The following is a 72,089-nucleotide window of genomic DNA, read 5'->3' on the forward strand; positions in this document are numbered from 1 at the left end:
TTACTGTATCCCTCTGACCTTCTAATTGACGATGAAACACAGAAATTGCATCGGAATTAAATACAAAAGGCACAATGCCGACTTAAGTACAAGAAACCTGACTCTTCTTACTGTCTATGATTTTAACCATTCCTGTGACACTAGTAATAGATTCCGATGCTACACTTCTGGTTCACTGTATCCCTCTGACCTTCTTATTGACGATAAAACACTGAAATTGCATCGGAATTAAATACAAAAGGCACAATGCCGACTTAAGTACATGAAAACTGACTATTCTTACTGTCTATGATTTGAACCATTCCTGTGACACCACTTATAGATTCCGATGCTTCACTTCAGGTTTACTGTATCCCTCTGACGTTCTTATTGACGATGAAACACAGAAATTGCATCGGAGTTAAATACAAAAGGCACAACGCCGACTTAAGTACAGGAAAACTGACTCACCTTACAGTCTATGTTTTGAACAATTCCTGTGACACTAATTATAGTTTCCGATGCTTCACTTCAGGTTTACTGTATCCCTCTGACCTTCTTATTGACGATGAAACAGAGATATTGCATCGGAATTAATTACAAATGGCACAATGACGACTTAAGTACAAGAAAACTGACTCTTCTTACTGTCTCTGTTTTGAACCATTCCTGTGACACTAGGTATACATTCCGATGCTTCACTTCAGGTTTACTGTATCCCTCTGACATTCTTATTGACGATGAAACACAGAAATTGCATCGGAATTAAATACAAAAGGCACAATGCCTACTTAAATATAAGAAACCTGACTCTTCTTACTGTCGATGTTTGAACCATTCCTGTGACACTAGTTATAGATTCCGATGCTTCACTTCAGGTTCACTGTATCCCTCTGACCTTCTTATTAACGATGAAACACAGAAATTGCATCGGAATTAAATACAAAAGGCACAACGCGGACTTAAGTACAAGAAAACTGACTCTTCTTACCGTCAATGCTTTGAACCATTCCTGTGACACTAGTTATAGATTCCGATGCTTCACTTCATGTTTACTGTATCCCTCTGACGTTCTTATTGACGATAAAACACAGAAATTGCATCGGAATTAAATACAAAAGGCACAATGCCGACTTAAGTACAAGAAAACTGACTCTCCTTACTGTCTATGTCTTCAACCATTCCTGTGACACTAGGTATAGATACCGATGCTTCACTTCAGGTTTACTGTATCCCTCTGACCTACTTATTGACGATGAAACACAGAAATTGCATCGGAATTAAATACAAAAGGCACAATGCCGACTTAAGTACAAGAAAACTGACTCTTCTTGCTGTCTATGTTTTGAACCATTCCTGTGACACTAGTTATAGATTCTGATGCTTCACTTCAGGTTTACTGTATCCCTCTGACCTACTTATTGACGATGAAACACAGAAATTGCATCGGAATTAAATACAAAAGGCACAATGCCGACTTAAGTACAAGAAAACTGACTCTTCTTACTGTCTATGTTTTGAACCATTCCTGTGACACTAGTTATAGATTCCGATGCTTCACTTCAGGTTTACTGTATCCCACTGACCTTATTGATGATGAAACACAGAAATTGCATCGGAATTAAATCCGAAAGGCACAATGCCGACCTAAGTACAAGAAAGCTGACTCTTCTTACAATCTATGCTTTGAACCATTCCTGTGACACTAGTTATAGATTCCGATGCTTCACTTCAGGTTTACTGTTTCCCTCTGACCTTTTTATTGACGATGAAACACGGAAATCGCATCGGAATTAAGTACAAAAGGTACAATGCCGACTTAAGTACAAGAAAACTGACTCTTCTTACTGTCCATGCTTTGAACCATTCCTGTGACACTAGGTATAGATTCCGATGCTTCACTTCAGGTTTACTGTATCCCTCTGACCTTCTTATTGACGATGAAACACAGAAATTGCATCGGAATTAAATACAAAAGGCACAATGCCGACTTAAGTACAAGAAACCTGACTCTCCTTACTGTCTATGATTTTAACCATTCCTGTGACACTAGTAATAGATTCCGATGCTACACTTCAGGTTCACTGTATCCCTCTGACCTTCCTATTGACGATAAAACACTGAAATTGCATCGGAATTAAATACAAAAGGCACAATGGCGACTTAAGTACATGAAAACTGACTCTTCTTACTGTCTATGATTTGAACCATTCCTGTGACACTAGTTATAGATTCCGATGTTTCACTTCAGGTACACTGTATACCTCTGACGTTCTTATTGACGATAAAACACAGATATTGCAATTGAATTAAATACAAAAGGCCAACGCCGACTTAAGTACAAGAAAACTGACTCTTCTTACTGTCTATGTTTTGAACCATTTCCGTGACACTAGTTACAGATTCCGATGCTTCAATTCAGGTTTATTGTATCCCTCTGACCTTCTTATTGACGATGAAATACAGAAATTGCATCGGAATTAAATACAAAAGGTTCAATGCCGACTTAAGTACAAGAAAACTGACTCTTCTTACTGTCTATGTTTTGAACCATTCCTGTGACACTAGTTATAGATTCCGATGCTTCACTTCAGGTTTATTGTATCCCACTGACCTTCTTATTGACGATGAAACACAGAAATTGCATCGGAATTAAATCCGAAAGGCACAATGCCGACCTAAGTACAAGATAGCTGACTCTTCTTACAATCTATGCTTTGAAACATTCCTGTGACACTAGTTATAGATTCCGATGCTTCACTTCAGGTTTACTGTATCCCGCTGACCTTCTTATTGACGATGAAACACAAAAATTGCATCGGAATTAAATACAAAAGGCACAACGCCGACTTAAGTACAAGAAATTTGACTCTTCTTGCTGTCTATGTTTTGAACCATTCCTGTGACACTAGTTATAGATTCCGATGCTTCACTTCATGTTTTCTGTATCCCTCTTACATTCTTATTGACGATGAAACACAGAAATTGCACGCGACTTTAATACAAAAGGCACAATGCCGACTTAAGTACAAGAAAACTGACTCTTCCTACCGTCTTTGTTTTGAACCATTCATGTGACACTAGTTATAGATTCCGATGCTTTACTCCAGGTTTACTGTATCCCTCTGACCTTCTTATTGACGATGATACACAGAAATTGCTTCGGAATTAAATACAAAAGGCACAATGCCGATATAAGTACAAGAAAACTGATGCTTCTTACTATCTATGTTTTGAACCATTCCTGTGACACTAGATATAGATTCCGATGCTTCACTTCAGGTTTACCGTATCCCTCAGACCTTCTTATTTACGATGAACACAGATGTTGCATCGGAATTAAATACAAAAGGCACAATGCCGTCTTAATAACGAGAAAACTGACTCTTCTTACTGTCTAAGATTTGAACCATTCCTGTGACACTAGTTATAGATTCCGATGCTTCACTTCAGGTTTACTGTATCCCTCTGACCTTCTTATTGACGATGAAACACAAAAATTGCATCGGAATTAAATACAAAAGGCACAACGCCGACTTAAGTACAAGAAAACTGACTCTTCTCACTGTCTATGTTTTGAACCATTCCTATGACACTAGTTACAGATTCCGATGCTTCACTTCATGTTTTCTGTATCCCTCTTACCTTCTAATTGACGATGAAACACAGAAATTGCACGCGAATTTAATACAAAAGGCACAATGCCGACTTAAGTACAAGAAAACTGACTCTTCCTGCCGTCTTTGTTTTGAACCATTGATGTGACACTAGTTATAGATTCCGATGCTTTACTCCAGGTTTACTGTATCCCTCTGACCTTCTTATTGATGATGATACACAGAAATGGCTTCGGAATTAAATACAAAAGGCACAATGCCGACATAAGTACAAGAAAACTGACTCTTCTTACTGTCTTTGTTTTGAACTGTTCCTGTGACACTAGATATAGATTCGATGCTTCACATCAGGTTTACTGTATCGCTCTGACCTTCTTATTGATGATGAGACACAGAAAATGCATCGGAATTAAATACAAAAAGCACAATGCAGACTTAAGTACAAGCAAACTGAGTCCGCCTACTGTCTATGTTTTGAGTCATTCCTGTGACACTAGTTTTGGATTCCGATGCTTCACTTCAGGTTTACTGTATCGCTCGGACCTTCTTATTGACGATGAAACACAGATATTGCATGGGAATTAAATACAAAAGGCACACTGCCGACTTAAGTACAAGGAAACTGCCTCTTTTCACTGTCTATGTTTGTACCATTCATGTGACACTAGTTATAGACTCCGATGCTTCACTTCAGGTTTACTGTTTCCCTCTGACCTTCTTATTGTTGATGAAACACAGAAATTGCATCGAAATTAAATACAAAAGGCACAATGCCGACTTAAGTACAAGAAAACTGACTCTTCTTACTGTCTATGTTTTGAACCATTCCTGTGACACTAGTTATAGATTCCGATGCTTCATTTCAGGTTTACTGTAGCCCTCTGACCTTCTTATTGACGATGAAACACAGTAATTGCATTTGAATTAAATACAGAAGGCACAATGACGACTTAAGTACAAGAAAACTGACTCTTCTTACTGTCTAAGTTTTGAACCATTCCTGTGACACTAGTTATAGATTCCGATGCTTCACTTCAGGTTTACTGTATCCCTCTGACCGTCTTATTGATAATGAAACACAGAAATTGCATCGGAATTAAATACATAAGGCACAATGCCGACTTAAGTACAAGAAAACTGACTCTTCTTACTGTCTATGTTTGAACCACTCCTGTGACACTAGTTATAGATTCCGATCGTTCACTTCAGGTTTACTGTATCCCTCTGACCTTCTTATTGACGATGAAACAGAGATATTGCATCGGAATTAATTACAAATGGCACAATGACGACTTAAGTACAAGAAAACTGACTCTTCTTACTGTCTCTGTTTTGAACCATTCCTGTGACACTAGGTATACATTCCGATGCTTCACTTCAGGTTTACTGTATCCCTCTGACATTCTTATTGACGATGAAACACAGAAATTGCATCGGAATTAAATACAAAAGGCACAATGCCTACTTAAATATAAGAAACCTGACTCTTCTTACTGTCGATGTTTGAACCATTCCTGTGACACTAGTTATAGATTCCGATGCTTCACTTCAGGTTCACTGTATCCCTCTGACCTTCTTATTAACGATGAAACACAGAAATTGCATCGGAATTAAATACAAAAGGCACAATGCCGACTTAAGTACAAGAAAACTGACTCTTCTTACTGTCTATGTTTTGAACCACTTCCGTGACACTAGTTACAGATTCCGATGCTTCAATTCAGGTTTATTGTATCCCTCTGACCTTCTTATTGACGATGAAACTCAGAAATTGCATCGGAATTAAATACAAAAGGTTCAATGCCGACTTAAGTACAAGAAAACTGACTCTTCTTACTGTCTATGTTTTGAACCATTCCTGTGACACTAGTTATAGATTCCGATGCTTCACTTCAGGTTTACTGTATCCCACTGACCTTATTGATGATGAAACACAGAAATTGCATCGGAATTAAATCCGAAAGGCACAATGCCGACCTAGGTACAAGAAAGCTGACTCTTCTTACAATCTATGCTTTGAACCATTTCTGTGACACTAGTTATAGATTCCGATGCTTCACTTCAGGTTTACTGTTTCCCTCTGACCTTTTTATTGACGATGAAACACGGAAATTGCATCGGAATTAAGTACAAAAGGTACAATGCCGACTTAAGTACAAGAAAACTGACTCAGAAGAGTCCATGTTTTGAACCATTCCTGTGACACTAGGTATAGATTCCGATGCTTCACTTCAGGTTTACTGTATCCCTCTGACCTTCTTATTGACGATGAAACACAGAAATTGCATCGGAATTAAATACAAAAGGCACAATGCCGACTTAAGTACAAGAAACCTGACTCTTCTTACTGTCTATGATTTTAACCATTCCTGTGACACTAGTAATAGATTCCGATGCTACACTTCTGGTTCACTGTATCCCTCTGACCTTCTTATTGACGATAAAACACTGAAATTGCATCGGAATTAAATACAAAAGGCACAATGCCGACTTAAGTACATGAAAACTGACTCTTCTTACTGTCTATGATTTGAACCATTCCTGTGACACCAGTTATAGATTCCGATGCTTCACTTCAGGTTTACTGTATCCCTCTGACGTTCTTATTGACGATGAAACACAGAAATTGCATCGGAGTTAAATACAAAAGGCACAACGCCGACTTAAGTACAGGAAAACTGACTCACCTTACAGTCTATGTTTTGAACAATTCCTGTGACACTAATTATAGTTTCCGATGCTTCACTTCAGGTTTACTGTATCCCTCTGACCTTCTTATTGACGATGAAACAGAGATATTGCATCGGAATTAATTACAAATGGCACAATGACGACTTAAGTACAAGAAAACTGACTCTTCTTACTGTCTCTGTTTTGAACCATTCCTGTGACACTAGGTATACATTCCGATGCTTCACTTCAGGTTTACTGTATCCCTCTGACATTCTTATTGACGATGAAACACAGAAATTGCATCGGAATTAAATACAAAAGGCACAATGCCTACTTAAATATAAGAAACCTGACTCTTCTTACTGTCGATGTTTGAACCATTCCTGTGACACTAGTTATAGATTCCGATGCTTCACTTCAGGTTCACTGTATCCCTCTGACCTTCTTATTAACGATGAAACACAGAAATTGCATCGGAATTAAATACAAAAGGCACAACGCGGACTTAAGTACAAGAAAACTGACTCTTCTTACCGTCAATGCTTTGAACCATTCCTGTGACACTAGTTATAGATTCCGATGCTTCACTTCATGTTTACTGTATCCCTCTGACGTTCTTATTGACGATAAAACACAGAAATTGCATCGGAATTAAATACAAAAGGCACAATGCCGACTTAAGTACAAGAAAACTGACTCTCCTTACTGTCTATGTCTTCAACCACTCCTGTGACACTAGGTATAGATACCGATGCTTCACTTCAGGTTTACTGTATCCCTCTGACCTACTTATTGACGATGAAACACAGAAATTGCATCGGAATTAAATAGAAAAGGCACAATGCCGACTTAAGTACAAGAAAACTGACTCTTCTTACTGTCTATGTTTTGAACTATTCCTGTGACACTAGTTATAGATTCCGATGCTTCACTTCAGGTACACTGTATCCCTCTGACGTTCTTATTGACGATAAAACACAGAAATTGCAATTGAATTAAATACAAAAGGCACAACGCCGACTTAAGTACAAGAATACTGACTCTTCTTGCTGTCTATGTTTTGAATTATTCCTGTGACACTAGTTATAGATTCTGATGCTTCACTTCAGGTTTACTATATCCCTCTGACCTTCTTATTGACGATGAAACACAGAAATTTCATCGGAATTAAATACAAAAGGCACAATGCCGACTTAAGTACAAGAAAACTGACTCTTCTTACTGTCTATGTTTTGAACCACTTCCGTGACACTAGTTACAGATTCCGATGCTTCAATTCAGGTTTATTGTATCCCTCTGACCTTCTTATTGACGATGAAACACAGAAATTGCATCGGAATTAAATACAAAAGGTTCAATGCCGACTTAAGTACAAGAAAACTGACTCTTCTTACTGTCTATGTTTTGAACCATTCCTGTGACACTAGTTATAGATTCCGATGCTTCACTTCAGGTTTACTGTATCCCACTGACCTTATTGATGATGAAACACAGAAATTGCATCGGAATTAAATCCGAAAGGCACAATGCCGACCTAAGTACAAGAAAGCTGACTCTTCTTACAATCTATGCTTTGAACCATTCCTGTGACACTAGTTATAGATTCCGATGCTTCACTTCAGGTTTACTGTTTCCCTCTGACCTTTTTATTGACGATGAAGCACGGAAATCGCATCGGAATTAAGTACAAAAGGTACAATGCCGACTTAAGTACAAGAAAACTAACTCTTCTTACTGTCCATGCTTTGAACCATTCCTGTGACACTAGGTATAGATTCCGATGCTTCACTTCAGGTTTACTGTATCCCTCTGACCTTCTTATTGACGATGAAACACAGAAATTGCATCGGAATTAAATACAAAAGGCACAATGCCGACTTAAGTACAAGAAAACTGACTCTTCTTACTGTCTATGTTTTGAACTATTCCTGTGACACTAGTTATAGATTCCGATGCTTCACTTCAGGTACACTGTATCCCTCTGACGTTCTTATTGACGATAAAACACAGAAATTGCAATTGAATTAAATACAAAAGGCACAACGCCGACTTTAGTACAAGAATACTGACTCTTCTTACTGTCCATGTTTTGAACCATTCCTGTGACACTAGGTATAGATTCCGATGCTTCACTTCAGGTTTACTGTATCCCTCTGACCTTCTTATTGACGATGAAACACAGAAATTGCATCGGAATTAAATACAAAAGGCACAATGCCGACTTAAGTTCAAGAAACCTGACTCTTCTTACTGTCTATGATTTTAACCATTCCTGTGACACTAGTAATAGATTCCGATGCTACACTTCAGGTTCACTGTATCCCTCTGACCTTCTTATTGACGATAAAACACTGAAATTGCATCGGAATTAAATACAAAAGGCACAACGCCGACTTAAGTACATGAAAACTGACTCTTCTTACTGTCTATGATTTGAACCATTCCTGTGACACCAGTTATAGATTCCGATGCTTCACTTCATTTTTACTGTATCCCTCTGACGTTCTTATTGACGATGAAACACAGAAATTGCATCGGAGTTAAATACAAAAGGCACAACGCCGACTTAAGTACAGGAAAACTGACTCACCTTACAGTCTATGATTTGAACAATTCCTGTGACACTAATTATAGTTTCCGATGCTTCACTTCAGGTTTACTGTATCCCTCTGACCTTCTTATTGACGATGAAACAGAGATATTGCATCGGAATTAATTACAAATGGCACAATGACGACTTAAGTACAAGAAAACTGACTCTTCTTACTGTCTCTGTTTTGAACCATTCCTGTGACACTAGGTATACATTCCGATGCTTCACTTCAGGTTTACTGTATCCCTCTGACATTCTTATTGACGATGAAACACAGAAATTGCATCGGAATTAAATACAAAAGGCACAATGCCTACTTAAATATAAGAAACCTGACTCTTCTTACTGTCGATGTTTGAACCATTCCTGTGACACTAGTTATAGATTCCGATGCTTCACTTCAGGTTCACTGTATCCCTCTGACCTTCTTATTAACGATGAAACACAGAAATTGCATCGGAATTAAATACAAAAGGCACAACGCGGACTTAAGTACAAGAAAACTGACTCTTCTTACCGTCAATGCTTTGAACCATTCCTGTGACACTAGTTATAGATTCCGATGCTTCACTTCATGTTTACTGTATCCCTCTGACGTTCTTATTGACGATAAAACACAGAAATTGCATCGGAATTAAATACAAAAGGCACAATGCCGACTTAAGTACAAGAAAACTGACTCTCCTTACTGTCTATGTCTTCAACCATTCCTGTGACACTAGGTATAGATACCGATGCTTCACTTCAGGTTTACTGTATCCCTCTGACCTACTTATTGACGATGAAACACAGAAATTGCATCGGAATTAAATACAAAAGGCACAATGCCGACTTAAGTACAAGAAAACTGACTCTTCTTACTGTCTATGTTTTGAACTATTCCTGTGACACTAGTTATAGATTCCGATGCTTCACTTCAGGTACACTGTATCCCTCTGACGTTCTTATTGACGATAAAACACAGAAATTGCAATTGAATTAAATACAAAAGGCACAACGCCGACTTAAGTACAAGAATACTGACTCTTCTTGCTGTCTATGTTTTGAACCATTCCTGTGACACTAGTTATAGATTCTGATGCTTCAGGTTTACTATATCCCTCTGACCTTCTTATTGACGATGAAACACAGAAATTTCATCGGAATTAAATACAAAGGCACAATGCCGACTTAAGTACAAGAAAACTGACTCTTCTTACTGTCTATGTTTTGAACCACTTCCGTGACACTAGTTACAGATTCCGATGCTTCAATTCAGGTTTATTGTATCCCTCTGACCTTCTTATTGACGATGAAACACAGAAATTGCATCGGAATTAAATACAAAAGGCACAATGCCGACTTAAGTACAAGAAACCTGACTCTTCTTACTGTCTATGATTTTAACCATTCCTGTGACACTAGTAATAGATTCCGATGCTACACTTCTGGTTCACTGTATCCCTCTGACCTTCTTATTGACGATAAAACACTGAAATTGCATCGGAATTAAATACAAAAGGTACAATGCCGACTTAAGTACAAGAAAACTGTCTCTTCTTACTGTCCATGTTTTGAACCATTCCTGTGACACTAGGTATAGATTCCGATGCTTCACTTCAGGTTTACTGTATCCCTCTGACCTTCTTATTGACGATGAAACACAGAAATTGCATCGGAATTAAATACAAAAGGCACAATGCCGACTTAAGTACAAGAAACCTGACTCTTCTTACTGTCTATGATTTTAACCATTCCTGTGACACTAGTAATAGATTCCGATGCTACACTTCTGGTTCACTGTATCCCTCTGACCTTCTTATTGACGATAAAACACTGAAATTGCATCGGAATTAAATACAAAAGGCACAATGCCGACTTAAGTACATGAAAACTGACTATTCTTACTGTCTATGATTTGAACCATTCCTGTGACACCACTTATAGATTCCGATGCTTCACTTCAGGTTTACTGTATCCCTCTGACGTTCTTATTGACGATGAAACACAGAAATTGCATCGGAGTTAAATACAAAAGGCACAACGCCGACTTAAGTACAGGAAAACTGACTCACCTTACAGTCTATGTTTTGAACAATTCCTGTGACACTAATTATAGTTTCCGATGCTTCACTTCAGGTTTACTGTATCCCTCTGACCTTCTTATTGACGATGAAACAGAGATATTGCATCGGAATTAATTACAAATGGCACAATGACGACTTAAGTACAAGAAAACTGACTCTTCTTACTGTCTCTGTTTTGAACCATTCCTGTGACACTAGGTATACATTCCGATGCTTCGCTTCAGGTTTACTGTATCCCTCTGACATTCTTATTGACGATGAAACACAGAAATTGCATCGGAATTAAATACAAAAGGCACAATGCCTACTTAAATATAAGAAACCTGACTCTTCTTACTGTCGATGTTTGAACCATTCCTGTGACACTAGTTATAGATTCCGATGCTTCACTTCAGGTTCACTGTATCCCTCTGACCTTCTTATTAACGATGAAACACAGAAATTGCATCGGAATTAAATACAAAAGGCACAACGCGGACTTAAGTACAAGAAAACTGACTCTTCTTACCGTCAATGCTTTGAACCATTCCTGTGACACTAGTTATAGATTCCGATGCTTCACTTCATGTTTACTGTATCCCTCTGACGTTCTTATTGACGATAAAACACAGAAATTGCATCGGAATTAAATACAAAAGGCACAATGCCGACTTAAGTACAAGAAAACTGACTCTCCTTACTGTCTATGTCTTCAACCATTCCTGTGACACTAGGTATAGATACCGATGCTTCACTTCAGGTTTACTGTATCCCTCTGACCTACTTATTGACGATGAAACACAGAAATTGCATCGGAATTAAATACAAAAGGCACAATGCCGACTTAAGTACAAGAAAACTGACTCTTCTTGCTGTCTATGTTTTGAACCATTCCTGTGACACTAGTTATAGATTCTGATGCTTCACTTCAGGTTTACTGTATCCCTCTGACCTACTTATTGACGATGAAACACAGAAATTGCATCGGAATTAAATACAAAAGGCACAATGCCGACTTAAGTACAAGAAAACTGACTCTTCTTACTGTCTATGTTTTGAACCATTCCTGTGACACTAGTTATAGATTCCGATGCTTCACTTCAGGTTTACTGTATCCCACTGACCTTATTGATGATGAAACACAGAAATTGCATCGGAATTAAATCCGAAAGGCACAATGCCGACCTAAGTACAAGAAAGCTGACTCTTCTTACAATCTATGCTTTGAACCATTCCTGTGACACTAGTTATAGATTCCGATGCTTCACTTCAGGTTTACTGTTTCCCTCTGACCTTTTTATTGACGATGAAACACGGAAATCGCATCGGAATTAAGTACAAAAGGTACAATGCCGACTTAAGTACAAGAAAACTGACTCTTCTTACTGTCCATGCTTTGAACCATTCCTGTGACACTAGGTATAGATTCCGATGCTTCACTTCAGGTTTACTGTATCCCTCTGACCTTCTTATTGACGATGAAACACAGAAATTGCATCGGAATTAAATACAAAAGGCACAATGCCGACTTAAGTACAAGAAACCTGACTCTCCTTACTGTCTATGATTTTAACCATTCCTGTGACACTAGTAATAGATTCCGATGCTACACTTCAGGTTCACTGTATCCCTCTGACCTTATTGATGATGAAACACAGAAATTGCATCGGAATTAAATCCGAAAGGCACAATGCCGACCTAAGTACAAGAAAGCTGACTCTTCTTACAATCTATGCTTTGAACCATTCCTGTGACACTAGTTATAGATTCCGATGCTTCACTTCAGGTTTACTGTTTCCCTCTGACCTTTTTATTGACGATGAAACACGGAAATCGCATCGGAATTAAGTACAAAAGGTACAATGCCGACTTAAGTACAAGAAAACTGACTCTTCTTACTGTCCATGCTTTGAACCATTCCTGTGACACTAGGTATAGATTCCGATGCTTCACTTCAGGTTTACTGTATCCCTCTGACCTTCTTATTGACGATGAAACACAGAAATTGCATCGGAATTAAATACAAAAGGCACAATGCCGACTTAAGTACAAGAAACCTGACTCTCCTTACTGTCTATGATTTTAACCATTCCTGTGACACTAGTAATAGATTCCGATGCTACACTTCAGGTTCACTGTATCCCTCTGACCTTCCTATTGACGATAAAACACTGAAATTGCATCGGAATTAAACACAAAAGGCACAATGGCGACTTAAGTACATGAAAACTGACTCTTCTTACTGTCTATGATTTGAACCATTCCTGTGACACTAGTTATAGATTCCGATGTTTCACTTCAGGTACACTGTATACCTCTGACGTTCTTATTGACGATAAAACACAGATATTGCAATTGAATTAAATACAAAAGGCCAACGCCGACTTAAGTACAAGAAAACTGACTCTTCTTACTGTCTATGTTTTGAACCATTTCCGTGACACTAGTTACAGATTCCGATGCTTCAATTCAGGTTTATTGTATCCCTCTGACCTTCTTATTGACGATGAAATACAGAAATTGCATCGGAATTAAATATAAAAGGTTCAATGCCGACTTAAGTACAAGAAAACTGACTCTTCTTACTGTCTATGTTTTGAACCATTCCTGTGACACTAGTTATAGATTCCGATGCTTCACTTCAGGTTTATTGTATCCCACTGACCTTCTTATTGACGATGAAACACAGAAATTGCATCGGAATTAAATCCGAAAGGCACAATGCCGACCTAAGTACAAGATAGCTGACTCTTCTTACAATCTATGCTTTGAAACATTCCTGTGACACTAGTTATAGATTCCGATGCTTCACTTCAGGTTTACTGTATCCCGCTGACCTTCTTATTGACGATGAAACACAAAAATTGCATCGGAATTAAATACAAAAGGCACAACGCCGACTTAAGTACAAGAAATTTGACTCTTCTTGCTGTCTATGTTTTGAACCATTCCTGTGACACTAGTTATAGATTCCGATGCTTCACTTCATGTTTTCTGTATCCCTCTTACATTCTTATTGACGATGAAACACAGAAATTGCACGCGACTTTAATACAAAAGGCACAATGCCGACTTAAGTACAAGAAAACTGACTCTTCCTACCGTCTTTGTTTTGAACCATTCATGTGACACTAGTTATAGATTCCGATGCTTTACTCCAGGTTTACTGTATCCCTCTGACCTTCTTATTGACGATGATACACAGAAATTGCTTCGGAATTAAATACAAAAGGCACAATGCCGATATAAGTACAAGAAAACTGATGCTTCTTACTATCTATGTTTTGAACCATTCCTGTGACACTAGATATAGATTCCGATGCTTCACTTCAGGTTTACCGTATCCCTCAGACCTTCTTATTTACGATGAACACAGATGTTGGATCGGAATTAAATACAAAAGGCACAATGCCGTCTTAATAACGAGAAAACTGACTCTTCTTACTGTCTAAGATTTGAACCATTCCTGTGACACTAGTTATAGATTCCGATGCTTCACTTCAGGTTTACTGTATCCCTCTGACCTTCTTATTGACGATGAAACACAAAAATTGCATCGGAATTAAATACAAAAGGCACAACGCCGACTTAAGTACAAGAAAACTGACTCTTCTCACTGTCTATGTTTTGAACCATTCCTATGACACTAGTTACAGATTCCGATGCTTCACTTCATGTTTTCTGTATCCCTCTTACCTTCTAATTGACGATGAAACACAGAAATTGCACGCGAATTTAATACAAATAGCACAATGCCGACTTAAGTACAAGAAAACTGACTCTTCCTACCGTCTTTGTTTTGAACCATTGATGTGACACTAGTTATAGATTCCGATGCTTTACTCCAGGTTTACTGTATCCCTCTGACCTTCTTATTGATGATGATACACAGAAATGGCTTCGGAATTAAATACAAAAGGCACAATGCCGACATAAGTACAAGAAAACTGACTCTTCTTACTGTCTTTGTTTTGAACTGTTCCTGTGACACTAGATATAGATTCGATGCTTCACATCAGGTTTACTGTATCGCTCTGACCTTCTTATTGATGATGAGACACAGAAAATGCATCGGAATTAAATACAAAAAGCACAATGCAGACTTAAGTACAAGCAAACTGAGTCCGCCTACTGTCTATGTTTTGAGTCATTCCTGTGACACTAGTTTTGGATTCCGATGCTTCACTTCAGGTTTACTGTATCGCTCGGACCTTCTTATTGACGATGAAACACAGATATTGCATGGGAATTAAATACAAAAGGCACACTGCCGACTTAAGTACAAGGAAACTGCCTCTTTTCACTGTCTATGTTTGTACCATTCATGTGACACTAGTTATAGACTCCGATGCTTCACTTCAGGTTTACTGTTTCCCTCTGACCTTCTTATTGTTGATGAAACACAGAAATTGCATCGAAATTAAATACAAAAGGCACAATGCCGACTTAAGTACAAGAAAACTGACTCTTCTTACTGTCTATGTTTTGAACCATTCCTGTGACACTAGTTATAGATTCCGATGCTTCATTTCAGGTTTACTGTAGCCCTCTGACCTTCTTATTGACGATGAAACACAGTAATTGCATTTGAATTAAATACAGAAGGCACAATGACGACTTAAGTACAAGAAAACTGACTCTTCTTACTGTCTAAGTTTTGAACCATTCCTGTGACACTAGTTATAGATTCCGATGCTTCACTTCAGGTTTACTGTATCCCTCTGACCGTCTTATTGATAATGAAACACAGAAATTGCATCGGAATTAAATACATAAGGCACAATGCCGACTTAAGTACAAGAAAACTGACTCTTCTTACTGTCTATGTTTGAACCACTCCTGTGACACTAGTTATAGATTCCGATCGTTCACTTCAGGTTTACTGTATCCCTCTGACCTTCTTATTGACGATGAAACAGAGATATTGCATCGGAATTAATTACAAATGGCACAATGACGACTTATGTACAAGAAAACTGACTCTTCTTACTGTCTCTGTTTTGAACCATTCCTGTGACACTAGGTATACATTCCGATGCTTCACTTCAGGTTTACTGTATCCCTCTGACATTCTTATTGACGATGAAACACAGAAATTGCATCGGAATTAAATACAAAAGGCACAATGCCTACTTAAATATAAGAAACCTGACTCTTCTTACTGTCGATGTTTGAACCATTCCTGTGACACTAGTTATAGATTCCGATGCTTCACTTCAGGTTCACTGTATCCCTCTGACCTTCTTATTAACGATGAAACACAGAAATTGCATCGGAATTAAATACAAAAGGCACAACGCGGACTTAAGTACAAGAAAACTGACTCTTATTACCGTCAATGCTTTGAACCATTCCTGTGACACTAGTTATAGATTCCGATGCTTCACTTCATGTTTACTGTATCCCTCTGACGTTCTTATTGACGATAAAACACAGAAATTGCATCGGAATTAAATACAAAAGGCACAATGCCGACTTAAGTACAAGAAAACTGACTCTCCTTACTGTCTATGTCTTCAACCATTCCTGTGACACTAGGTATAGATACCGATGCTTCACTTCAGGTTTACTGTATCCCTCTGACCTACTTATTGACGATGAAACACAGAAATTGCATCGGAATTAAATACAAAAGGCACAATGCCGACTTAAGTACAAGAAAACTGACTCTTCTTACTGTCTATGTTTTGAACTATTCCTGTGACACTAGTTATAGATTCCGATGCTTCACTTCAGGTACACTGTATCCCTCTGACGTTCTTATTGACGATAAAACACAGAAATTGCAATTGAATTAAATACAAAAGGCACAACGCCGACTTAAGTACAAGAATACTGACTCTTCTTGCTGTCTATGTTTTGAACCATTCCTGTGACACTAGTTATAGATTCTGATGCTTCAGGTTTACTATATCCCTCTGACCTTCTTATTGACGATGAAACACAGAAATTTCATCGGAATTAAATACAAAGGCACAATGCCGACTTAAGTACAAGAAAACTGACTCTTCTTACTGTCTATGTTTTGAACCACTTCCGTGACACTAGTTACAGATTCCGATGCTTCAATTCAGGTTTATTGTATCCCTCTGACCTTCTTATTGACGATGAAACACAGAAATTGCATCGGAATTAAATGCAAAAGGCACAATGCCGACTTAAGTACAAGAAACCTGACTCTTCTTACTGTCTATGATTTTAACCATTCCTGTGACACTAGTAATAGATTCCGATGCTACACTTCTGGTTCACTGTATCCCTCTGACCTTCTTATTGACGATAAAACACTGAAATTGCATCGGAATTAAATACAAAAGGTACAATGCCGACTTAAGTACAAGAAAACTGACTCTTCTTACTGTCCATGTTTTGAACCATTCCAGTGACACTAGGTATAGATTCCGATGCTTCACTTCAGGTTTACTGTATCCCTCTGACCTTCTTATTGACGATGAAACACAGAAATTGCATCGGAATTAAATACAAAAGGCACAATGCCGACTTAAGTACAAGAAACCTGACTCTTCTTACTGTCTATGATTTTAACCATTCCTGTGACACTAGTAATAGATTCCGATGCTACACTTCTGGTTCACTGTATCCCTCTGACCTTCTTATTGACGATAAAACACTGAAATTGCATCGGAATTAAATACAAAAGGCACAATGCCGACTTAAGTAAATGAAAACTGACTATTCTTACTGTCTATGATTTGAACCATTCCTGTGACACCACTTATAGATTCCGATGCTTCACTTCAGGTTTACTGTATCCCTCTGACGTTCTTATTGACGATGAAACACAGAAATTGCATCCGAGTTAAATACAAAAGGCACAACGCCGACTTAAGTACAGGAAAACTGACTCACCTTACAGTCTATGTTTTGAACAATTCCTGTGACACTAATTATAGTTTCCGATGCTTCACTTCAGGTTTACTGTATCCCTCTGACCTTCTTATTGACGATGAAACAGAGATATTGCATCGGAATTAATTACAAATGGCACAATGACGACTTAAGTACAAGAAAACTGACTCTTCTTACTGTCTCTGTTTTGAACCATTCCTGTGACACTAGGTATACATTCCGATGCTTCACTTCAGGTTTACTGTATCCCTCTGACATTCTTATTGACGATGAAACACAGAAATTGCATCGGAATTAAATACAAAAGGCACAATGCCTACTTAAATATAAGAAACCTGACTCTTCTTACTGTCGATGTTTGAACCATTCCTGTGACACTAGTTATAGATTCCGATGCTTCACTTCAGGTTCACTGTATCCCTCTGACCTTCTTATTAACGATGAAACACAGAAATTGCATCGGAATTAAATACAAAAGGCACAACGCGGACTTAAGTACAAGAAAACTGACTCTTCTTACCGTCAATGCTTTGAACCATTCCTGTGACACTAGTTATAGATTCCGATGCTTCACTTCATGTTTACTGTATCCCTCTGACGTTCTTATTGACGATAAAACACAGAAATTGCATCGGAATTAAATACAAAAGGCACAATGCCGACTTAAGTACAAGAAAACTGACTCTCCTTACTGTCTATGTCTTCAACCATTCCTGTGACACTAGGTATAGATACCGATGCTTCACTTCAGGTTTACTGTATCCCTCTGACCTACTTATTGACGATGAAACACAGAAATTGCATCGGAATTAAATACAAAAGGCACAATGCCGACTTAAGTACAAGAAAACTGACTCTTCTTGCTGTCTATGTTTTGAACCATTCCTGTGACACTAGTTATAGATTCTGATGCTTCACTTCAGGTTTACTGTATCCCTCTGACCTACTTATTGACGATGAAACACAGAAATTGCATCGGAATTAAATACAAAAGGCACAATGCCGACTTAAGTACAAGAAAACTGACTCTTCTTACTGTCTATGTTTTGAACCATTCCTGTGACACTAGTTATAGATTCCGATGCTTCACTTCAGGTTTACTGTATCCCACTGACCTTATTGATGATGAAACACAGAAATTGCATCGGAATTAAATCCGAAAGGCACAATGCCGACCTAAGTACAAGAAAGCTGACTCTTCTTACAATCTATGCTTTGAACCATTCCTGTGACACTAGTTATAGATTCCGATGCTTCACTTCAGGTTTACTGTTTCCCCCTGACCTTTTTATTGACGATGAAACACGGAAATCGCATCGGAATTAAGTACAAAAGGTACAATGCCGACTTAAGTACAAGAAAACTGACTCTTCTTACTGTCCATGCTTTGAACCATTCCTGTGACACTAGGTATAGATTCCGATGCTTCACTTCAGGTTTACTGTATCCCTCTGACCTTCTTATTGACGATGAAACACAGAAATTGCATCGGAATTAAATACAAAAGGCACAATGCCGACTTAAGTACAAGAAACCTGACTCTCCTTACTGTCTATGATTTTGACCATTCCTGTGACACTAGTAATAGATTCCGATGCTACACTTCAGGTTCACTGTATCCCTCTGACCTTCCTATTGACGATAAAACACTGAAATTGCATCGGAATTAAATACAAAAGGCACAATGGCGACTTAAGTACATGAAAACTGACTCTTCTTACTGTCTATGATTTGAACCATTCCTGTGACACTAGTTATAGATTCCGATGTTTCACTTCAGGTACACTGTATACCTCAGACGTTCTTATTGACGATAAAACACAGATATTGCAATTGAATTAAATACAAAAGGCCAACGCCGACTTAAGTACAAGAAAACTGACTCTTCTTACTGTCTATGTTTTGAACCATTTCCGTGACACTAGTTACAGATTCCGATGCTTCAATTCAGGTTTATTGTATCCCTCTGACCTTCTTATTGACGATGAAATACAGAAATTGCATCGGAATTAAATATAAAAGGTTCAATGCCGACTTAAGTACAAGAAAACTGACTCTTCTTACTGTCTATGTTTTGAACCATTCCTGTGACACTAGTTATAGATTCCGATGCTTCACTTCAGGTTTATTGTATCCCACTGACCTTCTTACTGACGATGAAACACAGAAATTGCATCGGAATTAAATCCGAAAGGCACAATGCCGACCTAAGTACAAGATAGCTGACTCTTCTTACAATCTATGCTTTGAAACATTCCTGTGACACTAGTTATAGATTCCGATGCTTCACTTCAGGTTTACTGTATCCCGCTGACCTTCTTATTGACGATGAAACACAAAAATTGCATCGGAATTAAATACAAAAGGCACAACGCCGACTTAAGTACAAGAAATTTGACTCTTCTTGCTGTCTATGTTTTGAACCATTCCTGTGACACTAGTTATAGATTCCGATGCTTCACTTCATGTTTTCTGTATCCCTCTTACATTCTTATTGACGATGAAACACAGAAATTGCACGCGACTTTAATACAAAAGGCACAATGCCGACTTAAGTACAAGAAAACTGACTCTTCCTACCGTCTTTGTTTTGAACCATTCATGTGACACTAGTTATAGATTCCGATGCTTTACTCTAGGTTTACTGTATCCCTCTGACCTTCTTATTGACGATGATACACAGAAATTGCTTCGGAATTAAATACAAAAGGCACAATGCCGATATAAGTACAAGAAAACTGATGCTTCTTACTATCTATGTTTTGAACCATTCCTGTGACACTAGATATAGATTCCGATGCTTCACTTCAGGTTTACCGTATCCCTCAGACCTTCTTATTTACGATGAACACAGATGTTGCATCGGAATTAAATACAAAAGGCACAATGCCGTCTTAATAACGAGAAAACTGACTCTTCTTACTGTCTAAGATTTGAACCATTCCTGTGACACTAGTTATAGATTCCGATGCTTCACTTCAGGTTTACTGTATCCCTCTGACCTTCTTATTGACGATGAAACACAAAAATTGCATCGGAATTAAATACAAAAGGCACAACGCCGACTTAAGTACAAGAAAACTGACTCTTCTTACTGTCTATGTTTTGAACCATTCCTATGACACTAGTTACAGATTCAGATGCTTCACTTCATGTTTTCTGTATCCCTCTTACCTTCTAATTGACGATGAAACACAGAAATTGCACGCGAATTTAATACAAAAGGCACAATGCCGACTTAAGTACAAGAAAACTGACTCTTCCTACCGTCTTTGTTTTGAACCATTGATGTGACACTAGTTATAGATTCCGATGCTTTACCCCAGGTTTACTGTATCCCTCTGACCTTCTTATTGACGATGATACACAGAAATGGCTTCGGAATTAAATACAAAAGGCACAATGCCGACATAAGTACAAGAAAACTGACTCTTCTTACTGTCTTTGTTTTGAACTGTTCCTGTGACACTAGATATAGATTCGATGCTTCACATCAGGTTTACTGTATCGCTCTGACCTTCTTATTGATGATGAGACACAGAAAATGCATCGGAATTAAATACAAAAAGCACAATGCAGACTTAAGTACAAGCAAACTGAGTCCGCCTACTGTCTATGTTTTGAGTCATTCCTGTGACACTAGTTTTGGATTCCGATGCTTCACTTCAGGTTTACTGTATCGCTCGGACCTTCTTATTGACGATGAAACACAGATATTGCATGGGAATTAAATACAAAAGGCACACTGCCGACTTAAGTACAAGGAAACTGCCTCTTTTCACTGTCTATGTTTGTACCATTCATGTGACACTAGTTATAGACTCCGATGCTTCACTTCAGGTTTACTGTTTCCCTCTGATCTTCTTATTGTTGATGAAACACAGAAATTGCATCGAAATTAAATACAAAAGGCACAATGCCGACTTAAGTACAAGAAAACTGACTCTTCTTACTGTCTATGTTTTGAACCATTCCTGTGACACTAGTTATAGATTCCGATGCTTCATTTCAGGTTTACTGTAGCCCTCTGACCTTCTTATTGACGATGAAACACAGTAATTGCATTTGAATTAAATACAGAAGGCACAATGACGACTTAAGTACAAGAAAACTGACTCTTCTTACTGTCTAAGTTTTGAACCATTCCTGTGACACTAGTTATAGATTCCGATGCTTCACTTCAGGTTTACTGTATCCCTCTGACCGTCTTATTGATAATGAAACACAGAAATTGCATCGGAATTAAATACATAAGGCACAATGCCGACTTAAGTACAAGAAAACTGACTCTTCTTACTGTCTATGTTTGAACCACTACTGTGACACTAGTTATAGATTCCGATCGTTCACTTCAGGTTTACTGTATCCCTCTGACCTTCTTATTGACGATGAAACACAGAAATTGCATCGGAATTAAATACAAAAGGCACAATGATGACTTAAGTACAAGAAAACTGACTCTTCTTACTGTCTATGTTTTGAACCATTTCTGTGACACTAGTTATAGATTCTGCTGCTTCACTTCAGGTTTACTGTATCCCTCTGACCCTCTTGTTGACGATGAAACACAGAAATTGCATCGGAATTAAATACAAAAGGCACAATGCCGACTTAAGTACAAGAAACCTGACTCTTCTTACTGTCTATGATTTTAACCATTCCTGTGAGACTAGTAATAGATTCCGATGCTACACTTCTGGTTCACTGTATCCCTCTGACCTTCTTATTGACGATAAAACACTGAAATTGCATCGGAATTAAATACAAAAGGCACAATGCCGACTTAAGTACATGAAAACTGACTATTCTTACTGTCTATGATTTGAACCATTCCTGTGACACCACTTATAGATTCCGATGCTTCACTTCAGGTTTACTGTATCCCTCTGACGTTCTTATTGACGATGAAACACAGAAATTGCATCGGAGTTAAATACAAAAGGCACAACGCCGACTTAAGTACAGGAAAACTGACTCACCTTACAGTCTATGTTTTGAACAATTCCTGTGACACTAATTATAGTTTCCGATGCTTCACTTCAGGTTTACTGTATCCCTCTGACCTTCTTATTGACGATGAAACAGAGATATTGCATCGGAATTAATTACAAATGGCACAATGACGACTTAAGTACAAGAAAACTGACTCTTCTTACTGTCTCTGTTATGAACCATTCCTGTGACACTAGGTATACATTCCGATGCTTCACTTCAGGTTTACTGTATCCCTCTGACATTCTTATTGACGATGAAACACAGAAATTGCATCGGAATTAAATACAAAAGGCACAATGCCTACTTAAATATAAGAAACCTGACTCTTCTTACTGTCGATGTTTGAACCATTCCTGTGACACTAGTTATAGATTCCGATGCTTCACTTCAGGTTCACTGTATCCCTCTGACCTTCTTATTAACGATGAAACACAGAAATTGCATCGGAATTAAATACAAAAGGCACAACGCGGACTTAAGTACAAGAAAACTGACTCTTCTTACCGTCAATGCTTTGAACCATTCCTGTGACACTAGTTATAGATTCCGATGCTTCACTTCATGTTTACTGTATCCCTCTGACGTTCTTATTGACGATAAAACACAGAAATTGCATCGGAATTAAATACAAAAGGCACAATGCCGACTTAAGTACAAGAAAACTGACTCTCCTTACTGTCTATGTCTTCAACCATTCCTGTGACACTAGGTATAGATACCGATGCTTCACTTCAGGTTTACTGTATCCCTCTGACCTACTTATTGACGATGAAACACAGAAATTGCATCGGAATTAAATACAAAAGGCACAATGCCGACTTAAGTACAAGAAAACTGACTCTTCTTGCTGTCTATGTTTTGAACCATTCCTGTGACACTAGTTATAGATTCTGATGCTTCACTTCAGGTTTACTGTATCCCTCTGACCTACTTATTGACGATGAAACACAGAAATTGCATCGGAATTAAATACAAAAGGCACAATGCCGACTTAAGTACAAGAAAACTGACTCTTCTTACTGTCTATGTTTTGAACCATTCCTGTGACACTAGTTATAGATTCCGATGCTTCACTTCAGGTTTACTGTATCCCACTGACCTTATTGATGATGAAACACAGAAATTGCATCGGAATTAAATCCGAAAGGCACAATGCCGACCTAAGTACAAGAAAGCTGACTCTTCTTACAATCTATGCTTTGAACCATTCCTGTGACACTAGTTATAGATTCCGATGCTTCACTTCAGGTTTACTGTTTCCCTCTGACCTTTTTATTGACGATGAAACACGGAAATCGCATCGGAATTAAGTACAAAAGGTACAATGCCGACTTAAGTACAAGAAAACTGACTCTTCTTACTGTCCATGCTTTGAACCATTCCTGTGACACTAGGTATAGATTCCGATGCTTCACTTCAGGTTTACTGTATCCCTCTGACCTTCTTATTGACGATGAAACACAGAAATTGCATCGGAATTAAATACAAAAGGCACAATGCCGACTTAAGTACAAGAAACCTGACTCTTCTTACTGTCTATGATTTTAACCATTCCTGTGACACTAGTAATAGATTCCGATGCTACACTTCAGGTTCACTGTATCCCTCTGACCTTCCTATTGACGATAAAACACTGAAATTGCATCGGAATTAAATACAAAAGGCACAATGGCGACTTAAGTACATGAAAACTGACTCTTCTTACTGTCTATGATTTGAACCATTCCTGTGACACTAGTTATAGATTCCGATGTTTCACTTCAGGTACACTGTATACCTCTGACGTTCTTATTGACGATAAAACACAGATATTGCAATTGAATTAAATACAAAAGGCCAACGCCGACTTAAGTACAAGAAAACTGACTCTTCTTACTGTCTATGTTTTGAACCATTTCCGTGACACTAGTTACAGATTCCGATGCTTCAATTCAGGTTTATTGTATCCCTCTGACCTTCTTATTGACGATGAAATACAGAAATTGCATCGGAATTAAATATAAAAGGTTCAATGCCGACTTAAGTACAAGAAAACTGACTCTTCTTACTGTCTATGTTTTGAACCATTCCTGTGACACTAGTTATAGATTCCGATGCTTCACTTCAGGTTTATTGTATCCCACTGACCTTCTTATTGACGATGAAACACAGAAATTGCATCGGAATTAAATCCGAAAGGCACAATGCCGACCTAAGTACAAGATAGCTGACTCTTCTTACAATCCATGCTTTGAAACATTCCTGTGACACTAGTTATAGATTCCGATGCTTCACTTCAGGTTTACTGTATCCCGCTGACCTTCTTATTGACGATGAAACACAAAAATTGCATCGGAATTAAATACAAAAGGCACAACGCCGACTTAAGTACACGAAATTTGACTCTTCTTGCTGTCTATGTTTTGAACCATTCCTGTGACACTAGTTATAGATTCCGATGCTTCACTTCATGTTTTCTGTATCCCTCTTACATTCTTATTGACGATGAAACACAGAAATTGCACGCGACTTTAATACAAAAGGCACAATGCCGACTTAAGTACAAGAAAACTGACTCTTCCTACCGTCTTTGTTTTGAACCATTCATGTGACACTAGTTATAGATTCCGATGCTTTACTCCAGGTTTACTGTATCCCTCTGACCTTCTTATTGACGATGATACACAGAAATTGCTTCGGAATTAAATACAAAAGGCACAATGCCGATATAAGTACAAGAAAACTGATGCTTCTTACTATCTATGTTTTGAACCATTCCTGTGACACTAGATATAGATTCCGATGCTTCACTTCAGGTTTACCGTATCCCTCAGACCTTCTTATTTACGATGAACACAGATGTTGCATCGGAATTAAATGCAAAAGGCACAATGCCGTCTTAATAACGAGAAAACTGACTCTTCTTACTGTCTAAGATTTGAACCATTCCTGTGACACTAGTTATAGATTCCGATGCTTCACTTCAGGTTTACTGTATCCCTCTGACCTTCTTATTGACGATGAAACACAAAAATTGCATCGGAATTAAATACAAAAGGCACAACGCCGACTTAAGTACAAGAAAACTGACTCTTCTTACTGTCTATGTTTTGAACCATTCCTATGACACTAGTTACAGATTCAGATGCTTCACTTCATGTTTTCTGTATCCCTCTTACCTTCTAATTGACGATGAAACACAGAAATTGCACGCGAATTTAATACAAAAGGCACAATGCCGACTTAAGTACAAGAAAACTGACTCTTCCTACCGTCTTTGTTTTGAACCATTGATGTGACACTAGTTATAGATTCCGATGCTTTACTCCAGGTTTACTGTATCCCTCTGACCTTCTTATTGACGATGATACACAGAAATGGCTTCGGAATTAAATACAAAAGGCACCATGCCGACATAAGTACAAGAAAACTGACTCTTCTTACTGTCTTTGTTTTGAACTGTTCCTGTGACACTAGATATAGATTCGATGCTTCACATCAGGTTTACTGTATCGCTCTGACCTTCTTATTGATGATGAGACACAGAAAATGCATCGGAATTAAATACAAAAAGCACAATGCAGACTTAAGTACAAGCAAACTGAGTCCGCCTACTGTCTATGTTTTGAGTCATTCCTGTGACACTAGTTTTGGATTCCGATGCTTCACTTCAGGTTTACTGTATCGCTCGGACCTTCTTATTGACGATGAAACACAGATATTGCATGGGAATTAAATACAAAAGGCACACTGCCGACTTAAGTACAAGGAAACTGCCTCTTTTCACTGTCTATGTTTGTACCATTCATGTGACACTAGTTATAGACTCCGATGCTTCACTTCAGGTTTACTGTTTCCCTCTGACCTTCTTATTGTTGATGAAACACAGAAATTGCATCGAAATTAAATACAAAAGGCACAATGCCGACTTAAGTACAAGAAAACTGACTCTTCTTACTGTCTATGTTTTGAACCATTCCTGTGACACTAGTTATAGATTCCGATGCTTCATTTCAGGTTTACTGTAGCCCTCTGACCTTCTTATTGACGATGAAACACAGTAATTGCATTTGAATTAAATACAGAAGGCACAATGACGACTTAAGTACAAGAAAACTGTCTCTTCTTACTGTCTAAGTTTTGAACCATTCCTGTGACACTAGTTATAGATTCCGATGCTTCACTTCAGGTTTACTGTATCCCTCTGACCGTCTTATTGATAATGAAACACAGAAATTGCATCGGAATTAAATACATAAGGCACAATGCCGACTTAAGTACAAGAAAACTGACTCTTCTTACTGTCTATGTTTGAACCACTCCTGTGACACTAGTTATAGATTCCGATCGTTCACTTCAGGTTTACTGTATCCCTCTGACCTTCTTATTGACGATGAAACACAGAAATTGCATCGGAATTAAATACAAAAGGCACAATGATGACTTAAGTACAAGAAAACTGACTCTTCTTACTGTCTATGTTTTGAACCATTTCTGTGACACTAGTTATAGATTCTGCTGCTTCACTTCAGGTTTACTGTATCCCTCTGACCCTCTTGTTGACGATGAAACACAGAAATTGCATCGGACTTAAATACAAAAGGCACAATGCCGACTTAAGTACTAGAAAACTGACTCTTCTTACAGTCTATGTTTTGAACCATTCGTGTGACACTAGTTATAGATTCCGATGCTTCACTTCAGGTTTACTGTATCCCTCGGACCTTCTTATTGACGATGAAACACAGATATTGCATCGGAATCAAATACAAAGGGCACAATGCCGACTTAAGTACAAGAAAACTGACTCTTCTTACTGCCTATGATTTGAACAATTTCCTGTGACACTAGTTATAGATTCTGATGCTTCACTTCAGATTCACTGTAACCCTCTGACCTTCTTATTGACGATGAAACACTGTAATTGCATCGGAATTAAATACAAAAGGCACAATGCCGACTTAAGTACAAGTGAACTGACTCTTCTTACTGTCTATGATTTGAACCATTCCTGTGACACTAGTTATAGATTCAGCTGCTTCACTTCAGGTTTACTGTATCCCTCTGACCTTCTTGTTGACGATGAAATACAGAAATTGCATCGGAGTTAAATACAAAAGGCACAATGCCGACTTAAGTACTAGAAAACTGACTCTTCTTACAGTCTATGCTTTGAACCATTCGTGTGACACTAGTTATAGATTCCGATGCTTCACTTCAGGTTTACTGTATCCCTCTGACCTTGTTATTGACTATGAAACACAGATATTGCATCGGAATGAAATACAAAAGGCAGAATGCCGACTTAAGTGCAAGAAAACTGACTCTTCTTACTGTCTATGTTTTGAACCATTCCTGTAAAACTAGTTATAGATTCCGATGCTACACTTCAGGTTCACTGTATCCCTCTGACCTTCTTATTGACGATGAGACATAGAAATTGCATCGGAATTAAATACATAAGGCACAATGCCGACTTAAGTACAAGAAAACTGACTCTTCTTACTGTCTATGATTTGAACCATTCCTGTGACACTAGTTATAGATTCCGATGCTTCACTTCAGGTTCACTGTATCCCTCTGACGTTCTTATTGACGATGAAACACAGAAATTGCATTGGAATTAAATACAAAAGGCACAACGCCGACTTTAGTACAAGAAAACTGACTCTTCTTACTGTCTATGTTTTGAACCATTCCTGTGACACAAGTTATAGATTCCGATGCTTCACTTCAGGTTTACTGTATCCCTCTGACCCCCTTATTGACGATGAAACACAGAAATTGCATCGGAATTAAATACAAAAGGCACACTGCTGACTTAAGTACAAGGAAACTGCCTCTTTTTACTGTCTATGTTTGAACCATTCATGTGACACTAGTTATAGACTCCGATGCCTCACTTCAGGTTTACTGTTTCCCTCGGACCTTCTTACTGTTGGTGAAACACAGAAATTGCATCGAAATTAAATACAAAAGGCACAATGCCGACTTAAGTACAAGAAAACTGACTCTTCTTACTGTCTATGTTTTGAACCATTCCTGTGACACTAGTTATAGATTCCGAGGCTGCATTTCCGGTTTACTGTAGCCCTCTGACCTTCTTATTGACGATGAAACACAGTAGTTGCATCTGAATTAAATACGGAAGGCACAATGACGACTTAAGTACAAGAAAACTGACACTTCGTCCTGTCTATGTTTTGGACCATTCATTTGGCACTAGTTATTTCTTACGATGCTTCACTTCAGATTTACTGTATCCATCAGACCTTCTTATTGACGATGAAACACAGAAATTGCATCGGAATTTAATACAAAGGGCGCAATGCTGACTTATGTACAAGAAAACTGACTCTTCTTACTGTCTATATTTGAACCATTCATGTGACACCAGTTATAGATTCCGATGCTTCACTTCAGGTTTACTGTATCCCTCTGACCTTCTTATTGACGATGAGACACAGAAAAGGCATCGGAATTAAATACAAAAGGCACAATGCCAACTTAAGTGCCAGAAAACTGACTCTTCTTACTGTCTTTGTTCGAACCATTCCTGTGACACTAGTTATAGATTCCGATTCTTCACTTTAGGTTTTCTACATCCCTCTGACCTTCTTATTGACGATGAAACACAGAAATTGCATCGGAATTAAATACAAAAGGCACAATGCCGACTTAAGTACAAGAAAACTGACTTTTCTTACGGTCTATGCTTTGAACCATTCCTGTGACACTAGTTATAGATTCCGATGCTTCACTTCAGGTTTACTGTATCCCTCTGACCTTCTTATTGACGATGAAAAACAGAATTTGCATTGGAGTTAAATACAAAAAACACAACGCCGACTTAAGTACAAGATAACTTACTCTTCTTACTGTCTCTGTTTTGAACCATTCCTGTGATACTAGGTTTACATACCGATGCTTCACTTCAGGTTTACTGTATCCCTCTGACCTTCTTATTGACGATGAAACACAGTAATTGCATCTGAATTAAATACAAAAGGCACAATGACGACTTAAGTACAAGAAAACTGACTCTTCTACCTGTCTATGTTTTGGACCATTCATGTGGCACTAGTTATTCCTTCCGATGCATCATTTCAGGTTTATGTATCCATCAGACCTTCTTATTGCCGATAAAACACAGAAATTACATCGGAATTTAATACAAAAGGCACAATGCCGACTTATGTACAAGAAAACTGACTCTTCTTACTGTCTATGTTTGAACCATTCATGTGACACTAGTTATAGAATCCGATGCTTCACTTCAGGTTTACTGTATCCCTCTTAAGTTCTTATTGACGATGAAACACAGAAATTGCATCGGAATTAAAAACAAAAGGCACAATGCCGACTTAAGTACAAGCTAACTGACTCTTCTTACTGTCTATGATTGAACCATTCCTGTGACACTAGTTATAGTTTCCGATGCTTCACTTCAGGTTTACTGCATCCCTCTGACCTTCTTATTGACGATGAAACACAGAAAAGGCATCGGAATTAAATACAAAAGGCACAATGCCAACTTAAGTACAAGAGAACTAACTCTTCTTAGTGTCTATGTTTTGAACCATTCCTGTGACACTAGTTATAGATTCCGATGCTTCACGTCAGGTTTACTGTATCCCTCTGACCTTCTTATTTACGATGAAACACAGAAATTGCATCGGAATTAAATACAAAAGGCACAATGATGACTTAAGTACAAGAAAACTGACTCTTCTTACTGTCTATGTTTTGAACCATTCCTGTGACACTAGTTATAGATTCAGCTGCTTCACTTCAGGTTTACTGTATCCCTCTGACCTTCTTGTTGACGATGAAATACAGAAATTGCATCGGAGTTAAATACAAAAGGCACAATGCCGACTTAAGTACTAGAAAACTGACTCTTCTTACAGTCTATGCTTTGAACCATTCGTGTGACACTAGTTATAGATTCCGATGCTTCACTTCAGGTTTACTGTATCCCTCTGACCTTGTTATTGACTATGAAACACAGATATTGCATCGGAATGAAATACAAAAGGCAGAATGCCGACTTAAGTGCAAGAAAACTGACTCTTCTTACTGTCTATGTTTTGAACCATTCCTGTAAAACTAGTTATAGATTCCGATGCTACACTTCAGGTTCACTGTATCCCTCTGACCTTCTTATTGACGATGAGACATAGAAATTGCATCGGAATTAAATACATAAGGCACAATGCCGACTTAAGTACAAGAAAACTGACTCTTCTTACTGTCTATGATTTGAACCATTCCTGTGACACTAGTTATAGATTCCGATGCTTCACTTCAGGTTCACTGTATCCCTCTGACGTTCTTATTGACGATGAAACACAGAAATTGCATTGGAATTAAATACAAAAGGCACAACGCCGACTTTAGTACAAGAAAACTGACTCTTCTTACTGTCTATGTTTTGAACCATTCCTGTGACACAAGTTATAGATTCCGATGCTTCACTTCAGGTTTACTGTATCCCTCTGACCCCCTTATTGACGATGAAACACAGAAATTGCATCGGAATTAAATACAAAAGGCACACTGCTGACTTAAGTACAAGGAAACTGCCTCTTTTTACTGTCTATGTTTGAACCATTCATGTGACACTAGTTATAGACTCCGATGCCTCACTTCAGGTTTACTGTTTCCCTCGGACCTTCTTACTGTTGGTGAAACACAGAAATTGCATCGAAATTAAATACAAAAGGCACAATGCCGACTTAAGTACAAGAAAACTGACTCTTCTTACTGTCTATGTTTTGAACCATTCCTGTGACACTAGTTATAGATTCCGAGGCTGCATTTCCGGTTTACTGTAGCCCTCTGACCTTCTTATTGACGATGAAACACAGTAGTTGCATCTGAATTAAATACGGAAGGCACAATGACGACTTAAGTACAAGAAAACTGACACTTCGTCCTGTCTATGTTTTGGACCATTCATTTGGCACTAGTTATTTCTTACGATGCTTCACTTCAGATTTACTGTATCCATCAGACCTTCTTATTGACGATGAAACACAGAAATTGCATCGGAATTTAATACAAAGGGCGCAATGCTGACTTATGTACAAGAAAACTGACTCTTCTTACTGTCTATATTTGAACCATTCATGTGACACCAGTTATAGATTCCGATGCTTCACTTCAGGTTTACTGTATCCCTCTGACCTTCTTATTGACGATGAGACACAGAAAAGGCATCGGAATTAAATACAAAAGGCACAATGCCAACTTAAGTGCCAGAAAACTGACTCTTCTTACTGTCTTTGTTCGAACCATTCCTGTGACACTAGTTATAGATTCCGATTCTTCACTTTAGGTTTTCTACATCCCTCTGACCTTCTTATTGACGATGAAACACAGAAATTGCATCGGAATTAAATACAAAAGGCACAATGCCGACTTAAGTACAAGAAAACTGACTTTTCTTACGGTCTATGCTTTGAACCATTCCTGTGACACTAGTTATAGATTCCGATGCTTCACTTCAGGTTTACTGTATCCCTCTGACCTTCTTATTGACGATGAAAAACAGAATTTGCATTGGAGTTAAATACAAAAAACACAACGCCGACTTAAGTACAAGATAACTTACTCTTCTTACTGTCTCTGTTTTGAACCATTCCTGTGATACTAGGTTTACATACCGATGCTTCACTTCAGGTTTACTGTATCCCTCTGACCTTCTTATTGACGATGAAACACAGTAATTGCATCTGAATTAAATACAAAAGGCACAATGACGACTTAAGTACAAGAAAACTGACTCTTCTACCTGTCTATGTTTTGGACCATTCATGTGGCACTAGTTATTCCTTCCGATGCATCATTTCAGGTTTATGTATCCATCAGACCTTCTTATTGCCGATAAAACACAGAAATTACATCGGAATTTAATACAAAAGGCACAATGCCGACTTATGTACAAGAAAACTGACTCTTCTTACTGTCTATGTTTGAACCATTCATGTGACACTAGTTATAGAATCCGATGCTTCACTTCAGGTTTACTGTATCCCTCTTAAGTTCTTATTGACGATGAAACACAGAAATTGCATCGGAATTAAAAACAAAAGGCACAATGCCGACTTAAGTACAAGCTAACTAACTCTTCTTACTGTCTATGATTGAACCATTCCTGTGACACTAGTTATAGTTTCCGATGCTTCACTTCAGGTTTACTGCATCCCTCTGACCTTCTTATTGACGATGAAACACAGAAAAGGCATCGGAATTAAATACAAAAGGCACAATGCCAACTTAAGTACAAGAGAACTAACTCTTCTTAGTGTCTATGTTTTGAACCATTCCTGTGACACTAGTTATAGATTCCGATGCTTCACTTCAGGTTTACTGTATCCCTCTGACCTTCTTATTGACGATGAAACACAGAAATTGCATCGGAGTTAAATACAAAAGGCACAATGTCGACTTAAGTACAAGAAAACTGACCCTTCTTACTGTCTATGTTTTGAACCATTCCTGTGACACTAGTTATAGATTCCGATTCTTCACTTCAGCTTTACTGTATCTCTCTGACCTTCTTATTGACGATGAAACACAGAAATTGCATCGGAATTAAATAGAAAAGGCACAATGCCGACTTAAGTACAAGAAAACTGACTCTTCTTACGGCCTATGTTTTGAACAATTCCTGTGACACTAGTTATAGATTCCGATGCTTCACTTCAGGTTTACTCTATCCCTCTGACCTTCTTATTGACGATGAAACACAGAAATTGCATCGGAGTTAAATACAAAAGACACAACGCCGACTTAAGTACAGGAAAACTGACTCTTCTTACAGTCTATGTTTCGAACCATTCCTGTGACACTAGTTATAGTTTCCGATGCTTCACTTCAGGTTTACTGTATCCCTCTGACCTTCTTATTGACGATGAAACACAGATATTGCATCGGAATTAATTACAAATGGCACAATGACGACTTAAGTACAAGAAACCTGACTCTTCTTACTGTCGATGTTTGAACCATTCCTCTGACACTAGTGATAGATTCCGATGCTTCACTTCAGGTTCACTGTATCCCTCTGACCTTCTTATTGACGATGAAACACAGAAATTGCATCGAAATTAATTACAAATGGCACAATGACGACTTAAGTACGAGAAAACTGACTCTTCTTACTGTCTATGTTTTGAACCATTCCTGTGACACTAGGTATACATTCCGATGCTTCACTTCAGGTTTACTGTATCCCTCTGACCTTCTTATTGATGATGAAACACAGAAATTGCATCGGAATTAAATACAAAAGGCACAATGCCGACTTAAGTACAAGAAACCTGACTCTTCTTACTGTCGATGTTTGAACCATTCCTGTGACACTAGTTATAGATTACGATGCTTCACTTCAGGTTCACTGTATCCCTCTGACCTCCTTATTGACGATGAAACACAGAAATTGCATCGGAATTAAATACAAAAGGCACAATGCCGACTTAAGTACAAGTGAACTGACTCTTCTTACTGTCTATGATTTGAACCATTCCTGTGACACTAGTTATAGATTCCGATGCTTCACTTCAGGTTCACTGTATCCCTCTGACGTTCTTATTGACGATGAAACACAGAAATTGCATTGGAATTAAATACAAAAGGCACAACGCCGACTTTAGTACAAGAAAACTGAATCTTCTTACTGTCTATGTTTTGAACCATTCCTGTGACACAAGTTATAGATTCCGATGCTTCACTTCAGGTTTTCTGTATCCCTCTGACCCCCTTATTGACGATGAAACACACAAATTGCATCGGAATTTAATACAAAAGGCACACTGCCGACTTAAGTACAAGGAAACTGCCTCTTTTTACTGTCTATGTTTGAACCATTCATGTGACACTAGTTATAGACTCCGATGCTTCACTTCAGGTTTATTGTCTCCCTCTGACCCTCTTATTGTAGATGAAACACAGAAATTGCATCGAAATTAGATACAAAAGGCACAATGCCGACTTATGTACAAGAAAACTGACTCTTCTTACTGTCTATGTTTTGAACCATTCCTGTGACACTAGTTATAGATTCCGATGCTTCACGTCAGGTTTACTGTATCCCTCTGACCTTCTTATTTACGATGAAACACAGAAATTGCATCGGAATTAAATACAAAAGGCACAATGATGACTTAAGTACAAGAAAACTGACTCTTCTTACTGTCTATGTTTTGAACCATTCCTGTGACACTAGTTATAGATTCAGCTGCTTCACTTCAGGTTTACTGTATCCCTCTGACCTTCTTGTTGACGATGAAATACAGAAATTGCATCGGAGTTAAATACAAACGGCACAATGCCGACTTAAGTACTAGAAAACTGACTCTTCTTACAGTCTATGCTTTGAACCATTCGTGTGACACTAGTTATAGATTCCGATGCTTCACTTCAGGTTTACTGTATCCCTCTGACCTTGTTATTGACTATGAAACACAGATATTGCATCGGAATGAAATACAAAAGGCAGAATGCCGACTTAAGAGCAAGAAAACTGACTCTTCTTACTGTCTATGTTTTGAACCATTCCTGTAAAACTAGTTATAGATTCCGATGCTACACTTCAGGTTTACTGTATCCCTCTGACCCCCTTATTGACGATGAAACACAGAAATTGCATCGGAATTAAATACAAAAGGCACACTGCCGACTTAAGTACAAGGAAACTGCCTCTTTTTACTGTCTATGTTTGAACCATTCATGTGACACTAGTTATAGACTCCGATGCCTCACTTCAGGTTTACTGTTTCCCTCGGACCTTCTTACTGTTGATGAAACACAGAAATTGCATCGAAATTAAATACGGAAGGCACAATGACGACTTAAGTACAAGAAAACTGACACTTCGTCCTGTCTATGTTTTGGACCATTCATTTGGCACTAGTTATTTCTTACGATGCTTCACTTCAGATTTACTGTATCCATCAGACCTTCTTATTGACGATGAAACACAGAAATTGCATCGGAATTTAATACAAAGGGCGCAATGCTGACTTATGTACAAGAAAACTGACTCTTCTTACTGTCTATATTTGAACCATTCATGTGACACCAGTTATAGATTCCGATGCTTCACTTCAGGTTTACTGTATCCCTCTGACCTTCTTATTGACGATGAGACACAGAAAAGGCATCGGAATTAAATACAAAAGGCACAATGCCAACTTAAGTGCAAGAAAACTGACTCTTCTTACTGTCTTTGTTCGAACCATTCCTGTGACACTAGTTATAGATTCCGATTCTTCACTTTAGGTTTACTACATCCCTCTGACCTTCTTATTGACGATGAAACACAGAAATTGCATCGGAATTAAATACAAAAGGCACAATGCCGACTTAAGTACAAGAAAACTGACTTTTCTTACGGTCTATGCTTTGAACCATTCCTGTGACACTAGTTATAGATTCCGATGCTTCACTTCAGGTTTACTGTATCCCTCTGACCTTCTTATTGACGATGAAAAACAGAATTTGCATTGGAGTTAAATACAAAAGACACAACGCCGACTTAAGTACAAGAAAACTTACTCTTCTTACTGTCTATGTTTTGAACCATTCCTGTGATACTAGGTTTACATACCGATGCTTCACTTCAGGTTTACTGTATCCCTCTGACCTTCTTATTGACGATGAAACACAGAAATTGCATCGGAATTAAAAACAAAAGGCACAATGCCGACTTAAGTACAGGCTAACTGACTCTTCTTACTGTCTATGATTGAACCATTCCTGTGACACTAGTTATAGTTTCCGATGCTTCACTTCAGGTTTACTGCATCCCTCTGACCTTCTTATTGACGATGAAACACAGAAAAGGCATCGGAATGAAATACAAAAGGCACAATGCCAACTTAAGTACAAGAAAACTAACTCTTCTTAGTGTCTATGTTTTGAACCATTCCTGTGACACTAGTTATAGATTCCGATGCTTCACTTCAGGTTTACTGTATCCCTCTGACCTTCTTATTGACGATGAAACACAGAAATTGCATCGGAGTTAAATACAAAAGGCACAATGTCGACTTAAGTACAAGAAAACTGACCCTTCTTACTGTCTATGTTTTGAACCATTCCTGTGACACTAGTTATAGATTCCGATTCTTCACTTCAGCTTTACTGTATCTCTCTGACCTTCTTATTGACGATGAAACACAGAAATTGCATCGGAATTAAATAGAAAAGCACAATGCCGACTTAAGTACAAGAAAACTGACTCTTCTTACGGCCTATGTTTTGAACAATTCCTGTGACACTAGTTATAGATTCCGATGCTTCACTTCAGGTTTACTGTATCCCTCTGACCTTCTTATTGACGATGAAACACAGAAATTGCATCGGAGTTAAATACAAAAGACACAACGCCGACTTAAGTACAGGAAAACTGACTCTTCTTACAGTCTATGTTTCGACCATTCCTGTGACACTAGTTATAGTTTCCGATGCTTCACTTCAGGTTTACTGTATCCCTCTGACCTTCTTATTGACGATGAAACACAGATATTGCATCGGAATTAATTACAAATGGCACAATGACGACTTAAGTACAAGAAACCTGACTCTTCTTACTGTCGATGTTTGAACCATTCCTGTGACACTAGTGATAGATTCCGATGCTTCACTTCAGGTTCACTGTATCCCTCTGACCTTCTTATTGACGATGAAACACTGAAATTGCATCGGAATTAAATACAGAAGGCACAATGCCGACTTAAGTACAAGAAAACTGACTCCTCTTACTGTCTATGTTTGGAACCATTCCTGTGACACTAGTTATAGTTTCCGATGCTTCACTTCAGGTTTACTGTATCCCTCTGACCTTCTTATTGACGATGAAACACAGATATTGCATCGGAATTAATTACAAATGGCACAATGACGACTTAAGTACGAGAAAACTGACTCTTCTTACTGTCTATGTTTTGAACCATTCCTGTGACACTAGGTATACATTCCGATGCTTCACTTCAGGTTTACTGTATCCCTCTGACCTTCTTATTGATGATGAAACACAGAAATTGCATCGGAATTAAATACAAAAGGCACAATGCCGACTTAAGTACAAGAAACCTGACTCTTCTTACTGTCGATGTTTGAACCATTCCTGTGACACTAGTTATAGATTACGATGCTTCACTTCAGGTTCACTGTATCCCTCTGACCTCCTTATTGACGATGAAACACAGAAATTGCATCGGAATTAAATCTAAAAGGCACACTGCCGACTTAAGTACAAAGAAACTGCCTCTTTTTACTGTCTATGTTTGAACCATTCATGTGACACTAGTTATAGACTCCGATGCTTCACTTCAGGTTTACTGTATCCCTCTGACCTTCTTATTGTTGATGAAACACAGAAATTGCATCGGAATTAAATAGAAAAGGCACAATGCCGACTTAACTACAAGAAAACTGACTCTTCTTACGGTCTATGTTTTGAACAATTCCTGTGACACTAGTTATAGATTCCGATGCTTCACTTCAGGTTTACTGTATCCCTCTGACCTTCATATTGACGATGAAACACAGAAATTGCATCGGAGTTAAATACAAAAGACACAACGCCGACTTAAGTACAGGAAAACTGACTCTTCTTACAGTCTATGTTTCGAATCATTCCTGTGACACTAGTTATAATTTCCGATGCTTCACTTCAGGATTACTGTATCCCTCTGACCTTCTTATTGACGATGAAACACAGATATTGCATCGGAATTAATTACAAATGGCACAATGACGACTTAAGTACAAGAAACCTGACTCTTCTTACTGTCGATGTTTGAACCATTCCTGTGACACTAGTGATAGATTCCGATGCTTCACTTCAGGTTCACTGTATCCCTCTGACCTTCTTATTGACGATGAAACACTGAAATTGCATCGGAATTAAATACAGAAGGCACAATGCCGACTTAAGTACACGAAAACTGACTCTTCTTACTGTCTATGTTTGGAACCATTCCTGTGACACTAGTTATAGTTTCCGATGCTTCACTTCAGGTTTACTGTATCCCTCTGACCTTCTTATTGACGATGAAACACAGATATTGCATCGGAATTAATTACAAATGGCGCAATGACGACTTAAGTACAAGAAAACTGACTCTTCTTACTGTCTATGCTTTGAACCATTCCTGTGACACTAGGTATACATTCCGATGCTTCACTTCATGTTTACTGTATCCCTCTGACCTTCTTATTGATGATGAAACACAGAAATTGCATCGGAATTAAATACAAAAGGCACAATGCCGACTTAAGTACAAGAAACCTGACTCTTCTTACTGTCGATGTTTGAACCATTCCTGTGACACTAGTTATAGATTACGATGCTTCACTTCAGGTTCACTGTATCCCCCTGACCTTCTTATTGACGATGAAACACTGAAATTGCATCGGAATTAAATACAAAAGGCACAATGCCGACATAAGTACAAGTGAACTGACTCTTCTTACTGTCTATGATTTGAGCCATTCCTGTGACACTAGTTATAGATTCCGATGCTTCACTTCAGGTTCACTGTATCCCTCTGACGTTCTTATTGACGATGAAACACAGAAATTGCATTGGAATTAAATACAAAAGGCACAACGCCGACTTTAGTACAAGAAAACCGACTCTCCTTACTGTCTATGTTTTAAACCATTCCTGTGACACAAGTTATAGATTCCGATGCTTCACTTCTGGTTTACTGTATCCCTCTGACCTCCTTATTGACGATGAAACACAGAAATTGCATCGGAATTAAATAAAAAAGGCACACTGCCGACTTAAGTACAAAGAAACTGCCTCTTTTTACTGTCTATGTTTGAACCATTCATGTGACACTAGTTATAGACTCCGATGCTTCACTTCAGGTTTACTGTATCCCTCTGACCTTCTTATTGTTGATGAAACACAGAAATTGCATCGGAATTAAATAGAAAAGGCACAATGCCGACTTAAGTACAAGAAAACTGACTCTTCTTACGATCTATGTTTTGAACCAATTCTGTGACACTAGTTATAGATTCCGATGCTTCACTTCAGGTTTACTACATCCCTCTGACCCTCTTTTTGACGATGAAACACAGAAATTGAATCGGAATTAAATACAAAAGGCACAATGCCGACTTAAGTACAAGAAACTGACCCTTCTTACTGTCTAAGTTTTGAACCATTCCTGTGACACTAGTTATAGATTCCGATTCATCATTTCAGCTTTACTGTATCTCTCTGACCTTCTTATTGACGATGAAACACAGAAATTGCATCGGAATTAAATAGAAAAGGCACAATGCTGACTTAAGTACAAGAAAACTGACTCTTCTTACGGTCTATGTCTTGAACCATTCCTGTGACACTAGTTATAGATTCCGATGCTTCACTTCAGGTTTACTGTATCCCTCTGACCTTCTTATTGACGATGAAACACAGAAATTGCATCGGAGTTAAATAAAAAAGACACAACGCCGACTTAAGTACAGGAAAACTGACTCTTCTTACAGTCTATGTTTTGAACCATTCCTGGGACACTAGTTATAGTTTCCGATGCTTCACTTCAGGTTTACTGTATCCCTCTGACCTTCTTATTGACGATGAAACACAGATATTGCATCGGAATTAATTACAAATGGCGCAATGACGACTGAAGTACAAGAAAACTGACTCTTCTTACTGTCTATGTTTTGAACCATTCCTGTGACACTAGGTATACATTCCGATGCTTCACTTCAGGTTTACTGTATTCCTCTGACCTTCTTATTGACGATGAAACACAGTAATTGCATCTGAATTAAATACAAAAGGCACAATGACGACTTAAGTACAAGAAAACTGACTCTTCTTCCTGTCTATGTTTTGGACCATTCATGTGGCACTAGTTATTGCTTCCGATGCATCACTTCAGGATTACTGTATCCATCAGACCTTCTTATTGACGATGAAACACAGAAATTGCATCGGAATTTAATACAAGAGGCACAATGCCGACTTATGTACAAGAAAACTGACTCTTCTTACTGTCTATGTTTGAACCATTCATGTGACACTAGTTATAGATTCCGATGCTTCACTTCAGGGTTACTGTATCCCTCTTACCTTCTTATTGACGATTAAACATAGAAATTGCATCGGAATTAAAAACAAAAGGCACAATGCCGACTTAAGTACGAGGAAACTGACTCTTCTTACTGTCTATGATTGAACCATTCCTGTGACACTAGTTATAGATTCCGATGCTTCACTTCAGGTTTACTGCATCCCTCTGACCTTCTTATTGACGATGAAACACAGAAAAGGTATCGGAATTTAATACAAAAGGCACAATGCCAACTTAAGTACAAGAAAACTGACTCTTCTTAGTGTCTATGTTTTGAACCATTCCTGTGACACTAGTTATAGATTCCGATGCTTCACTTCAGGTTTACTGTATCCCTCTGACCTTTTTATTGACGATGAAACACAGAAATTGCATCGGAGTTAAATACAAAAGGCACAATGCCAACTTAAGTACAAGAAAACTGACTCTTCTTACTGTCTACGTTTTGAGCCGTTCCTGTGACACTAGTTATAGATTCCGATGCTTCACTTCATTTTTACTGTATCCCTCTGACCTTCTTATTGACGATGAAACACAGAAATTGCAACGGTATTAAATACAAAAGGCACAATGCCGACTTAAGTACAAGAAAACTGACTCTTCTTACAGTCTATGCTTTGAACCATTCGTGTGACACTAGTTATAGAATCCGATGCTTCACTTCAGGTTTACTGTATCCCTCTGACCTTCTTATTGACCATGAAACACAGAAATTGCATCGGAATTAAATACAAAAGGCACAATGCCGACTTAAGCACAAGAAAACTTACCCCTCTTACTGTCTAAGTTTTGAACCATTCCTGTGACACTAGTTATAGATTCCGATTCTTCACTTCAGGTTTACTGTATCTCTCTGACCTTCTTATTGACGATGAAACACAGAAATTGCATCGGAATTAAATAGAAAAGGCACAATGCCGACTAAAGTACACGAAAACTGACTCTTCTTACGGTCTATGTTTTGAACCATTCCTGTGACACTAGTTATAGATTCCGAAGCTTCACTTCAGGTTTACTGTATCCCTCTGACGTTCTTATTGACGATGAAACACAGAAATTGCATCGGAGTTAAATACAAAAGACACAACGCCGACTTAAGTACAGGAAAACTGACTCTTCTTACAGTCTATGTTTTGAACCATTCCTGTGACACTAGTTATAGTTTCCGATGCTTCACTTCTGGTTTACTGTATCCCTCTGACCTTCTTATTGACGATGAAACACAGATATTGCATCGGAATTAATTACAAATGGCACAATGACGACTTAAGTACAAGAAAACTGACTCTTCTTACGGTCTATGTCTTGAACCATTCCTGTGACACTAGTTATAGATTCCGATGCTTCACTTCAGGTTTACTGTATCCCTCTGACCTTCTTATTGCCGATGAAACACAGAAATTGCATCGGAGTTAAATAATAAAGACACAACGCCGACTTAAGTACAGGAAAACTGACTCTTCCTAGAGTCTATGTTTTGAACCATTCCTGTGACACTAGTTATAGTTTCCGATGCTTCACTTCAGGTTTACTGTATCCCTCTGACCTTCTTATTGACGATCAAACACAGATATTGCATCGGAATTAATTACAAATGGCACAATGACGACTTAAGTACAAGAAAACTGACTCTTCTTACTGTCTATGTTTTGAACCATTCCTGTGACACTAGGTATACATTCCGATGCTTCACTTCAGGTTTACTGTATCCCTCTGACCTTCTTATTGACGATGAATCACAGTAATTGCATCTGAATTAAATACAAAAGGCACAATGACGACTTAAGTACAAGAAAACTGACTCTTCTTCTTGTCTATGTTTTGGACCATTCATGTGTCACTAGTTATTGCTTCCGATGCATCACTTCAGGTTTACTGTATCCATCAGATCTTCTTATTGGCGATGAAACACAGATATTGCATCGGAATTTAATACAAAAAGCACAATGCCGACTTATGTACAAGAAAACTGACTCTTCTTACTGTCTATGTTTGAACCATTCATGTGACACTACTTATAGTCTCCGATGCTTCACTTCAGGTTTACTGTATCCCTCGTACCTTCTTATTGACGATGAAACACAGAAATTGCATCGGAATTAAAAACAAAAGGCACAATGCCGACTTAAGTACGAGAAAACTGACTCTTCTTACTGTCTATGATTGAACCATTCCTGTGACACTAGTTATAGATTCCGATGCTTCACTTCAGGTTTACTGCATCCCTCTGACCTTCTTATTGACGATGAAACACAGAAAAGGCATCGGAATTTAATACAAAAGGCACAATGCCAACTTAAGTACAAGAAAACTGACTCTTCTTAGTGTCTATGTTTTGAACCATTCCTGTGACACTAGTTATAGTTTCCGATGCTTCACTGCAGGTTTACTGTATCCCTCTGACCTTCTTATTGACGATGAAACACAGAAATTGCATCGGAGTTAAATACAAAATGCACAATGCCAACTTAAGTACAAGAAAACTGACTCTTCTTAGTGTCTACGTTTTGAGCCATTCCTGTGACACTAGTTATAGATTCGGATGCTTCACTTCATATTTACTGTATCCCTCTGACCTTCTTATTGACGATGAAACCCAGAAATTGCAACGGTATTAAATACAAAAAGCACAATGCCGACTTAAGTACAAGAAAACTGACTCTTCTTACTGTCTATGCTTTGAACCATTCGTGTGACACTAGTTATAGATTCCGATGCTTCACTTCAGGTTTACTGTATCCCTCTGACCTTCTTATTGACGATGAAACACAGAAATTGCATCGGAATTAAATGCAAAAGGCACAATGCCGACTTAAGTACAAGAAAACTTACCCTTCTTACTGTCTAAGTTTTGAACCATTCCTGTGACACTAGTTATAGATTCCGATTCTTCACTTCAGCTTTACTGTATCTCTCTGACCTTCTTATTGACGATGAAACACAGAAATTGCATCGGAATTAAATAGAAAAGGCACAATGGCGACTAGAGTACACGAAAACTGACTCTTCTTACGGTCTATGTTTTGAACCATTCCTGTGACACTAGTTATAGATTCCGAAGCTTCACTTCAGGTTTACTGTATCCCTCTGACGTTCTTATTGACGATGAAACACAGAAATTGCATCGGAGTTAAATAGAAAAGACACAACGCCAACTTAAGTACAGGAAAACTGACTCTTCTTACAGACTATGTTTTGAACCATTCCTGTGACACTAGTTATAGATTCCGATTCTTCACTTCAGCTTTACTGTATCTCTCTCACCTTCTTATTGACGATGAAACACAGAAATTGCATCGGAGTTAAATAGAAAAGACACAACGCCGACTTAAGTACAGGAAAACTGACTCTTCTTACAGTCTATGTTTTGAACCATTCCTGTGACACTAGTTATAGTTTCCAATGCTTCACTTCTGGTTTACTGTATCCCTTTGACCTTCTTATTGACGATGAAACACAGATATTGCATCGGAATTAATTACAAATGGCACAATGACGACTTAAGTACAAGAAAACAGACTCTTCTTACGGTCTATGTCTTGAACCATTCCTGTGACAATAGTTATAGATTCTGATGCTTCACTTCATGTTTACTGTATCCCTCTGACCTTCTTATTGACGATGAAACACAGAAATTGCATCGGAGTTAAATAAAAAAGACACAACGCCGACTTAAGTACAGGAAAACTGACTCTTCTTAGAGTCTATGTTTTGAACCATTCCTGTGACACTAGTTATAGTTTCCAATGCTTCACTTCAGGTTTACTGTATCCTTCTGACCTTCTTATTGACGATGAAACACAGATATTGCATCGGAATTAATTACAAAAGGCACAATGACGACTTAAGTACAAGAAAACTGACTCTTCTTACTGTCTATGTTTTGAACCATTCCTGTGACACTAGGTATACATTCCGATGCTTCACTTCAGGTTTACTGTATCCCTCTGACCTTCTTATTGACGATGAAACAGAGTAATTGCATTTGAATTAAATACAAAAGGCACAATGACGACTTAAGTACAAGAAAACTGACTCTTCTTCCTGTCTATGTTTTGGACCATTCATGTGGCACTAGTTATTGCTTCCGATGCATCATTTGAGGTTTACTGTATCCATCGGACCTTCTTATTGGCGATGAAACACAGAAATTGCATCGGAATTTAATACAAAATGCACAATGCCGACTTATGTACAAGAAAACTGACTCTTCTTACTGTCTATGTTTGAACCATTCATGTGACACTACTTATAGATTCCGATGCTTCACTTCAGGTTTACTGTATCCCTCTTACCTTCTTATTGACGATGAAACACAGAAATTGCTTCGGAATTAAAAACAAAAGGCACAATGCCGACTTAAGTACGAGAAAACTGACTCTTCTTACTGTCTATGATTAAACCCTTCCTGTGACACTAGTTATAGATTCCGATGCTTCACTTCAGGTTTACTGCATCCCTCTGACCTTCTTATTGACGAGGAAACACAGAAAAGGCATCGGAATTAAATACAAAAGGCACAATGCCAACTTAAGTACAAGAAAACTGACTCTTCTTAGTGTCTATAATTTGAACCGTTCCTGTGACACTAGTTATAGATTCCGATGCTTCACTTCAGGTTTACTGTATCCCTCTGACCTTCTTATTGACGATGAAACAAAGAAATTGCATCGGAGTTAAATACAAAAGGCACAATGCCAACTTAAGTACAAGAAAACTGACTCTTCTTACTGTCTATGTTTTGAGCCATTCCTGTGACACTAGTTATAGATTCCGATGTTTCACTTCATTTTTACTGTATCCCTCTGACCTTCTTATTGACGATGAAACACATAAATTGCAACGGTATTAAATACAAAAGGCACAATGCCGACTTAAGTACAAGAAAACTGACTCTTCTTACTGTCTATGCTTTGAACCATTCGTGTGACACTAGTTATAGATTCCGATACTTCACTTCAGGTTTACTGTATCCCTCTGACCTTCTTATTGACGATGAATCACAGAAATTGCATCGGAATTAAATACAAAAGGCACAATGCCGACTTAAGTACAAGAAAACTGACCCTTGTTACTGTCTAAGTTTTGAACCATTCCTGTGACACTAGTTATAGATTCCGATTCTTCACTTCAGCTTTACTGTATCTCTCTGACCTTCTTATTGACGATGAAACACAGAAATTGCATCGGAATTAAATAGAAAAAGCACAATGCCGACATAAGTACAAGAAAACTGACTCTTCTTACGGTCTATGTTTTGAACCATTCCTGTGACACTAGTTATAGATTCCGAAGTTTCACTTCTGGTTTACTGTATCCCTCTGACGTTCTTATTGACAATGATACACAGAAATTGCATCGGAGTTAAATACAAAAGACACAACGCCGACTTAAGTACAGGAAAACTGTGTCTTCTTACAGTCTATTTTTTGAACCATTCCTGTGACACTAGCTATAGTTTCCGATGCTTCACTTCAGGTTTACTGTATCCCTCTGACCTTCTTATTGACGATGAAACACAGATATTGCATCGGAATTAATTACAAATGGCACAATGACGACTTAAGTACTAGAAAACTGACTCTTCTTACTGTCTATGTTTTGAACCATTCCTGTGACACAAGGTATACATTCCGATGCTTCACTTCAGGTTTACTGTATCCCTCTGACCTTCTTATTGATGATGAAACACAGAAATTGCATCGGAATTAAATAGAAAAGGCACAATGCCGACTAAAGTACACGAAAACTGACTCTTCTTACAGTCTATGTTTTGAACCATTCCTGTGACACTAGTTATAGATTCCGAAGTTTCACTTCAGGTTTACTGTATCCCTCTGACGTTCTTATTGACGATGATACACAGAAATTGCATCGGAGTTAAATAGAAAAGACACAACGCCGACTTAAGTACAGGAAAACTGACTCTTCTTACAGTCTACGTTTTGAACCATTCCTGTGACACTAGTTATCGTTTCCGATGCTTCACTTCTGGTTTACTGTATCCCTCTGACCTTCTTATTGACGATGAAACACAGATATTGCATCGGAATTAATTACAAATGGCACAATGACGACTTAAGTACAAGAAAACTGACTCTTCTTACGGTCTATGTCTTGAACCATTCCTGTGACACTAGTTATAGATTCCGATGCTTCACTTCAGGTTTACTGTATCCCTCTGACCTTCTTATTGACGATGAAACACAGAAATTGCATCGGAGTTAAATAAAAAAGACACAACGCCGACTTAAGTACAGGAAAACTGACTCCTCTTAGAGTCTATGTTTTGAACCATTCCTGTGACACTAGTTATAGTTTCCGATGCTTCACTTCAGGTTTACTGTATCCTTCTGACCTTCTTATTGACGATGAAACACAGATATTGCATCGGAATTAATTACAAAAGGCACAATGACGACTTGAGTACAAGAAAACTGACTCTTCTTACTGTCTATGTTTTGAACCATTCCTGTGACACTAGGTATACATTCCGAGCTTCACTTCAGGTTTACTGAATCCCTCTGACCTTCTTATTGACGATGAAACACAGTAATTGCATCTGAATTAAATACAAAAGGCACAATGACGACTTAAGTACAAGAAAACTGACTCTTCTTCCAGTCTATGTTTTGGACCATTCATGTGGCACTAGTTATTGCTTCCGATGCATCACTTCAGGTTTACTGTATCCATCAGACCTTCTTATTGGCGATGAAACACAGAAATTGCATCGGAATTTAATACAAAATGCACAATGCCTACTTATGTACAAGGAAACTGACTCTTCTTACTGTCTATGTTTGAACCATTCATGTGACACTACTTATTGATTCCGATGCTTCACTTCAGGTTTACTGTATCCCTCTTACCTTCTTATTGACGATGAAACACAGAAATTGCATCGGAATTAAAAACAAAAGGCACAATGCCAACTTAAGTACGAGAAAACTGACTCTTCTTACTGTCTATGATTGAACCATTCCTGTGACACTAGTTATAGATTCCGATGCTTCACTTCAGGTTTACTGCATCCCTCTGACCTTCTTATTGACGAGGAAACACAGAAAAGGCATCGGAATTAAATACAAAAGGCACAATGCCAACTTAAGTACAAGAAAACTGACACTTCTTAGTGTCTATGTTTTGAACCATTCTTGTGACACTAGTTATAGATTCCGATGCTTCACTTCAGGTTTACTGTATCCCTCTCACCTTCTCATTGACGATGAAACACAGAAATTGCATCGGAGTTAAATACAAAAGGCACAATGCCAACTTAAGTACAAGAAAACTGACTCTTCTTACTGTCTATGTTTTGAGCCATTCCTGTGACACTAGTTATAGATTCCGATGCTTCACTTCATTTTTACTGTATCCCTCTGACCTTCTTATTGACGATGAAACACATAAATTGCTACGGTATTAAATACAAAAGGCACAATGCCGACTAAAGTACAAGAAAACTGACTATTCTTACTGTCTATGCTTTGAACCATTCGTGTGACACTAGTTATAGATACCGATACTTCACTTCAGGTTTACTGTATCCCTCTGACCTTCTTATTGACGATGAATCACAAAAATTGCATTGGAATTAAATACAAAAGGCACAATGCCGACTTAAGTACAAGAAAACTGACCCTTGTTACTGTCTAAGTTTTGAACCATTCCTGTGACACTAGTTATATATTCCGATTCTTGACGTCAGCTTTACTGTATCTCTCTGACCTTCTTATTGACGATGAAACACAGAAATTGCATCGGAATTAAATAGAAAAGGCACAATGCCGACTTAAGTACAAGAAAACTGACTCTTCTTACGGTCCGTGTTTTGAACCATTCCTGTGACACTAGTTATAGATTCCGAAGCTTCACTTCAGGTTTACTGTATCCCTCTGACCTTCTTATTGACGATGAAACACAGATATTGCATCGGAATTAATTACAAATGGCACAATGACGACTTAAGTACAAGAAAACTGACTCTTCTTACTGTCTATGTTTTGAACCATTCCTGTGACACTAGGTATACATTCCGATGCTTCACTTCAGGTTTACTGTATTCCTCTGACCTTCTTATTGATGATGAAACACAGAAATTGCATCGGAATTAAATACAAAAGGCACAATGCCGACTTAAGTACAAGAAATCTGACTCTTCTTACTGTCGATATTTGAACCTTTCCTGTGACACTAGTTATAGATTCCGATGCTTCACTTCAGGTTCACTGTATCCCTCTGACCTTCTTATTGACGATGAAACACTGAAATTGCATCGGAATTAAATACAGAAGGCACAATGCCGACTTAAGTACAAGAAAACTGACTCTTCTTACTGTCTATGTTTTGAACCATTCCTGTGACACTAGTTGTAGTTTCCGATGCTTCACTTCAGGTTTACTGTATCCCTCTGACCTTCTTATTGACGATGAAACACAGATATTGCATCGGAATTAATTACAAATGGCACAATGACGACTTAAGTACAAGAAAACTGACTCTTCTTACTGTCTATGTTTTGAACCATTCCTGTGACACTAGGTATACATTCCGATGCTTCACTTCAGGTTTACTGTACCCCTCTGACCTTCTTATTGATGATGAAACACAGAAATTGCATCGGAATTATATACAAAAGGCACAATGCCGACTTAAGTACAAGAAACCTGACTCTTCTTACTGTCGATGTTAGAACCATTCCTGTGACACTAGTTATAGATTCCGATGCTTCACTTAAGGTTCACTGTATCCCTCTGACCTTCTTATTGACGATGAAACACGGAAATTGCATCGGAATTAAATAGAAAAAGCACAATGCCGACTTAAGTACAAGAAAACTGACTCTTCTTACTGTCTATGTTTTGAACCATTCCTGTGACACTAGTTATAGATTCCGATGCTTCACTTCAGGTTTACTGCATCCCTCTGACCTTCTTATTGACGATGAAACACAGAAAAGGCAACGGAATTAAATACAAAAGGCACAATGCCAACTTAAGTACAAGAAAACTGACTCTTCTTAGTGTCTATGTTTTGAACCATTTCTGTGACACTAGTTATAGATTCCGATGCTTCACTTAAGGTTCACTGTATCCCTCTGACCTTCTTATTGACGATGAAACACGGAAATTGCATCGGAATTAAATACAAATGTCACAATGCCGACTTAAGTACAAGAAAACTGACTCTTCTTACTGTCTATGTTTTGAACCATTCCTGTGACACTAGTTATAGATTCCGATGCTTCACTTCAGGTTTACTGTATCCCTCTGAGCTTCTTATTAACGATGAAACACAGAAATTGCATCGGAATTAAATAAAAAAGACACAACGCCGACTTAAGTACAGGAAAACTGACTCTTCTTACAGTCTATGTTTTGAACCATTCCTGTGACACTAGTTATAGTTTCCGATGCTTCACTTCAGGTTTACTGTATCCCTCTGACCTTCTTATTGACGATGAAACACAGATATTGCATCGGAATTAATTACAAATGGCACAATGACGACTTAAGTACAAGAAAACTGACTCTTCTTACGGCCTATGTTTTGAACCATTCCTGTGACACTAGGTATACATTCCGATGCTTCACTTCAGGTTTACTGTATCCCTCTGACCTTGTAATTGATGATGAAACACAAAAATTGCATCGGAATTAAATACAAAAGGCACAATGCCGACTTAAGTACAAGAAACCTGACTCTTCTTACTGTCGATGTTTGAACCATTCCTGTGACACTAGTTATAGATTCCGATGCTTCACTTCAGGTTCACTGTATCCCTCTGACCTTTTTATTGACGATGAAACACTGAAATTGCATCGGAATTAAATACAAAAAGCACAATGCCGACTTAAGTACAAGAAAACTGACGCTTCTTACTGTCTATGTTTTGAACCATTCCTGTGACACTAGTTATAGATTCCGATGCTTCACTTCAGGTTTACTGTAACCCTCCGACCTTCTGATTGACGATGAAACACAGAAATTGCAACGGAATTAAATACAAAAGACACAATGCCGACTTAAGTACAAGAAAACTGACACTTCTTACTGTCTCAGTTTTGAACCATTCCTGTGACACTAGTTATAGATTCCGATTCTTCACTTCAGCTTTACTGTATCTCTCTGACCTTCTTATTGACGATGAAACACAGAAATTGCATCGGAATTAAATAGAAAAGGCACAATGCCGACTTAAGTACAAGAAAACTGACTCTTCTTACGGACTATGTTTTGAACCAATCCTGTGACACTAGTTATAGATTCCGATGCTTCACTTCAGGTTTACTGTATCCGTCTGACCTTCTTATTGACGATGAAACACAGAAATTGCATCGGAGTTAAATACAAACGACACAACGCAGACCTAAGTACAAGAAAACTGACTCTTCATACAGTCTATGTTTTGAACCATTCCTGTGACACTAGTTATATTTTCCGATGCTTCACTTCAGGTTAACTGTATCCCTCTGACCTTCTTATTGACGATGAAACACAGATATTGCATCGGAATTAATTACAAATGGCACAATGACGACTTAAGTACAAGAAAACTGACTCTTCTTACTGTCTATGTTTTGAACCATTCCTGCGACACTAGGTATACATTCCGATGCTTCACTTCAGGTTTACTGTATCCCTCTGACCTTCTTATTGATGATGAAACACAGAAATTGCATCGGAATTAAATACAAAAGGCACAATGCCGACTTAAGTACAAGAAACCTGACTCTTCTTACTGTCTATGTCTTCAACCATTCCTGTGACACTAGGTATAGATCCCGATGCTTCACTTCAGGTTTACTGTATCCCTCTGACCTACCTATTGACGATGAAACACAGAAATTGCATCGGAATTAAATACAAAAGGCACAATGCCAACTTAAGTACAAGAAAACTGACTCTTCTTACTGTCTATGTTTTGAACCATTCCTGTGACACTAGTTATAGATTCCGAGGCTTCACTTCAGGTTCACTGTATCCCTCTGAATTTGTTATTGATGATGAAACACTGAAATTGCATCGGAATTAATTACAAAAGGCACAATGCCGACTTAAGTACAAGAAAACTGACACTTCTTACTGTCTATGTTTTGAACCATTCCTGTGACACTAGTTATAGGTTCCGATGCTTCACTTCAGGTTTACTGTATCTCTCTGACGTTCTTATTGACGATAAAACACAGAAATTGCAATTGAATTAAATACAAAAGGCACAACGCCGACTTAAGTACAAGAAAACTGACCCTTCTTACTGTCTATGTTTTGAACCATTCCTGTGACACTAGTTATAGATTCCGACGCTTCACTTCAGGTTTACTGTATCCCTCCGACCTTCTTATTGACGATGAAACACAGAAATTGCATCGGAATTAAATACAAAAGGCACAATGCCAACTTAAGTACAAGAAAACTGACTCTTCTTACTGTCTATGTTTGAACCATTCCCGAGACATTAATTATTGATTCCGATGCTTCACTTCAGGTTTACTGCATCCCTCTGACCTTATTATTGACGATGAAACACAGAAATTGCATCGGAATTAAATACAAATGGCACAATGCCGACTTAAGTACAAGAAAACTGCCTCTTCTTACTCTCTATGTTTAGAACCATTGATGTGACACTAATGATAGATTACGATGCTTAACTTCAGGTTTCCTGTATCCCTCTGACCTTCTTATTGACGATGAAATACAGAAATTGCATCGGAATTAAATACAAAAGGCACAATGCCAACTTAAGTACAAGAAAACTGACTCTTCTTACTGTCTATGTTTGAACCATTCCTGTGACACTAGTTATTGATTCCGATGCTTCCCTTCAGGTTTACTGCATCCCTCTGACCTTATTATTGACGATGACACACAGAAATTGCATCGGAATTAGATACAAAAGGCACAACGCCGACTTAAGCAAAAGAAAACTGACACTTCTTACTGTCTATGTTTTCAACCATTCCTGTGACACTAGTTATAGATTCCGATGCTTCACTTCAGGTTTACTGTGTCCCTCTGAGCTTCTTATTAACGATGAAACACAGAAATTGCATCGGAATTAAATAAAAAAGACACAACGCCGACTTAAGTACAGGAAAACTGACTCTTCTTACAGTCTATGTTTTGAACCATTCCTGTGACACAAGTTATACTTTCCGATGCTTCACTTCAGGTTTACTGCATCCCTCTGACCTTCTTATTGACGATGAAACACAGAAAAGGCATCGGAATTAAATACAAAAGGCACAATGCCAACTTAAGTACAAGAAAAGTGACTCTTCCTAGTGTCTATGATTTGAACCATTCCTGTGACACTAGTTATAGATTCCGATGCTTCACTTAAGGTTCACTGTATCCCTCTGACCTTCTTATTGACTTTGAAACACGGAAATTGCATCGGAATTAAATACAAATGTCACAATGCCGACTTAAGTACAAGAAAACTGACTCTTCTTACTGTCTATGTTTTGAACCATTCCTGTGACACTAGTTATAGATTCCGATGCTTCACTTCAGGTTTACTGTATCCCTCTGAGCTTCTTATTAACGATGAAACACAGAAATTGCATCGGAATTAAATAAAAAAGACACAACGCCGACTTAAGTACAGGAAAACTGACTCTTCTTACAGTCTATGTTTTGAACCATTCCTGTGACACTAGTTATAGTTTCCGATGCTTCACTTCAGGTTTACTGTATCCCTCTGACCTTCTTATTGACGATGAAACACAGATATTGCATCGGAATTAATTACAAATGGCTCAATGACGACTTAAGTACAAGAAAACTGACTCTTCTTACGGCCTATGTTTTGAACCATTCCTGTGACACTAGGTATACATTCCGATGCTTCACTTCAGGTTTACTGTATCCCTCTGACCTTCTTATTGATGATGAAACACAAAAATTGCATCGGAATTAAATACAAAAGGCACAATGCCGACTTAAGTACAAGAAACCTGACTCTTCTTACTGTCGATGTTTGAACCATTCCTGTGACACTAGTTATAGATTCCGATTCTTCACTTCAGCTTTACTGTATCTCTCTGACCTTCTTATTGACGATGAAACACAGAAATTGCATCGGAATTAAATAGAAAAGGCACAATGCCGACTTAAGTACAAGAAAACTGACTCTTCTTACGGTCTATGTTTTGAACCAATCCTGTGACACTAGTTATAGATTCCGATGCTTCACTTCAGGTTTACTGTATCCCTCTGACCTTCTTATTGACGATGAAACACAGAAATTGCATCGGAGTTAAATACAAACGACACAACGCCGACTTAAGTACAGGAAAACTGACTCTTCTTACAGTCTATGTTTTGAACCATTCCTGTGACACTAGTTATAGTTTCCGATGCTTCACTTCAGTTTAACTGTATCCCTCTGACCTTCTTATTGACGATGAAACACGGAAATTGCATCGGAATTAAATACAAATGGCTCAATGACGACTTAAGTACAAGAAAACTGACTCTTCTTACGGCCTATGTTTTGAACCATTCCTGTGACACTAGGTATACATTCCGATGCTTCACTTCAGGTTTACTGTATCCCTCTGACCTTCTTATTGATGATGAAACACAAAAATTGCATCGGAATTAAATACAAAAGGCACAATGCCGACTTAAGTACAAGAAACCTGACTCTTCTTACTGTCCATGTTTGAACCATTCCTGTGACACTAGTTATAGATTCCGATTCTTCACTTCAGCTTTACTGTATCTCTCTGACCTTCTCATTGACGATGAAACACAGAAATTGCATCGGAATTAAATAGAAAAGGCACAATGCCGACTTAAGTACAAGAAAACTGACTCTTCTTACGGTCTATGTTTTGAACCAATCCTGTGACACTAGTTATAGATTCCGATGCTTCACTTCAGGTTTACTGTATCCCTCTGACCTTCTTATTGACGATGAAACACAGAAATTGCATCGGAGTTAAATACAAACGACACAACGCCGACTTAAGTACAGGAAAACTGACGCTTCTTACAGTCTATGTTTGGAACCATTCCTGTGACACTAGTTATAGTTTCCGATGCTTCACTTCAGTTTAACTGTATCCCTCTGACCTTCTTATTGACGATGAAACACAGATATTGCATCGGAATTAATTACAAATGGCACAATGACGACTTAAGTACAAGAAAACTGACTCTTCTTACTGTCTATGTTTTGAACCATTCCTGTGACACTAGTTATAGATTCCGATGCTTCACTTCAGGTTCACTGTATCCCTCTGAATTTGTTATTGATGATAAAACACTGAAATTGCATCGGAATTAAATACAAAAGGCACAATGCCGACTTACGTACATGAATACTGACCCTTCTTACTGTCCATGATTTGAACCATTCCTGTGACACTAGTTATAGATTACGATGCTTCACATCAGGTACACTGTATCCCTCTGACGTTCTTATTGACTATGAAACACAGAAATCGCAATTGAATTAAATACAAAAGGCACAACGCCGACTTAAGTACAAGAAAACTGACCCTTCTTACTGTCTATGTTTTGAACAATTCCTGTGACACTAGTTATAGATTCCGACGCTTCACTTCAGGATTACTGTATCCCTCCGACCTTCTTATTGACGATGAAACACAGAAATTGCATCGGAATTAAATACAAAAGGCACAATGGCAACTTAAGTACAAGAAAACTGACTCTTCTTACTGTCTATGTTTGAACCATTCCTGAGACATTAATTATTGATTGCGATGCTTCACTTCAGGTTTACTGCATCCCTCTGACCTTATTATTGACGATGAAACACAGAAATTACATTGGAATTAAATACAAAAGGCTCAATGCCGACTTAAGTACAAGAAAACTGACACTTCTTACTGTCTATGTTTGAACCATTCCTGTGACACTAGTTATAGATTCCGATGCTTCACTTCAGGTTTACTGTATCCCTCTGACCTTCTTATTGACGATGAAACACAGAATTTGCATCGGAATTAAATACAAATGGCACAATGCCGACTTAAGTACAAGAAAGCTGCCTCTTCTTACTCTCTATGTTTTGAACCATTGATGTGACACTAATGATAGATTACGATGCTTAACTTCAGGTTTCCTGTATCCCTCTGACCTTCTTATTGACGATAAAACACAGAAATTGCATCGGAATTAAATACAAAAGGCACAATGCCAACTTAAGTACAAGAAAACTGACTCTTCTTACTGTCTATGTTTGAACCATTCCTGTGACACTAGTTATTGATTCCGATGCTTCCCTTCAGGTTTACTGCATCCCTCTGACCTTATTATTGACGATGACACACAGAAATTGCATCGGAATTAGATACAAAAGGCACAACGCCGACTTAAGTAAAAGAAAACTGACACTTCTTACTGTCTGTGTTTTCAACCATTCCTGTGACACTAGTTATAGATTCCGATGCTTCACTTCAGGTTTACTGTGTCCCTCTGACCCTCTTATTGACGATGAAACACAGAAATTGCAACGGAATTAAATACAAAAAGCACAATGCCGACTTAAGTACAAGAAAACTGACTCTTCTTACTCTCTATGTTTTGAACCATTCCTGTGACACTAGTAATAGATTCCGATGCTTCACTTCAGGTTTATTGTATCCCTCTGACCTACTTATAGACGATGAAACACAGAAATTGCATCGGAATTAAATCCAAAAGGCACAATGCCGACCTAAGTACAAGAAATCTGACACTTTTTGCTGTCTATGTTTGGAACCATTCCTGTGACACTAGTTATAGATTCCGATGCTTCACATTAGGTTTACTGTATCCCTCTGACCTTCTTATTGACGATGAAACACAGAAATTGCATCGGAATTAAAAACAAAAGGCACAATGCCGATTTAAGTACAAGAAAACTGACTCTTCTTACTGTCTAAGTTTGAACCATTCCTGTTACACTAGTTATTGATTCCAATGCTTCACTTCAGCTTTGCTGTAGCCCTCTGACCTTCGTATTGACGATGATACACAGAAATTGCTTCAGAATTAAATACAAAAGGCACAATGCCGACATAAGTACAAGAAAACTGACTCTTCTTACTGTCTATGTTTTGAACCATTCCTGTGACACTAGTTATAGATTCCGATTCTTCACTTCAGCTTTACTGTATCTCTCTGTCATTCGTATTGACGATGAAACACAGAAATTGCATCGGAATTAAATAGAAAAGGCACATGCCGACTTAAGTACAAGAAAACTGACTCTTCTTACGGTCTTTGTTTTAACCATTCCTGTGACACTAGTTATAGATTCCGATGTTTCACTTCAGGTTTACTGTATCCCTCTGACCTTCTTATTGACGATGAAACACAGAAATTGCATCGGAGTTAAATACAAACGACACACCGCCGACTTAAGTACAGGAAAACTGACTCTTCTTACAGTCTATGTTTTGAACCATTCCTGTGACATTAGTTAAAGTTTCCGATGCTTCACTTCAGGTTTACTGTATCCCTCTGATCTTCTTATTGACGATGAAACACAGATATTGCATCGGAATTAATTACAAATGGCACAATGACGACTTAAGTACAAGAAAACTGACTCTTCTTACTGTCTATGTTTTGAACCATTCCTGTGATACTAGGTATACATTCCGATGCTTCAGTTCAGGTTTACTGTATCCCTCTGACCTTCTTATTGATGATGAAACACAGAAATTGCATCGGAATTAAATACAAAATTCACAATGCCGACTTCAGTACATGAATACTGACTCTTCTTACTGTTTATGATTTGAACCATTCCTGTGACACTAGTTATAGATTCCGATGCTTCACTTCAGGTACACTGTATCCCTCTGACGTTCTTATTGACGATGAAACACAGAAATTGCAATTGAATTAAATACAAAAGGCACAACGCCGACTTAAGTACAAGAAAACTGACTCTTCTTACTGTCTATGTTTTGAACCATTCCTGTGACACTAGTTATAGATTCCGACGCTTCACTTCAGGTTTACTGTATCCCTCTGACCTTCTTATTGACGATGAAACATAGAAATTGCATCGGAATTAAATACAAAAGGCAAAATGCCAACTTAAGTACAAGAAAACTGACTCTTCTTACTGTCTATGTTTGAACCATTCCTGTGACATTAATTATTGATTCCGATGCTTCACTTCAGGTTTACTGCATCCCTCTGACCTTACTATTGACGATGAAACACAGAAATTGCATCGGAATTAAATACAAAAGGCACAATGCCGACTTAAGTACAAGAAAACTGACACTTCTTACTGTCTATGTTTTGAACCATTCCTGTGACACTAGTTATAGGTTCCGATGCTTCACTTCAGGTTTACTGTATCCCTCTGACCCTCTTATTGACGATGAAAGACAGAAATTGCAACGGAATGAAATAGAAAGGGCACAATGCCGACTTAAGTACAAGAAAACTGACTCTTCTTACTCACTATGTGTTGAACCATTCCTGTGACGCTCGTTATAGATTCCGATGATTCACTTCAGGTTTACTGTATCCCTCTGACGTACTTATAGACGATGAAACACAGAAATTACATCGGAATTAAATACAAAAGGCACAATGCCGACTTAAGTACAAGAAAACTGACACTTCATACTGTCTATGTTTTGAACCATTCCTGTGACACTAGTTATAGATTCCGATGCTTCACTTCAGATTTACTGTATCCCTCTGACCTTCTTATTGACGATGAAACACAGAATTTGCATCGGAATTAAATACAAATGTCACAATGCCGACTTAAGTACAAGGAAACTGCCTCTTCTTACTCTCTACGTTTTGAACCATTGATGTGACACTAATGATAGATTACGATGCTTAACTTCAGGTTTCCTGTATCCCTCTGACCTTCTTATTGACGATGAAACACAGTAATTGCATCGGAATTAGATACAAAAGGCACAACGCCGACTTAAGTACAAAAAAAACTGACACTTCTTACTGTCTATGTTTTCAACCATTCCTGTGACACTAGTTATAGATTCCGATGCTTCACTTCAGGTTTACTGTGTCCCTCTGACCTTCTTATTGACGATGAAACACAGAAATTGCAACGGAATTGAATACAAAAAGCACAATGCCGACTTAAGTACAAGAAAACTGACTCTTCTTACTCTCTATGTTTTGAACCATTCCTGTGACACTAGTTATAGATTCCGATGCTTCACTTCAGGTTTACTGTATCCCTCTGACCTACTTATAGACGATGAAACACAGAAATTGCATCGGAATTAAATACAAAAGGCACAATGCCGACTTAAGTACAAGAAATCTGACACTTTTTACTGTCTATGTTTGGAACCATTCCTGTGACACTAGTTATAGATTCCAATGCTTCACTTCAGCTTTGCTGTATCCCTCTGACCTTCGTATTGACGATGAAACACAGAAATTGCATCAGAATTAAATACAAAAGGCACAATGCCGACATAAGTACAAGAAAACTGACTCTTCTTACTGTCTATGTTTTGAACCATTCCTGTGACACTAGTTATAGATTCCGAAGCTTCACTTCAGGTTTACTGTATCCCTCTGACCTACTTATTAACGCAGAAACACAGAAACTGCATCGGAATTAAATACAAAAGGCACAATGCCGACTTAAGTACAAGAAAACTGACTCTTCTTACTGTCTATGCTCTGAACCATTCTTGTGACACTGGTTATAGATTCCGATGCTTCACTTCAGGTTTACTGTATCCCTCTGACCTTCTTATTGACGATGAAACACAGAAATTGCAACGGAATTAAATACAAAAGGCACAATGCCGACTTAAGTACAAGAAAACTGACTCTTCATACAGTCAATGTTTTGAACCGTTCTTGTGACACTAGTTACAGATTCCGATGCTTCACTTCAGGTTTACAGTATCCCTCTGACCATCTTATTGACGATGAAACACAGAAATTGCATCGGAATTAAATACAAAAGGCACAATACCGACTTAAGTACAAGAAAACTGACTCTTCTTACTCTCTATGTTTTGAACCATTCATGTGACACTAGTTATAGATTCCGATGCTTCACTTCAGGTTTACTGTATTCCTCTCACCTTTTTATTGACGATGAAACACAGAAATTGTATCGGAATTAAATACAAAAGGCACAATGCCGACTTAAGTACAAGAAAACTGACATTTCTTACTATCTTTGTTTTGAACCATTCCTGTGACACTAGTTACAGATTCCGATGCTTCACTTCAGGTTTACTGTATCCCTCTGACCTTCTTATTGACGATGAAACTCAGAAATTAAATCGGAATTTAATACAAAAGGCACAATGCCGACTTACGTACAAGAAAACTGACTCTTCTAACTCTCTATGTTTTGAACCATTGATGTGACACTAATGATAGATTCCGATGCATCACTTCAGGTTTACTGTATCCCTATGACCTTCTTTTTGACGATGAAACACTGAAATTGCATCGGAATTAAATACAAAATGCACAATGCCGACTTAAGTACAAGAAAAATGACTCTTCTTACTGTCTATGTTTGATCCATTCCTGTAACACTACTTACTAATTCCGATGCTTCACATCAGGTTTACTGTATCCCTCTGACCTTCTTATAGACGACGAAACACAGATATTGCATCGGAATTAATTACAAATGGCACAATGACGACTTAAGTACAAGAAAACTGACACTTCTTACTGTCTATGATTAGAACCGTTCCTGTGACACTAGTTATAGATTCCGATGTTTCACTTCAGGTTTACTGTATTCCTCTGACCTTCTTATTGACGATGAAACACACAAATTGAATCGGAATTAAATATAAAAGGCACAATGCCGACTTAAATACAAGAAAACTGACTCTTCTTACTGTCTATGTTTTGAACCATTCCTGTGACACTAGTTATACACTCCTGGAAATGGAAAAAAGAACACCGTGAATTCATTGTCCCAGGAAGGGGAAACTTTATTGACACATTCCTGGGGTCAGATACATCACATGATCACACTGACAGAACCACAGGCACATAGACACAGGCAACAGAGCATGCACAATGTCGGCACTAGTACAGTGTATATCCACCTTTCGCAGCAATGCAGGCTGCTATTCTCCAATGGAGACGATTGTAGAGATGCTGGATGTAGTCCTGTGGAACGGCTTGCCATGCCATTTCCACCCGGCGCCTCAGTTGGACCAGCGTTCGTGCTGGACGTGCAGACCGCGTGTGACGACGCTTCATCCAGTCCCAAACATGCTCAATGGGGGACAGATCCGGAGATCTTGCTGGCCAGGGTAGTTGACTTACACCTTCTAGAGCACGTTGGGTGGCACGGGATACATGCGGACGTGCATTGTCCTGTTGGAACAGCAAGTTCCTTTGCCGGTCTAGGAATGGTAGAACGATGGGTTCGATGACGGTTTGGACGTACCGTGCACTATTCAGTGTCCCCTCGACGATCACCAGTGGTGTACGGCCAGTGTAGGAGATCGCTCCCCACACCATGATGCCGGGTGTTGGCCCTGTGTGCCTCGGTCGTATGCAGTCCTGATTGTGGCGCTCACCTGCAAGGCGCCAAACACGCATACGACCATCATTGGCACCAAGGCAGAAGCGACTCTCATCGCTGAAGACGACACGTCTCCATTCGTCCCTCCATTCACGCCTGTCGCGACACCACTGGAGGCGGGCTGCACGATGTTGGGGCGTGAGCGGAAGACGGCCTAACGGTGTGCGGGACCGTAGCCCAGCTTCATGGAGACGGTTGCGAATGGTCCTCGCCGATACCCCAGGAGCAACAGTGTCCCTAATTTGCTGGGAAGTGGCGGTGCGGTCCCCTACGGCACTGCGTAGGATCCTACGGTCTTGGCGTGCATCCGTGCGTCGCTGCGGTCCGGTCCCGGGTCGATGGGCACGTGCACCTTCCGCCGACCACTGGCGACAACATTGATGTACTGTGGAGACCTCACGCCCCACGTGTTGAGCAATTCGGCGGTACGTCCACCCGGCCTCCCGCATGCCCACTATACGCCCTCGCTCAAAGTCCGTCAACTGCACATACGGTTCACGTCCACGCTGTCGCGGAATGCTACCAGTGTTAAAGACTGCGATGGAGCTCCGTATGCCACGGCAAACTGGCTGACACTGACGGCGGCGGTGCACAAATGTTGCGCAGCTAGCGCCATTCGACGGCCAACACCGCGGTTCCTGGTGTGTCCGCTGTGCAATGCGTGTGATCATTACTTGTACAGCCCTCTCGCAGTGTCCGGAGCAAGTATGGTGGGTCTGACACACCGGAGTCAATGTGTTCTTTTTTCCATTTCCAGGAGTGTAGATTCCGATGCTTCACTTCAGGTTCACTGTATCCCTCTGAATTTCTTATTGACGATGAAACACTGAAATTGCATCGGAATTAAATACAAAAGGCACAATGCCGACTTAAGTACATGAAAACTGACTCTGCTTACTGTCTATGATTTGAACCATTCCTGTGACACTAGTTATAGATTCCGATGCTTCACTTCAGGTACACTGTATCCCTCTGACGTTCTTATTGACGATGAAACACAGAAATTGCAATTGAATTAAACACAAAAGGCACAACGCCGACTTAAGAACAAGAAAACTGACTCTTCTTACTGTCTATGTTTTGAACCATTCCTGTGACACTAGTTATAGATTCTGATGCTTCACTTCAGGTTTACTGTATCCCTCTGACCTTCTTATTAACGATGAAACACAGAAATTTCATCGGAATTAAATACAAAAGGCACAATGCCGACTTAAGTACAAGAAAACTGACTCTTCTTACTGTCTATGTTTTGAACCATTCCTGTGACACTAGTTACAGATTCCAATGCTTCACTTCAGGTTTATTGTATCCCTCTGCCCTTCTTATTGACGATGAAACACAGAAATTGCAACGGAATTAAATACAAAGGGCACAATGCCGACTTAAGTACACGAAAACTGACTCTTCTTACTGTCTATGTTTTGAACCATTCCTGTGACACTAGTTATAGATTCCGATGCTTCACTTCAGGTTTACTGTATCCCTCTGACCTACTTATAGACGATGAAACACAGAAATTGCATCGGAATTAAATACAAAAGGCACAATGAATACTTCAGCACAAGAAAACTGACACTTCTTACTGTCTATGATTTGAACCATTCCTGTGACACTAGTTATAGATTCCGATGCTTCACTTCAGGTTTAGTGTATCCCTCTGACCTTCTTACTGACGATGAAACATAGAATTTGCAACCAAATTAAATACAAATGGCACAATGCCGACTTAAGTACAAGAAAAATTACTCTTCTTTCTCTCTATGATTTGAACCATTGATGTGACACTAATGATAGATTCCGACGCTTCACTTCAGGTTTACTGTATCCCTCTGACCTTCTTATTGACGATGAAACACAGAAATTGCATCGGAGTTAAATACAAAAGGCACAATGCCAACTTAAGTACAAGAAAACAGACTCTTCTTACAGTCTGTGTTTTGAACCATTCCTGTGATACTAGTTATCGATTCCGATGCTTCACTTCAGGTTTACTGTATCCCTCTGACCTTCTTATAGACGACGAAACACAGATATTGCATCGGAATTAATTACAAATGGCACAATGACGACTTAAGTACAAGAAAACTGACACTTCTTACTGTCTATGATTAGAACCGTTCCTGTGACACTAGTTATAGATTCCGATGTTTCACTTCAGGTTTACTGTATTCCTCTGACCTTCTTATTGACGATGAAACACACAAATTGAATCGGAATTAAATATAAAAGGCACAATGCCGACTTAAATACAAGAAAACTGACTCTTCTTACTGTCTATGTTTTGAACCATTCCTGTGACACTAGTTATACACTCCTGGAAATGGAAAAAAGAACACCGTGAATTCATTGTCCCAGGAAGGGGAAACTTTATTGACACATTCCTGGGGTCAGATACATCACATGATCACACTGACAGAACCACAGGCACATAGACACAGGCAACAGAGCATGCACAATGTCGGCACTAGTACAGTGTATATCCACCTTTCGCAGCATTGCAGGCTGCTATTCTCCAATGGAGACGATTGTAGAGATGCTGGATGTAGTCCTGTGGAACGGCTTGCCATGCCATTTCCACCCGGCGCCTCAGTTGGACCAGCGTTCGTGCTGGACGTGCAGACCGCGTGTGACGACGCTTCATCCAGTCCCAAACATGCTCAATGGGGGACAGATCCGGAGATCTTGCTGGCCAGGGTAGTTGACTTACACCTTCTAGAGCACGTTGGGTGGCACGGGATACATGCGGACGTGCATTGTCCTGTTGGAACAGCAAGTTCCTTTGCCGGTCTAGGAATGGTAGAACGATGGGTTCGATGACGGTTTGGACGTACCGTGCACTATTCAGTGTCCCCTCGACGATCACCAGTGGTGTACGGCCAGTGTAGGAGATCGCTCCCCACACCATGATGCCGGGTGTTGGCCCTGTGTGCCTCGGTCGTATGCAGTCCTGATTGTGGCGCTCACCTGCAAGGCGCCAAACACGCATACGACCATCATTGGCACCAAGGCAGAAGCGACTCTCATCGCTGAAGACGACACGTCTCCATTCGTCCCTCCATTCACGCCTGTCGCGACACCACTGGAGGCGGGCTGCACGATGTTGGGGCGTGAGCGGAAGACGGCCTAACGGTGTGCGGGACCGTAGCCCAGCTTCATGGAGACGGTTGCGAATGGTCCTCGCCGATACCCCAGGAGCAACAGTGTCCCTAATTTGCTGGGAAGTGGCGGTGCGGTCCCCTACGGCACTGCGTAGGATCCTACGGTCTTGGCGTGCATCCGTGCGTCGCTGCGGTCCGGTCCCGGGTCGACGGGCACGTGCACCTTCCGCCGACCACTGGCGACAACATTGATGTACTGTGGAGACCTCACGCCCCACGTGTTGAGCAATTCGGCGGTACGTCCACCCGGCCTCCCGCATGCCCACTATACGCCCTCGCTCAAAGTCCGTCAACTGCACATACGGTTCACGTCCACGCTGTCGCGGAATGCTACCAGTGTTAAAGACTGCGATGGAGCTCCGTATGCCACGGCAAACTGGCTGACACTGACGGCGGCGGTGCACAAATGTTGCGCAGCTAGCGCCATTCGACGGCCAACACCGCGGTTCCTGGTGTGTCCGCTGTGCAATGCGTGTGATCATTGCTTGTACAGCCCTCTCGCAGTGTCCGGAGCAAGTATGGTGGGTCTGACACACCGGTGTCAATGTGTTCTTTTTTCCATTTCCAGGAGTGTAGATTCCGATGCTTCACTTCAGGTTCACTGTATCCCTCTGAATTTCTTATTGACGATGAAACACTGAAATTGCATCGGAATTAAATACAAAAGGCACAATGCCGACTTAAGTACATGAAAACTGACTCTGCTTACTGTCTATGATTTGAACCATTCCTGTGACACTAGTTATAGATTCCGATGCTTCACTTCAGGTACACTGTATCCCTCTGACGTTCTTATTGACGATGAAACACAGAAATTGCAATTGAATTAAACACAAAAGGCACAACGCCGACTTAAGAACAAGAAAACTGACTCTTCTTACTGTCTATGTTTTGAACCATTCCTGTGACACTAGTTATAGATTCTGATGCTTCACTTCAGGTTTACTGTATCCCTCTGACCTTCTTATTAACGATGAAACACAGAAATTTCATCGGAATTAAATACAAAAGGCACAATGCCGACTTAAGTACAAGAAAACTGACTCTTCTTACTGTCTATGTTTTGAACCATTCCTGTGACACTAGTTACAGATTCCAATGCTTCACTTCAGGTTTATTGTATCCCTCTGACCTTCTTATTGACGATGAAACACAGAAATTGCAACGGAATTAAATACAAAGGGCACAATGCCAACTTAAGTACACGAAAACTGACTCTTCTTACTGTCTATGTTTTGAACCATTCCTGTGACACTAGTTATAGATTCCGATGCTTCACTTCAGGTTTACTGTATCCCTCTGATCTACTTATAGACGATGAAACACAGAAATTGCATCGGAATTAAATACAAAAGGCACAATGAATACTTCAGCACAAGAAAACTGACACTTCTTACTGTCTATGATTTGAACCATTCCTGTGACACTAGTTATAGATTCCGATGCTTCACTTCAGGTTTAGTGTATCCCTCTGACCTTCTTACTGACGATGAAACATAGAATTTGCAACCAAATTAAATACAAATGGCACAATGCCGACTTAAGTACAAGAAAAATTACTCTTCTTACTCTCTATGATTTGAACCATTGATGTGACACTAATGATAGATTCCGACGCTTCACTTCAGGTTTACTGTATCCCTCTGACCTTCTTATTGACGATGAAACACAGAAATTGCATCGGAATTAAATACAAAAGGCAAAATGCCGATTTAAGTACATGAAAACTGACCCTTCTTACTGTCTAAGTTTTGAACCATTCCTGTGACACTAGTTATAGATTCCGATGCTTCACTTCAGCTGTACTGTATCCCTCTGACCTTCGTATTGACGATGAAACACAGAAATTGCATCAGAATTACATACAAAAGGCACGATGCCGACATAAGTACAAGAAACCTGACTCTTCTTACTGTCTATGTTTTGAACCATTCCTGTGACACTAGTTATAGATTCCGAAGCTTCACTACAGGTTTACTGTATCCCTCTGACTTACTTATTAACGATGAAACACAGAAATTGCATCGGAATTAAATACAAAAGGCACAATGCCGACTTAAGTACAAGATAACTGACTCTTCTTACTGTCTATGCTTTGAACCATTCTTGTGACACTAGTTATAGATTCCGATGCTACACTTCAGGTTTACTGTATCCCTCTGACCTTCTTATTGACGATGAAACACAGAAATTGCATCGGAATTAAATACAAAAGGCACAATGCCGACTTAAGTACAAGAAAACAGACTCATCTTACTGTCTATGTTTTGAACCATTCCTGTGACACTAGTTATAGATTCCGATGCTTCACTTCAGGTTTACTGTATCCCTCTAACCTTCTTATTGACGATGAAACACAGAAATTGCAGCGGAATTAAATACAAAAGGTACAATGCCGACTTAAGTACAAGAAAACTGACTCTTCTTACTGTCTATGTTTGAACCTTTTCTGTGACACTACTTATTGATTCCGATGCTTCACTTCAGGTTTACTGTATCCCTCTGACCTTCTTATTGACGATGAAACACAGAAATTGCATCGGAATTAAATACAAAAGGCACAATGCCGACTTAAGTAAAAGAAAACAGACTCATCTTACTGTCTATGTTTTGAACCATTCCTGTGACACTAGTTATAGATTCCGTTGCTTCACTTCAGGTTTACTGTATCCCTCTGACCTTCTTATTGACGATGAAACACATAAATTGCATCGGAATTGAATACATAAGGCACAATGCCGACTTATGTACAATAAAACTGACTCTTCTTACTGTCTATGATTGAAACATTCATGTGACACTAGTTATAGATTCCGATGCTTCACTTCAGGTTTACTGTATCCCTCTGCCTTCTTATTGACGATGAAACACAGAAATTGCATCGGACTTAAATACAAAAGGCACAATGCCGACTTAAGTACAAGAAAACTGACTCTTCTTACTCTCTATGTTTTGTACCATTCCTGGGACTCTTGTTATAGATTCCGATGCTTCACTTCAGGTTTACTGTATCATTCTGACCTTCTTATTGACGATGAAACACAGAATTTGCATCGGAATTAAATACAAATGGCACATTGCCGACTTAAGTACAAGAAAACTGCCTCTTCTTACTCTCTATGTTTTGAACCATTGATGTGACACTAATGATAGATTCCGATGCTTAACTTCAGGTTTACTGTATCATTCCGACCTTCTTATTGACGATGAAACACAGAAATTGCATCGGAATTAAATACAAAAGGCACAATGCCAACTTAAGTACAAGAAAACTGACTCTTCTTACTGTCTGTGTTTGAACCATTCCTATGACACTAGTTATTGATTCCGATGCTTCACTTCAGGTTTACTGCATCCCTCTGACCTTATTATTGACGATGAAACTGAGAAATTGCATCGGAATTAAATACAAAAGGCACAACGCCGACTTAAGTACAAGAAAACAGACTATTCTTACTCTCTATGCTTTGAACCATTCCTGTGACACTAGTTATAGATTCCGATGCTTCACTTCAGGTTTACTGTATCCCTGTGACCTACTTATAGGCGATGAAACACAGAATTTGCATCGGAATTAAATACAAAAGGCACAATGCCGACTTAAGTACAAGAAAACTGACACTTTTTACTGTCTATGTTTTGAACCATTCCTGTGACACTAGTTATAGATTCCGATGCTTCACATAAGGTTTACTGTATTCCTGTGACCTTCTTATTGACGATGAAACACAGAAATTGCATCGGAATTAAATACAAAAGGCACATTGCCGATTTAAGTACATGAAAACTGACCCTTCTTACTGTCTAAGTTTTGAACCATTCCTGTGACACTAGTTATGGATTCCGATGCTTCACTTCAGCTGTACTGTATCCCTCTGACCTTCGTATTGACGATGAAACACAGAAATTGCATCAGAATTAAATACAAAAGGCACGATGCCGACATAAGTACAAGAAACCTGACTCTTCTTACTGTCTATGTTTTGAACCATTCCTGTGACACTAGTTATAAATTCCGAAGCTTCACTACAGGTTTGTTGTATAACTCTGACCTACTTATTAACGATGAAACACAGAAATTGCATCGGAATTAAATACAAAAGGCACAATGCCGACTTAAGTACAAGATAACTGACTCTTCTTACTGTCTATGCTTTGAACCATTCTTGTGACACTAGTTACAGATTCCGATGCTACACTTCAGGTTTACTGTATCCGTCTGACCTTCTTATTGACGATGAAACACAGAAATTGCATCGGAATCAAATACAAAAATCACAATGCCGACTTAAGTAAAAGAAAAATGACTCTTCATGCTGTCAATGCTTTGAACCATTCTTGTGACACTAGTTACAGATTCCGATGCTTCACTTCAGGTTCACTGTATCCCTCTGACCATCATATTGACGATGAAACACAGAAATTGCATCGGAATTAAATACAAAAGGCACAATGCCGACTTAAGTACAAGAAAACTGACTCTTCTTACTCTCTATGTTTTGAACCATTCATGTGACACCAGTTATAGATTCCGATGATTCACTTCAGGTTTACTGTATTCCTCTGACCTTTTTATTGACGATGAAACACAGAAATTGCATCGGAATTAAATACAAAAGACACAATGCCGATATAAGAACAAGAAAACTGACACTTCTTACTATCTTTGTTTTGAACCATTCCTGTGACACTAGTTACAGATTCCGATGCCTCACTACAGGTTTACTGTATCCCTCTGACCTTCTTATTGACGATGCAACACAGAAATTGCATCGGAATTAAATACAAAAGGCACAATGCCGACTTAAGTACAAGAAAACAGACTCATCTTACTGTCTATGTTTTGAACCATTCCTGTGACACTAGTTATAGATTCCAATGCTTCACTTCAGGTTTACTGTATCCCTCTGACCTTCTTATTGACCCTGAAACACAGAAATTGCATCGGAATTAAATACAAAAGGCACAATGCCCACTTAAGTACAAGAAAACTGACTCTTCTTACTGTCTATGTTTGATCCACTCCTGTAACACTAGTTATAGATTCCGATGCTTCACTTCAGCTCTACTGTATCCCTCTGACCTTCTTATTGACGATGAAACACCGAAATTGCATCGGAATTGAATACATAAGGCACAATGCCGACTTATGTACAATAAAACTGACTCTTCTTACTGTCTATGATTGAAACATTCATGTGACACTAGTTATAGATTCCGATGCTTCACTTCAGGTTTACTGTATCCCTCTGCCTTCTTATTGACGATGAAACACAGAAATTGCATCGGAATTAAATACAAAAGGCACAACGCCGACTTAAGTACGAGAAAACTGACTCTTCTTTCTGTCTATGTTTTGAACCATTCCTGTAACACTAGTTATAGATTCCGATGCTTCACTTCAGGCGTACTGTATCCCTCTGACCTTTTTATTGACGATGAATCACAGAAATTGCAACGGAATTAAATACAAAAAGCACAATGCCGACTTAAGTACAAGAAAACTGGCTCTTCATACTGTCTATGTTTTGAACCATTCGTGTGACACTAATTATAGATTCCGATGCTTCACTTCAGGTTTACTGTATCCCTCTGACCTTCTTATTGACGATGAAACACAGAAATTGCATCGGAATTAAATACAAAAGGCACAATGCCGACTTAAGTACAAGAAAACTGACTCTTCTAAATCTCTATGTTTCGAACCATTGATGTGACACTAATGATAGATTCCGATGCTTCACTTCAGGTTTACTGTATCCCTCTGACCTTCTTATTGACGATTAAACACAGAAATTGCAGCGGAATTAAATACAAAAGGCACAATGCCGACTTAAGTACAAGAAAACTGACTCTTTTTACTGTCTATGTTTGAACCTTTTCTGTGACACTACTTATTGATTCCGATGCTTCACTTCAGGTTTACTGTATCCCTCTGACCTTCTTATTGACGATGAAACAGAGAAATTGCATCGGAATTAAATACAAAAGCCACAATGCCTACTTATGTACAACAAAACTGACCCTTCTTACTCTCTATGTTTTGAACCATTGATGTGACACTAATGATAGATTCCGATGCTTCACTTCAGGTTTACTGTATCCCTCTGACCATCTTATTGACGATGAAACACAGAAATTGCATCGGAATTAAATACAAAAGGCACAATGCCGACTTACGTACAAGAAAACTGACTCTTCTTACTGTCTATGTTTGAACCATTCCTGTGACACTAGTTAGTGATTCAGATGCTTCACTTCAGGTTTACTGTATCCCTCTGACCTTCTTATTGACGATGAAACACAGAAATTGGATCGGAATTAAATACAATAGGCACAATGCCGACTTAAGTACAAGAAAATTGAATCTTCTTACTGTCTATGTTTTGAACCATTCCTGTGACACTAGTTATAGTTTCCGATGCTTCACTTCAGGTTTACTGTATCCCTCTGACCTTTTTATTTACGATGAAACACAGAAATTGCATCGGAATTAAATACAAATGGCACAATGACGACTTAAGTGAGAGAAAACTGACTCTTCTTAAGGTCTATGTTTTGAACCGTTCCTGTGACACTAGTTATAGATTCCAAATCTTCACTTCAGGTTTACTGTTTTCCTCTGACCTTCTTATTGACGATGAAACACAGAAATTGCATCGGAATTGAATACAAATGGCACAATGCCGACTTAAGTACAAGATAACGGACTCTTCTTACTGTCTATGTTTTGAACCATTCCTGTGACACTACATACTGATTCCAATGCTTCACTTCAGGTTTACTGTATCCCTCTGACCTTCTTATTGACGATGAAACGCAGAAATCGCATTGGAATTAAATACAAAAAGCACGATTCCGACTTAAGTACAAGAAAACTGACTCTTCTTACTGTCTATGTTTGAACCACTCCTGTGATACTAGGTATACATTCCGATGCTTAACCTCAGGTTTACTGTATCCCTCTTACCTTCTTATTGACGATGAAACACAGAAATTGCAACGGAATTAAACACAAAAGGCATAATGCCGACTTAAGTACAAGAAAACTGACTCTTCTTACTGTCTATGTTTTGAACCACTCCTGTGATACTAGGTATACATTCCGATGCTTAACCTCAGGTTTACTGTATCCCTCTTACCTTCTTATTGACGATGAAACACAGAAATTGCAACGGAATTAAACACAAAAGGCATAATGCCGACTTAAGTACAAGAAAACTGACTCTTCTTACTGTCTATGTTTTGAAGCATTCCTGTGACACCAGTTATAGATTCCGATGCTTCACTTCACGTTTACAGTATCCCCCTGACCTTCTTATTGACGGTGAAACATAGATATTGCATCAGAATTAAATACAAAAGGCACAATGCCGACTTAAGTACAAGAAAACTTACTCTTCTTACTCTCTATGTTTCGAACCATTCATGTGACTCTAATTATAGTTTCCGATGCTTTACTTTAGGTTTACTGTATACCTCTGACCTTCTTATTGACGATGAAACACAGAAATTG

The sequence above is a fragment of the Schistocerca americana genome, unplaced genomic scaffold (genome assembly GCF_021461395.2).
Source record: "Schistocerca americana isolate TAMUIC-IGC-003095 unplaced genomic scaffold, iqSchAmer2.1 HiC_scaffold_13, whole genome shotgun sequence".
In the NCBI taxonomy this organism is placed as follows: domain Eukaryota; kingdom Metazoa; phylum Arthropoda; class Insecta; order Orthoptera; family Acrididae; genus Schistocerca; species Schistocerca americana.